This window comes from Salvelinus fontinalis, chromosome 9 (assembly GCF_029448725.1).
Source record: "Salvelinus fontinalis isolate EN_2023a chromosome 9, ASM2944872v1, whole genome shotgun sequence".
Classification (NCBI taxonomy): domain Eukaryota; kingdom Metazoa; phylum Chordata; class Actinopteri; order Salmoniformes; family Salmonidae; genus Salvelinus; species Salvelinus fontinalis.
This window is the reverse complement of record NC_074673.1, coordinates 17,210,381-17,282,469: the sequence shown is the minus strand read 5'-3', so window position 1 is coordinate 17,282,469 and position 72,089 is coordinate 17,210,381. Positions and strand designations below refer to the sequence as shown.

The window sequence follows — 72,089 nt, the reverse complement described above, 5'->3', positions numbered from 1 at the left end:
CTTCACGACTCTCTTGCTGTGTTTGGACCACGATAGATCGTTGGTGATGTTGACACCAAGGAACTTGAAACTCTCGACCCACTCCACTACAGCCCCAGTCGATGTTAACGGGGACCTGTTCGGCCCGCCTTTTCCTGTAGTCCACGATCAGCTCCTTTGTCTTGTTCACATTGAGGGAGAGGTTGTTGTCCTGGCACAACACTGCCAGTTCTCTGACCTCCTCCCTATAGGCTGTCTCATCATTGTCGGTGATCAGGCCTATCACTGTTGTGTTGTCAGTAAACTTAATGATGGTGTTGGAGTCGTTTGGCCACGCAGTCGTGAATAAACAGGGAGTACAGGAGGGGACTAAGTACACAACCCTGAGGGGCCCCAGTGTTGAGAATCAGCGTGGCAGACGTGTTGTTGCCTACCCTTACCACCTGGGGGCGACCGTCAGGATGTCCAGGATCCAGTTGTAGAGGGAGGTGTTTAGTCCCAGGGTCCTTAGCTTAGTGATGACCTTAGTGGGCACTATGGTGTTGAACGCTGAGCTGTAGTCAATGAACAGCATTCTTACATATGTGTTCCTTTTGTCCAGGTGGGAAAGGGCAGTGTGGAGTGCGATTGAGATTGCGTCATCTGTGGATCTGTTGGGGCGATATGCGAATTGGAGTGGGTCTAGGGTATCTGGGAGGATGCTGTTGATGTGAGCCATGACCAGCCTTTCAAAGCACTTCATGGCTACTTACGTGAGTGCTACGGGCGGTAATCATTTAGGCAGGTTACCTTCGCTTCCTTCCTTAGTTGGTCCGAGCACACTTTGAGTACATGTCAGGGAATCCATCTGGCTCCGCAGCTTTGTGAATGTTGACCTGTTTAAAGGTCTTGCTCACATCGGCTACAGAGAGCATTATCACACAGTCATCCAGAACAGCTGGTGCTCTTGTGCATGCTTCAGTGTTGCTTGCCTCGAAGCGAGCATAAAAGGCATTTAGCTCATCTGGTAGGCTTGCGTCACTGGGCAAAGGTTTCCCTTTGTAGTCCGTAATAGTTTTCAAGCCCTGCCACATCCGACGAGCGTCAGAGCCGTTGTAGTTCAATCTTAATCCTGTATTGACGCTTTGCTTGTTTGATGGTTTGTCTGAGGGCATAGCGGGGTTACTTATAGGTGTCCGGCTCAGTGTCCCGCTTCTTGAAAGCGGCATATCTAGGCTTTAGCTCGATGTGGATTTTGCCTGAAATCCATGGCTTCTTGTTGGGATATGTACTTACGGTCACTGTGGGGACGACGTCGTCAATGCACGTATTGATGAAGCCGATGACTGAGGTGGTATGCCATTGTATAAATCATGGAACATATTCCAGTCTGTGCTAGCAAAACTGTAGCATAGCATCCACGCCATCTGACCACTTCCGTATTGAGCGAGTCACTGGTACTTCCTGCTTTAGTTTTTAATTGTAAGCAGGAATCAGGAGGATAGAATTATAGTCGGATTTGCCAAATGGAGGGCGGGGGAGAGCTTTTTATGCATCTCTGTGTGTGGAGTAAAGGTGGTCTACAGTTTTTTCCCCCTCTGGTTGCACATGTGACATGCTGGTAAAAATGTGGTAAAACTAGGAGCGCTGCTTCTGGGTGAGCATTTTTTTGTTTGCTTATGGCCTTATAGAGTTGGATGAGTGTGCTCTTAGTGGCAGCATCGGTCTGTGGTGGTAAATAGATGGCTACGAATAATATAGATGAGAACTCTCTTGGTAGATAGGGTGGTCGACAGCTTATGATAAGGTACTCTACCTCAGGCGAGCAATACCTCAAGTCTTCTTAAATATTAGACATCGCGCACGAGCTGTTATTGACAAAAAGACACAAACCCCCACCCCTCGTCTTACCAGACATAGCTTCTCTGTTCTGCCGTTGCATTGAAAATCCCTCCATCTCTATATTGTCTGTGTCGTCGTTCAGCCACGACTCGGTGAAACATAGGATATTACAGTTCTTAATGTCCCGTTGGTAGGATAATCGTAATCGTAGGTCATCCATTCTTTTTTCCAATGATTGCATGTTAGCAAGTAGAATTGATGGCAATGGGAGTTTACTCGCTCGCCTACGGATTCTCAAAAGGAAGCCTGATCATATTTCACAGAGTCTCATTAGACATACATAAGCCCTATGATAAGGATAGCTATAGCATCCCTCCAAACACAGTATTAACTGGTCATATTGTTATGAGTTTGTGACAGTGTCAGATACCTTGTTATGGTGTCTCTGGTGTGTCTGAAATGTAAATAATTTGAAGTACAAAAAGCTTTGTCCCATATTTGTTTCAGTGGATGTATCTGCAGGGCATTAGGATTAGTAAGGAGGAGGTAATAAGGGTATATTGGGAAATTCAGATGTTAAATTGATTGTTAAAGAGGCCACCATGAACACATGGGGTTAAACAAGTCAGCCAAATTATGGGATTTCCATGTTTGCCCATTACGGACTATTGACTAAAGTCATTCAGTACCCTGGACCACAGTATGGTCTGACATGACTTTAATATTGTGTCTATACTAGACCTAGTGACTGTAGTGGGTGGATGTTGGAGTGGAGGAAACACAAAGCCCTAAAATATTATCATGGATAGACTGATGCAACACAGATCTGAGGACATCTTATGTCATGACTAAGTAATATATAGTATGTTTAGCTAACTTTATATGCTTAATGTAACAAGTGTTGAATTTCATGTTATATAATTACACAAAATCATCCCTGATATTACTGTACATTCCTTTTGTTGTTGTAAGTGCCCTTTTTAATGTTGCGCACTTCCTCCTTCTGTCTTCCCCCTCATAAACATCCCCTGCCCCCCCCTTACCTCTTCCCTGTCTACTGTACCCATGAGGAAGTGAGGAGTTTGGCGTATAAGGGCAGCACAGCATTTGTTTATGGATGTTTTTTCTGTCATTATCAGAGAATAAAAGATCAACACCAACCCTGATCCTATGGTTATATGTAAGCTCTTCAAAACATTGCTGAGGCAATCTACACCGGTCAGCCTCATCTACACCGGTCAGCCTCATCTACACCGGTCAGCCTCATCTACACCGGTCAGCCTCATCTACACCGGTCAGCCTCATCTACACCGGTCAGCCTCATCTACACCGGTCAGCCTCATCTACACCGGTCAGCCTCATCTTATCCGTAAAAGCCTTGGTTTCATGCATGTTAACATTAGAAGCCTACTCCCTAAGTTTGTTTTACTCACTGCTTTAGCACACTCTGCCAACCCGGATGTCTTAGCCGTGTCTGAATCCTGGCTCAGGAAACCCAAACAATTTGAGCTTCTACTTCTAAAAATGCACCTTTCCAGAAACAAGTCTCTCACCGTTGCCGCTTGTTATAGACCACCCTCTGCCCCCAGCTGTGCCCTCTATACCATATGTGAATTGATTGCCCCCATCTATCTTCTGAGCTAGTGCTACTAGGTGACCTAAACTGGGACATGCTTAACACCCCAGCCATCCTACAATCTAAGCTTGATGCCCTCAATCTCACACAAATTATCAATGAACCTACCAGGTACAACCCCAAATCCGTAAACACGGGCACCCTCATAGATATCATCCTAACTAACTCGCCCTCCAAATACACCTCTGCTGTTTTCAATCAAGATCTCAGCGATCACTGCCTCATTGTCTGCATCCGTAATGGGTCTCGACCAAACAACCACCCCTCATCACTGTCAAACGCTCCCTAAAACACTTCTGAGAGCAGGCCTTTCTAATCGACCTGGCTGGGGTATCCTGGAATGACATTGACCTCATCCCGTCAGTAGATGATGCCTGGTTATTCTTTAAAAGTGCCTTCCTCACCATCTTAAATAAGCATGCCCCATTCAAAAAATGTAGAACTAGGAATAGATATAGTCCTTGGTTCACTCCAGACCTGTCTGCCCTTGACCAGCACAAAAACATCCTGTGGCGTTCTGCATTAGCATCGAATAGCCCCCGTAATATGCAACTTTTCAGGGAAGTTAGGAACAAATATACACAGGCAGTTAGGAAAGCTAAGGCTAGCTTTTTCAAAAAGAGATTTGCATCCTGTAGTACAAAAAAAAAAGTTCTGGGACACTGTAAAGTCCATGGAGAATAAGAGCACCTCCTCCCAGCTGCCCACTGCTCTGAGGCTAGGAAACACTTTTACCACCGATAAATCCACTATAATTGAGAATTTCAATAAGCATTTCTCTACGGCTGGCCATGCTTTCCACCTGGCTACCCCTACCCTGGTCAACTGCCTGGCACCCTCCACAGCAACCCGCCCAAGCCCCCACCATTTCTCCTTCACCCAAATCCAGATAGCTGATGTTCTGAAAGAGCTGCAAAAACTGGACCCCTACAAATCAGCTGGGCTAGACAATCTGGACCCTCTCTTTCTAAAATTATCTGCCGAAATTGTTGCAACCCCTATTACTAGCCTGTTCAACCTCTCTTTCGTATCGTCTGAGATTCCCAAGATTGGAAATCTGCCGTGGTCATCCCCCTCTTCAAAGGGGGTGACACTGTAGACCCAAACTGCTACAGACCTATGCCTATCCTATCCTGTCTTTCTAAGGTCTTCGAAAGCCAAGTTAACAAACAGATTACCAACCATTTCGAATCCCACCGTACCTTCTCCGCTATGCAATCCGGTTTCAGAGCTGGTCATGGGTGCACCTCAGCCACGCTCAAGGTCCTAAACGACATCATAACCGCCATCGATAAGAGACATTACTGTGCAGCCGTATTCATCGACCTGGCCAAGGCTTTCGACTCTGTCAATCACCACAGTCTTATTGGCAGACGCGACTGAATGATTGCTCAAATGATTGCCTCGCCTGGTTCACCAGCTACTTCACTGATAGAGTTCAGTGTGTCAAATTGGAGGGCCTGTTGTCCGGACCTCTGGCAGTCTCTATGGGGGTGCCACAGGGTTCAATTCTCGGGCTGACTCTCTTCTCTGTATACATCAATGATGTCGCTCTTGCTGCTGGTGATTCTCTGATCCACCTCTACACAGACGACACCATTCTGTATACATCAGGCCCCTCTTTGGACACTGTGTTAACTAACCTCAAGACGAGATTCAATGCCATACAACTCTCCTTCCGTGGCCTCCAACTGCTCTTAAATGCAAGTAAAACTAAATGCATGCTATTCAATCGATCACTGCCCGCACCTGCCCGCATCACTACTTTGGCCGGCTCTGACTTAGAATACGTGGACAACTACAAATACCTAGGTGTCTGGTTAGACTGTAAACTCTCCTTCCAGACTCACATTAAGCATCTCCAATCCAAAATTAAATCTAGAATCGGCTTCCTATATCGCAACAAAGCATCCTTCACTCATGCTGCCAAACATACCCTCGTAAAACTGACCATCCTACCGATCCTTGACTTTGGCGATGTCATCTATAAAATAGCCTCCAACACTCTACTCAACAAATTGGATGCAGTCTATCACAGTGCCATCCGTTTTGTCACCAAAGCCCCATATACTACCCACCACTGCGACCTGTACGCTCTCGTTGGTTGGCCTTCGCTTCATACTCGTCGCCAAACCCACTGGCTACAGGTTATCTACAAGTCTCTGCTAGGTAAAGCCTCGCCTTATCTCAGCTCACTGGTCACCATAGCAGCACCCGTAGCCCGTGCTCCAGCAGGTATATCTCACTGGTCACCCCCAAAGCCAATTCCTCCTTTGGTCGCCTTTCCTTACAGTTCTCTGCTGCCAATGACTGGAGCGAACTCCAAAAATCACTGAAATTGGAGACTCATATCTCCCTCACTAGCTCAAAGCACCAGCTGTCAGAGCAGCTCACAGATCACTGCACCTGTACATAGCCCATCTGTAAACAGCCCATCTGTTACGTTCGTTGATAGAATGAGACCAAGGTGCAGCGTGGTAGGCGTACATTTTTCCTTTTATTTTAAATAACACCAATTTTTTTTTACAAAAACGAAGGTAAAGCTATATGCAAAAAGCAACTACACACAAACAAGATCCCAGAACTGAAAGGTGGGAAAAAGTGCTGCCTAAGTATGATCCCCAATTAGAGACAACCATAGACAGCTGCCTCTGATTGGGAACCATACACGGCCAACAAAGAAATAGACAATCTAGAATGCCCACCCAAATCACACCCTGACCTAACCAAATAGAGAAATAAAAAGGCTCTCTAAGGTCAGGGCATGACACCATCTATCTACCTCATCCCCATACTGTATTTATTTATTTATCTTGCTCCTTTGCACCCCAGTATCTCTACTTGCACATTCACCTTCTGCACATCTACCATTCCAGTGTTTAATTGCTATATTGTAATTACTTCACCACCATGGCCTATTTATTGCCTTAACTCCATTATCTTACCTCATTTGCACTCACTGTATGTAGACTTTTTGTTTTCTTTTTTTCTACTGTATTATTGACTGTATGTTTTGTTTATTCCATGTGTAACTCTGTGTTGTTATATGTGTCGAATTGCAATGCTTTATCATTGGCCATGTCGCAGTTGCAAATGAGAACTTGTTCTCAACTAGCCTACCTGGTTAAATATAGGTGAAATAAAAAATAAAATAAAAAATTAAATCTACACCGGTCAGCCTCATCTACACCGGTCAGCCTCATCTACACCGGTCAGCATCATCTACACCGGTCAGCATCATCTACACCGGTCAGCCTCATCTATACCGGTCAGCCTCATCTACACCGGTCAGCCTCATCTACACCGGTCAGCCTCTCCTACACCGGTCAGCCTCTTCTACACCGGTCAGCCTCATCTACACCGGTCAGCATCATCTACACCGGTCAGCATCATCTACACCGGTCAGCCTCATCTATACCGGTCAGCCTCATCTACACCGGTCAGCCTCATCTACACCGGTCAGCCTCATCTACACCGGTCAGCCTCTCCTACACCGGTCAGCCTCTTCTACACCGGTCAGCCTCATCTACACCGGTCAGCCTCATCTACACCGGTCAGCCTCATCTACACCGGTCAGCCTCATCTACACCGGTCAGCCTCTGACCGTGGGGCCCTCTTCTACATGGTGACCACGTTGAGGCTGAGTCTGCTCTTTAAGTGATTCTGTTGGTCATCAGTTGGACCACAGCTGTGGTTACAAACCAGGCTGTTTAAAATGGGCAATGGTAAAGATATATATTTGAGGTCTTAAGAAAACATTAGCACTATGAGGCACAGAACAAACAGAATATCATGCGTTGAGCGAAGAAGACTAACTACTTCATCTAATGAAAGGGCCCCAGTTGTCAACTCCTTCAGCTGCATCACTATAATCAAATAAAATTTTATTTGTCACATGCACCGAATGCAACAGGTCACCGTGAAATGCTTACTTACAAGCCTTTAACTAACAATGCAGTTCAAGAAATAGAGTTAACAAAATATTTACAAAATTAACTAAAGTGAAAAAAAAAAGTATAATAATAAAAACCAAAAGTAACACAATAAAATTACATAACAATAACGAGGCTATATACAGGGGGTACCAGTACCAAGTCAGTGTACAGGGGTACAGGTTAGTCAAGGTGATTTGTGCGGGGGTACAGGTTAGTAGAGGTAATTTGTGCAGGGGTACAGGTTATTCAGGTAATTTTCCACTCTGTGGCTCTCCATTATTGACAACGGGCAGTATTACTACCCATTTGAGCCAGGTGAGGGCAGCATACACTGGTCCTTCCCTTGTTCAGAGAATTGGGCTACCTTATCACGCTGGCAACAAGGTTACAACCCCTTGTTGGATTGACAGTAAACTCAAAAAATACATTTGTTTGAATTGAAGGAGTACTTCTCCCACATTAGCTCTTCCCTTGAGTCAACTGCTATTTCTATCTCTATGTTCTATCTCAATGTTCTATCTCTATGTTCTAATTCTATGTTCTATCTTAATGTTCTACATCTATGTTCTATCTCAATGTTCTATCTCAATGTTCTACCTCTATGTTCTATCTCAATGTTCTACCTCTAGGTTCTATCTCATGTTCTACCTCTATATTCTATCTCATGTTCTACCTCTATATTCTATCTCTATGTTCTATCTCATGTTCTATCTCTATGTTATTTCTCTATGTCTATCTCAATGTTCTACCTCTTTGTTCTATCTCTATGTTATATCTCATGTTTTACCTTGATGTTCTATCTCAGGTTCTAACTCTATGTTCTATCTCATGTTCTACCTCTATGTTCTATCTCTATGTTATTTCTCTATGTTCTACCTCTATGTTATTTCTCTATGTTATTTCTCATGTTCTACCTTGATGTTCTATCTCAGGTTCTAACTCTGTTATTTCTCTATGTTCTATCTCGATGTTCTATCGGTATGTTTTGAATGGCTTGATAAGTTGATATGTTTGAATAAAAATTACCTCAGTGAAATAATACAAGATAGACTCCTTTTATTACAATTAAAATCCATCTTGGGGTGTAGCGAAATAAATGTATGTCTTGTTTGGTATAAAGTTAGGGGCTGGGCGATATGGCCAAAATATGGTATTTTAAAAAAAAATTACGATATGACGGTATTTAATGTTTTCGACTAATAAAAGTTCTAAATTTGCTTTATGAGTAGTGTGTGACCCTAGAGTGGCACACTTACATACATTCAAATTATTTCAATGGGCCTTTCTAAATTCTGATTGTTTTATACTGTTCAATTCAAATTCAACCAAAAATAATTTCCTGCATTTCCATCATGTTTTTAGAAGATACTGTTGCACAAACAACATGCTGATTTAAGCCTCCATCAGCACTGGTATCAGACTGTATTAGCTAGCTACGTTTGCTCTGAATCAGTACTTATATTAGCTAATTAGCTAGCCAGCTAACTAGAGAATAGTATTGGTGGCTAACACGATTTAGCTTAACTTGCTAAGAAAATACAAACTAGCTGTTTGCAGATGTAAGAAACACTATTGTAATTATAGAACGCTAGTGGATTTATATTAAGATCAAAGTGGAAACGACATTGTTGCATGTGCTGCATTGACCACACAGACTGAACGAAAGTGTCTCGTGGTCAAGCAACAACAAATGCGCTCCTTGAGTGACAGGGGGCGGGACTAGGTCTGTGTGGAAAGCGGCATGGAGAGAGAGAGAGCGGAGAGGGATGACCCAAGTAAATTATAAAAATGGACGTTACACAAGGTGTATCACATTTAACAAACCAAACATTCAAATACTATTATAGAAGGTAAAGTAAAAACCCAAACCGGTCCGTGCATAAATACCGGTATATAGTAAAATACGATATACTGCCCAGCCTTACATGGACCCTTGGATCCTCAAAAAGTTCTACAACTACCATCGAGAGCACCTTGACTGGCTGCATCATTGGTATGGCAAATGCACCACCCTAGACCGCAAAACGCTACAGAGGGCAGTGCGGACAGACCAGTAAATCATTGGGGCCAAGCTCCCTGCCATCCAGGACCTCTATATTAGGCGGTGGTAGAGGAAGACCCCAAAAATTACTAAACTCATTCTTGTGTATTTTATTCCTCTTGTGTTACAATTTTCTTTTTATTATAATTTTTTAACACTGCATCGTTGGGAAGGGCTTGTAAGCAGGCATTTCACGGATAAGTCTACACTCGTTGTATTCGGCGCATGTGACAAATAAAATGTGATTTGATTCACTGCACTTTACTTAAGGGATAAAATATGACTGTTGAAGTACAATTAGCTTAACCAGGTATCCTCAATGACCCTTCATTCCTTTCACAACTACTTGAATAATGCAATAATACAACCCTCTAAAACAACTACTTGAATAATGCAATAATACAACCCTCTAAAATAACTACTTGAATAATGCAATAATACAACCCTCTAAAACAACTACTTGAATAATGCAATAAAACACACTCAAACATTCACAGAAATGTACAGTACAGACGCTCAAATAACCTCTCCCAGAGCACACAAATCAGACACACAAACAGAAGAATGCACATTCAGCTGGTATTTGATTTTTGTCAATTTAGTTAGTGTCTGTAAACCTGGCCAGACCTTGTGGCCTTCTACAGTCTCTCCAGTCACCTGGTGTGATTGTGGAGCATTGCAGGGGCCTCATCTATTATTTAGCCCTGCAAAGCCTTGGAGGGAGGGTGACATGGAGGGGGGTGGGCAGAGAGGGAGGGAGCCATGGAGTAGGGGGAGCCTTGGAGAGAGGGAGATATGGAGGGAGCCATGGAGGGGGTCGGCATGGAGGGGGGAGCCTTGGAGAGAGGGAGACATGAAGGGAGCCATGGAGGGGGAGCCTTGGAGGGATCCAGGGAGGGGGAGCCGGGGGGAGGCTGCCCTTTGAAAACACATCACCATGAGGAGGTTCTCAGACAATCTCCTCATACACACACTTATTTATTTATAAAAGGGCCTAGTCTCATTCCACCTTCCAAACTAGAGAGAGAGAGGGAGGAAAGGAGGGAGGGAATGAAGGAAGGGGGGGGGGTAGAAAGAGAGAGAAAGACAGAGACAGAGATAGAGAGAGTAAGAGAGGGAGAGATAGGTCGAGTTGCCAGGACCACAAATACAAATTCCATCTAGACACTGTCGCCCTAGAGCACACAAAAAATGATACATACCTCGGCCTAAACATCAGCGCCACAGGTAACTTCCACAATGCTATGAACGAGCTGAGAGACAAGGCAAGAAGGGCCTTCTATGCCATCAAAAGGAACATTCAATTAGGATCTGGCCAAAAATACTTGAATCAGTTATAGAATCCATTGCCATTTATGGCTGTGTGGTTTGGGGTCCGCTCACCAACCAAGAATTCACAAAATGGGACAAACACCACATTGAGACTCTGCATGCAGATTTCTGCAAAAAATATCCTCTGAGTACAACGTAAAACACCAAATAATGCATGCAGAGCAGAATTAGGCCAATACCCGATAATTATCCAAATCCAGAAAAGAGCCATTCAATTCTACAACCACCTAAAAGGAAGTGATTCCCAAACCTTCCATAACAAAGCCATCACCTACAGAGAGATGATCCTGGAGAAGTCTGCCCTAAGCAAACTGGTCCTGGGACTCTGTTCACAAACACAAACACACCCCACAGAGCCCCAGGACAGCAACACAATTAAACCCAACCAAATCATGAGAAATCAAAAAGATAATTACTTGACACATTGGAAAGAATTAACAAAAAAACAGAGCAAACTAGAATGCTATTTGGCCCTAACAGAGAGTACACAGTGGCAGAATACCTGACCACCGTGACTGACCCAAACTTAAGGAAAGCTTTGACTATGTACAGACTCAGTGAGCATAGCCTTGCTATAGAGAAAGGCCGCCATAGGCAGACCTGGCTCTCAAGAGAAGACAGGCTATGTGCACACTGCCCACAAAATGAGGTGGTAACTGAGCTGCACTTCCTAACCTCCTGCCAAATGTATGACCATATTAGAGACACATATTTCCCTCAGATTACACAGATCCACAAAGAATTTGAAAACAAACCCAATTTTGATAAACTCCCATATCTACTGGGTGAAATACCATGTGTGCCATCACAGCAGCAATATTTGTGACCTGTTGCCACAAGAAAAGGGCAACCAGTGAAGAACACACACCATTGTAAATACAACCCATATTTATGTTTATTTATTTTCCCTCTTGTACATTAACTATTTGCACATCGTTACAACACTGTATGCAGCTGTCATGTTCCTGACCTGTTTTCCTTTTTCTTGTATTTATTTAGTTGGTCAGGGCGTGAGTTGGGTGGGTTTGTCTATGTTTGATTTTCTATGTTGGGATGTTTGTGTTCGGCCGGGTATGATTCTCAATCAGAGACAGCTGTCAATCGTTGTCCCTGATTGAGAATCATACTTAGGCAGCCTGGGTTTCACGTGTGTTTTGTGGGTGTTTGTCTTCCGTGTAGTCGTTGTGCCACACGGGACTGTTTGTCGGTTTGATTTTCTATTTGTTATCTTGCTTCATATAGTGTTCAGTTCGATGCTAATAAATTATGGACGCTAACCACTCCGCGTATTGGTCCGATCCTTCTCGCCTCTCCTCGTCCGAGGAGGAGGCATTAGACAGCCGTAACAATAGCCATAATATGACATCTGAAATATCTTTATTTTGGAACTTCTGTGTCTGTAATGTTTACTGTTAATTTTTGTTGTTTATTTAACTTTGTTTATTATCTACTTCACTTGCTTTGGCAATGTTAACATATGTTTCCCATGCCAATAAAGCCCTTGAATTGAAATTGAATTGATAGAGACAGAGAAATAGAGCGAGAGGAGGGAGAGATATAGAGAGGGAGAGGAGAGGGGTAAAAAACATTCCCTGTTTCCATACACCCCAGACTACAGCCTCATAGAGAAGGACCATGCCCGCTCGGGGTATAATTAAATTCACCACTCTGTTCCTCCTTTATCCTCCTTTCTTCTCTCCCTGTCTAACCAGTCGTTCCCTACCAAGGTTCTGTCACAGCCCTGTGATACAGGATTACATGGACAGACCTTACCAGAGTTGATGAGATTACAGCACAACAAAAGTAATTTTTAATAAAAATCTTGACGGGTCCTGCATTAGTGCCTCAGCCTGTGAGGTTAATGAACCGAGAATTGAGCAGTTTCCCTTTACTTGGTTATTTCGGTCATACCAAGTCATTGGTAAGTCATTGGTAACTAATTAGTAACCCAGAACTGCCATAGTGCCACAGCTATCATTGATTGACTTGAATGATGAATGAACCTATTAAAAATAGCTAGCTATCTTTTACCAATCTGATTTGGTAGAAAGATGTGCTTGATATGCAGTCAGCCAAGAGAGCAACTCAGTATTAAGTGGCCAGCCCAAGCCATCACTCCTCATTCATTTGGCAAATAGGAATATCTAATCACCTTGTTAGCAGGACTTCTTCATTTGTATTTGTTTTCTAAATGTGCAGCTCACACTCCACACATCCCCTCAGTTGAGGAAGAAACAACAAATAACAGCTCTTACCAAACTCTCGCCAAACATTCCCTACTTACATACCACTTCTCCCAGTTTACTCAATACTTGAATGTGCTCCTTTTCTAAGAGGATGAGAGGCCAGTTGTGTGGTTTGGTAGTCACGCTCAGGGCTGACACCCATTCCATCCAGTGTACTGAATTAGACTACACTTGACTAGTCAAAAATGTCCATAAAGCTGAAGTGACAGTGCAAGGTGTGACCCGAAACAAGTGGCTGCACAGAGGCTGAGCTGTTAAGGGGCACAGCTCTGGCATGGCCTGCCTGCCTCACACAACACCATGCAGTCTGCTCTGATCACATCAGCACTACAGCCTTCTACTATAGAGCTCACAGAGATCCCAGAGCTCACAGAGATCCCAGAGCTCACAGAGATCCCAGAGCTCACAGAGATCCCAGAGCTCACAGAGATCCCAGAGCTCACAGAGATCCCAGAGCTCACAGAGATCCCAGAGCTCACAGAGATCCCAGAGCTCACAGAGATCCCAGCCCCGGCAGGAACACAGAGGAAAGGAAAGTGAGTAAGAGAGAGAAAAATCAATGAGGAGGAGAACAGAACAACCCTCTGCACTGTTGCACTAGACATGTCCTTACCTTGAGGGACAGAGCGAGAGAGAGGACAGACTGACAGAGAGATAGAGAGACAGAGAGAGTGAAAGAGAGAGAGACAGACTGACTGACAGAGAGAGAAAGAGCAAGAGAGAGAGAGAGGGAGTGAATGAAGTTGAACCATGTGTCCAATGAGGGAATGAAAACAATGTACAACCATTATTGCGATCATGATCCTGTCCATCAAAATGTAACACCTGGTCGGTAATAAAAATGTGTTGTTTCACTCAGCAAACATCTACCTCAGGGCACAAGAAAGGTCATGCTACACCGAAGACCAGACTTCAACATCCCCTCCATCTGCCATTAGAACACAGACTTAGTCCAGTGTACCAGAGGCTGGATTCTCCTAGCCTGGACCCAGATCTGTTCGTTCTGTCTCGCCAACTCCCATGGCCATTACATCACGCATGGCAAGACAAACAGGTCCGAGACCAGGTCAGGATTCTCCTAGGTTAGGTTTTGTGGACGGTAACCCAAAGTTGTCCTCCCCTGACTGCAGCTGGTTGGGTTGCCTGGGTGCTAATCTCCCTGACAGGCAGTTATCTCAATGCCAGGTCAGAGGCAACATGGCAGATTACTGGCAATACATGAGCCAATCTAGCAGATTACAGCTGTAATCCACTGTCTCCTGACACTCAGGGTCTGAGATGCTAATGTGGGTGTCTGTCTGGCTCCTTCCTTTCCTCTCATATCAGCACCATAGGTCATGAACGTATGGTGTGCAGCCTTAAAACCATAAAGGAATTTAGCCACTGCAGTTTATATTTTACCAATGAGTGGAAGATAATTAATTGAGTGTAAGTATTTCAAATATGATACATGTATTTCCATCTATCTCCTGAGGGGAACCAGTAGCCTAGTACAAGGCTGTAACATTAGTGAAATCCACTCTGCTTTAGGCAGTGAGCACGAGGGGTTAACTTAACTCTCCGCCTGCTCAGAGTCAGCAAGCATGGTTTTCATGTGTTGGACGCCATCCCATTCACTCCGTTCCAGCCATTATTATGAGGCGTCCTGCCCTCAGCAGCCTCCACTGGTGGAAATAGTTCAGCCTTAGGCTGTGCCTTCAATAGAACTGTAGAGCACTTCAACCATTAGCATTGATTTTATGGAGGTACAATATGGAAATTCTGCATACACAGAATCAGGCGTATGATTACAATTCTACACCATCATTAATGTTAATGAGCAAACTAGGTGCAAGCCTTTCTTAATGCATTATCCACACGTTCAGAATAGCATACAATGTACGGCAACAAGGAAGGACCTACATTGTCGTCATTAACAGTGTCATGAAATGTATACGATAGAAGAATTATTGAAAAAGTAACAAAAAAACAAATGAGGGGGGTGGCTAAATTTAAACACACGCACGCACGCACACACAGACAGACATAGGCACAGACACACACACAGCTGGTTAGTTGGTCACAACCCTCCGTGCTAATCTCTTGCAGTGAAGAAAGGAAAAGAGACATTTGCATTACAATAGGGGCGAGAGAGAGAATCGAGAGAGAGAGATAGAGAGACACATATTTCCCTCAGATTACACAGATCCACAAAGAATTTCAGGGCAACTCAGTCACCTGAGTACCGAAGGGTGAACACAGGCAACACATAGGACCTACACTGTAGCAAGTGTGAACAATGTGAATCACCTGAAGAGGTTCCTCTCACTAGTCTCAGCCCAGCTAAGCCACAGCCGTTCCACTGGGACTTCCAGACCTCCACAGTGGAGCAGTAGTAGCCAGCCAGAATGAATTACAGCAACCTGATGTGAAGACAGGGTTTGCTATTCTTATTGCAATATTCATAAGGAGATGATGTCAACGAGACATCCCTGCTGCTCTGGGGTGAGGCTTCCCTCTCTTGAAAGCAGTAATCCAGGTCACCTCAAAGTTACAGGGGGAAGAAATGTGTAGCTACTAGCTAGCTTCTACTGCTGTGCTGAGCAACACATGGTGGTCTGGAGTAACTACAATAATGCTGTTACAGAGTACCAAGGCACAGGTAACAGGAATGCATGGATGAAGGATGTACAGGGCTAATGATCATTTAAGTATCACGTTGGGGTCACCAAAATAGGGTAGTTGGAACAAAGGTATCTGGGGCTCTTTCCCGTTCACTGGGAAATTAATACCCTGTTTTACATGTTAATTAGTTCCTCCAATTGCAGCTTGGCTGCTGGTCATCAATAACCCAACCTAGGTGACATCTCCCATTATCACACAGTAGGAGGACAGGCAGGGGAGAAGACCTGCATAAATGTGACTGACTGTCAGCTTACAGATCTTTATGTCTTCACCCTGTTGGGTTGTAGGGTTTGGCCGGGGTAGGCCGTCATTGTAAAATAAGAATATGTGCTTAACTGTCTAGTTAAATAAAGGTTCAACAAATAAAATAAATAAATAACAATGTTCCAGCAGTGTGGAACTCGGTCATACTCTGTGGAGCAGCTAGTGATTGATAAAATAGGAAGTGAGGTTTAGACACCAGGGTTGATCTCTCTATTGTACAGTATATCAAACAAGGGAAGGGCATATTCAGCTAAACAGCCTCAGGAATGTGCTATTCAATATTTCATATAGTTATGCTTCCGTAAAAAATGGAAGCAGGATTTCTTCCAGAGAACATTGAACTATAGTTTGGTAAGGGAGAGTGAGGGAAGCATTGCTACAGGCAGTGAGGCAAGTGTACAGGTCTGTACAGATGGAGGGTCAAGGAGTCTATCTGGGACCCAAAATCAGCCAGACTCCATCAGCCAGCTTCTGCTTTGCTACAGTCTGATCCAAAACATCTGGCAACGAGAGCTTAGTTTCACAGTTTAATCCATTACTTAGTTGGTCCATCAGAGAAATGATCTGATCCAGGTATAGTTTATAGTACAGAGTGTATAGTACAGTATAAAAACTGGTTCAGATGGTGCCCCGCTACGTTTAAATCATCCAGACTGGCTTGTCTGCTTCAAACACTGGGTCAAACAGTCCACACAATGTTCCCCAAATCTCTCCAAGTATCAGTGTGTTTGAACATCTATCCTACAATAACAGGGACCACCCTAAAACTCATTCAGTAAGGGCTTTCAATGAGACACTATCAATGGGTTTGAGACTAATGAGGCTGCGATAAACTGACTTGTACTTATACAGAGTGGTACGATTGATCATATTTGATAAACATTTATCATTGACACCTACTGTAAGCCAGTGACAGTCTATCTCACACAAGAAAATCAATTAGGCATGAGATGAGAATGGTACTCTTCACAAGTTAATTAATTTATATGATGCTGTTTACCCCTTGGAGTGAGAGGTCAGCCATTAATATTTATGTTCCACAGATTGCTTGTGGATTAGCTTTGGCCGTGGGCCAAACGGCTCTTTAATGACTGAATTAAACAACCATCTGGGGAGCAGCCATCTCCACAAATAGGGTTGCAGCATGGCTTTTTCAGTTTCTTGTCACTTTCACACAAATGATATGACAGATTTCCATATGAGGTATTCTGTGTCATATGGTTTGTTTGAGGTGCTAAGTAAATGCCAATATGCCATATTGACATTCAGTTCAAGCTACATAGTATTTTACATCTTTTTTACATTGATTACAATTTGCAAATATCTATGCTGTAACATCATCATTCCTTGATCATTGATGGTAAATTCTAATTCTTGAGAAAGAAACCCTCCTCACAATTGTAATTACCTACACACATTTTCTTTGGTTTAGAGCTCAAGTTTCAGACCAATGAGGACATGGTATAACATTCACTAACTAGAATAGAAAATACATTCTTAATTAAATCAATAGTGATCCTTAAATGGTAGCCTAAATTCTGTGCCACCACTGGTTCTCAGATGAAAATAGGTTAAACAATCACTATAACTGGAAAGTGGCTGCAATACATCCTGAGTCAGAAGAGAAGCACTTAGATACTGTATTTTTCCTTCCAAGTGAATTCATCTTGCAGTTTGACACCACACTTCATTAACCATGTCAATACAAGCACATTACAGAGTACTAAATATTTCTCTATGATGTGACTAAGGTGGTTGAACAGGTTATGATAAGGCATTCAGTTAAAATGAATAGATACTTAATAAACCTTGGTCATGCAACCTAATGTATTAGAATGTCCACTAAGATAGCTAGTGGAAGCACCAAATGACACACTGACCACAGTATTACTGCAGGAGGCGTTTAAGATGATGATGATGTAGTGTGGTTTTATTGTGTATAGCAGGGTCCTTCCAATAACCAGGGGCCCAGTGAGAGGCAGGCTCAGGGAGTTCTCCGTTTGCAGGTTTACCTGGGTAGGCAGCCAGTCACCTCTCCCCCGTCTCAACCCCACCTCAACCCTGTCTCACCCCGATCTCTCTGTTCACTTAAGCAAAACAACCAACTGCTGAACAATCCCAGGATGCAATGCACCTCCATTTTCTCCAAATGACAGTCCTTGTATACATCACTAAGTATGCAAAATATTTACTAGTACATTAATATCATGAACATACAAAACACTAATCAAACCTCATTAACTGGTTCATCTACAGTGATGATAACAAATTCAGCTAAAATACTGGGATGCTTTTTTAGTAAACATAATTATTATTGAGGTTTATCAGAAAGAACAAGCCTACAGAATTTGTGCATTGAAAATCATATCTATAATCGTGTAATAATAATCTGTGTTGCCAGTGACAGCTTGTCCAAGAGGAGGCCAGTCAGGGATGCTTCTGTAGGACTAAGGCACATATCCAAAGAGAAAGAATCCATCACACTGTCTCACTGATCTGCCCTCACCTTTGCCACACAACCTTGTTCTTATTCAACCTGCAAAACCATAACAGGCTCTTTGGCCAGTAGAACTCCATCAGGTCAATGTAAGGTGAGCATAAGGCCACTGGAGCCACATACAGTGCCTTCGGAATGTATACAGACTCCTTGACTTTTTCCACATTTTGTTACGTTACAGCCTTATTCAAAAATGTCTTTCTGTTTTTTATTTTGTATAAATTGCCAAAAATGTCTAAAAACCTGTTTTCACTTTGTCATTATGGGATATTGTGTGTAAAAAAATATCTACTCCATTTTAGAATCAGGCTGTATCGTAACAAAATGAGTCTGAATACTTTCCGAAGGCACTGTATTAAAGATAGGCGCAGCGGTTTGTTGTTTTTGACTAAAAGTAGCCAATCTAAATTAGATTATAAATACTGTATCCTAATCAGTGGTGGAAAAAGTACCCCATTGTCATACTTGAGTAAGTGTAAAGATACCTTAATAGAAAATGACTCAAGTAAAAGTGAAAGTCACCCAGTAAAATCTGTGTCTGTGTCACACTGCTTTGCTTTATCTTGGCCAGGTCGCAGTTGTAAATGAGAACTTGTTCTCAACTAGCTTACCTGGTTAAATAAAGGTGAAATAAAAAAATACAAATAAAAAATGACCAGTTAAATATACCTGCTGGAGCGCGTGCTACAGGGGTGGGTGCTGCTATGGTGGCCAGTGAGCTGCGATAAGGCGGGACTTTACCAAGCAAAGACTTATAGTTGACCTGGAGCCAGTGGGTTTGGCGACGAATATGAAGCGGGGGCCAGCCAACGAGAGCATACAGGTCGCAGTGGTGGGTAGTATATGGGGCTTTGGTGACAAAACGGATGGCACTGTGATAGACTACATCCAAATTGCCGAGTAGAGTGTTGGAGGCTATTTTGTATTTGGTGATATGTATCGCCAAAGTCAATGATTGGTAGGATGGTCAGTTTTACGAGGGTATGTTTGGCAGCATGAGTGAAGGATGCTTTGTTGCGATATAGGAAGCCGATTCTAGATTTAATTTTGGATTGGAGATGCTTAATGTGAGTCTGAAAGGAGAGTTTACAGTCTAACCAGACACCTGGGTATTTGTAGTTGTCCACATATTCTAAGTCAGAACCATCCAGAGTAGTGATGCTAGTCGGGTTGGCGGGTGCGGGAAGCAATCGGGTTAAAGAGCATGCATTTAGTTTTACTTGCATTTAAAAGCAGTTGGAGGCCACGGAATGAGTGCTGTATGGCATTAAAGCTCGTTTGGAGGTTTGTTATTAACACAGTGTCCAAAGAAGGGCCAGATGTATACAGAATGGTGTCGTCTGCATAGAGATGGATCAGAGAATCACCAGCAGCAAGAGCGACATCATTGATATATAAGTAGTACTTTAAAGTATTTCTACTTAAGTACTTTACACCGCTGATGCTAATCCTGCTAGCTAAACTGCTCGGATTTTCCCGATTTGGGACTGCCTCTTCTCATGGAGGCCTCCCCATTCAGAGGAAAAGGAGAATGTTTCCTGCGTTATAGGTGTTGTGTTTACTATGCTCTTTTCGGGAACACTGTGGACAGACTGCATTTTCAATGCAACAACTGCCTGCTAGCGGAGAACTATAGGACCAAGCTGTCACAGCGTTGCACAATTTTTTGGGGAAACCACAGCCACATACCTTCTCCTTCTCTACACCTCAGGCTGGACGTCGTTCCATTCTTTGACTGACTGGCCAGTGCTTCACAGGGACCTTTCACCGGGGAAGTCTCCCCCGCCTGGGGGAGACCGACGGTTCTAGAGGACCTAGCGGACGCCACTGGTTCCGATCCCAATCCCGCTATCAATCAATGGAAACATGTCACTTTGAGAAGTCCAATTCAGACAGCTTCAACCCCCTGGCCTTGGAGGTTGCAGCGGCATCGTCCTTTACCCTGTTTCCAACTCATGGAGATCCTACCGACCTTCTGAGCTCCTCTCTCATGGGATCGTGAGGGTGTTTGAGACTCCGGCCCCTTCATCAGCCACGATGGTCGATTGGGCCCCATCTCCCATCGGTCCTCAGGGGTCTCCTAAACCACCTCCTCTGCAATTTTACCAGCTGTCATCATTGACAGCTCTATGGTGAGAAACATCTCGGTTCCCAGGGAAAAAACCCTGTGATATCCTGGAGCATGAGTACAGGACATTACAAGGCTGCTTCCTACCATTCTATGACAGGTGCCATGGGCTTACGTTGTCGTAGTCCATGTGGGGGCAAACGACATTAGGAGGGCTGGCTCGGAACTGCTGAAACTGGATTTGATTCTAGCTCTGAAAGACTACAAAAAGCAGCCGATTATTTCAAGCCCTGTACCATTGAAAGATTCAGCAGGCTACTGGCATTACACATCTGGCTAAAAGTCTACTGTAGTTCTGTTGGCATAACTTTTATAGATAACTTTAACACCTTTTGGAAACAGAAGATGATCTATTCTACAGTAATGATGGAGTCTATTCAAATCATGTTGGTGCCCGGACCCTGTCAAGGCCACGTTGAGACAATAACTTTTCAGTGACCAAAGTTCTGCTCAGATAATCTCTACCATTGTGTCGCTGAGTTGTCGTAGTGCTGCTGCAAATGTATATTGTCCCAGGGATGTTGGCAGACATAATGTAAGTAACCTCATTTATGTTCCTTTAACTCCCCTGAATGCCTCTGTCAATCCAACAGCTATTGTCAGCAGTAATCATGCGAATATGATCTTGAGTTCTACTGTTAGCACTGAGGCGGTTTGCCCTAGTAGGAAGTCCACTGTGTGCAGTTCACCCTGCAGCTCAAACATAAATAGCACTGTCATGTCTACCTCTGATAAGACTCCCAGTAAAGCAATAAAAGCAATCAAGCATCCCAGAAAAGTGCAAAAAATAGCCAACATTAATATATGTAGCCAAGGTTTATGAAATCGATAACTTGCTAGTAACAGATAACATTCATATACTGGCTATCTCTGAAACGCACTTAGATAATACCTTTCATGATACAGTGGTAGCAATAGATGGTTACAATATCTACAGAAGAAACAGACATGCGAATGGGGGTGGTGTTGCTGTTTATATTCAGAGTCATATTCCTGTAAAGCTTAGAGAGGATACATATCAAATCATGTTGAAGACATATGGCTACAGGTTCACTTGCCTCACCTAAAGCCCATTCTTGTGGGAAGGTGGTATAGAACACCAAGTGCTAACAGTCAATATTTGGATAATGTGTGAATTCTTGATAATGTATATGATATCAACAGAAAGGTTTATTTTCTGGGTGACCTAAATATTGACTGGCTTTCATCAAGCTGTCCATACAAGAAAATGTTTCAAACTGTAACCAGTGCCTGCAACCTGGTTCAGGTTATCATTTAACAGGATATTTACAAACATCACAGGAATTAAATCATCCGTGCATTGACCACATCTTTGCTAATACTGCAGAAATCTGCTCTAAAGCAGTACCCACATCCATCGGATGTAGTGATCATAATATAGTAGCCATATCTATGAAACCCAAAGTTCCAAAGGCTGGGCCTAATATAGTGTATAAGAGATCATACAATATGTATTGTACTGATTCCTATGTTGAAGATGTAAATAATATTTGCTGATCTGTGGTGTGAAATGAGGAGCAACCAGACGCTGCACTTGATGCATGAATGAAATAGATTATTCCAGTTACTAATAAAAATGTACCCATTAAGAACATGACTGTAAAACCGGTTCAATCCCTGTGGTTTGATGAGAAATTGAAAAATTGTATGGTTGAAAGGGATTTTTATTTAACTAGGCAAGTCAGTTAAGAACAAAATCTTATTTACAATGACAGCCTACCGGGGAACAGTGGGTTAACTGCCTTGTTCAGGGGCAGAACTACATATTTTTACCTTGTCAGCTCGGGGATTCAATCCAGCAACCTTTCGGTTACTGGCCCAATGCTCGAACCACTAGGCTACCTGCCGCCCCAGAACAAATTCTTATTTACAATGACGCCCTACCCCGGCCAAACCCGGATGACACTGGGCCAATTGTACGCCGCCCTATGCGACTCCCAATCACGGCCGGATGTGATGCAGCCTGGATGAGGCAAAGTAAATGGCAAATAGTCTGGCAACACAGCTGATTGGCAAACATACCGCAAATGGAGAAACCATGTGACTAATCAAAACTAAAATAAACTGTACTGTGAAACAAATACAAATAATATAAAGGATAATAGTAAAACGCTTTGGAGCACTTTAAATGAAATGTTGGGCTAAAAGCTTCATCATTACTTGAATCAGATGGTCATTCATCACAAAACCCACTGATATTGCCAACTACTTCAATTACTTTTTAATTAGCAAGATTGGCATGACATGGCAACAACAAATGCTGAACCTACACATCCATGCATAACTGACCAAATATGAAAGATAAGCATTGTAATTTTTTTTCTGTAAAGTGAGTGTGTAAGAGGTGAAAAAATAATTACTGTCTATCAACAATGACAAGTCACCTGGGTCTGACAACTTGGATGGAAAATCACTGAGGATGAAAGCGGATTATATTGCCACTCCTATTTGCCATATCTTCATTCTAAGGCTGTCCCGACCCCAAAAAATCTTGGTTGACCAAAAGCCGTCTTGTGCACTTTATCTAAATATTCTGTACTTTCGACTAATCGATTGATCGACATTTGAAAATGTGTATTTTCACATATATAGCCACACCCTATGTGTTTTAATGAAATCAACTTCATGCATTGAGCTTGTCTGATGCTTTAAGCCTCTGTTTGATGAAATAAGACACAAATGACTCAAGAGGGAGCCAGAGATCAAGATAACCAAAAGAAAAAAACTTAACCTGACCCAACCATGCTCCTCCCGCTACTGCTGGCTTTTGCAGATTCTGCCGTTACTCTCCTGAAATTGCTGGTAATAGGACCACACGTGGAGTCGCAAACCTTTCTTACGTTGAATGCCACTTTATCTGACTATTTCTACCAATCTGCACGGCAGTTTCATATCAACAGTTTCATTTAATTTATAATAATGTCTTTGAATCTCAAAATCACGTTGGCTACGCTGTCACACCCTTATCTGTTTCACCTGTCCTTGTGCTTGTCTCCACCCCCTCCAGGTGTCGCTTATTTTCCCCAGTGTATTTATCCCTGTGTTTCCTGTCTCTCTGTGCCAGTTCGTCTTGTCTTGTCAAGTCAACCATTGTTTTTATCCCATGCTCCTGTTTTTTTCTATTCTCTGTTTTGCTAGTCCTCCCGGTTTTGACCCTTGCTTGCCCTAACTCTGAACCCGCCTGCCCTGACCTTGAACCTGTCTGCCACTCTGTACCTCCTGGACTCTGACCTTGTTATGATCTTTTGCCTGTCCATGACCATTCTCTTGCCTGCCCCTTGGATACTAATAAATATCAGAGACACTAACCATCTGCCTCCCGTGTCTGCATCTGGGTCTCACCCTGTGCTCGTACATACGCATGGCCTGTCTGCAACAAACTTGAAACATTGTATAAACTATTAACTTGGGTCCAGCCCGAAGCTCATGCTAGCAAACTTACAGTATTGTATAAAATATTCAGGGACCTCAGAGTTTCCCGTGCCAGTTAGCTTGGGACAGACACAGCTGTAGGCTATTTGCGAAAGGGATAAGAAGTAATTAGGTAGTCCAATTTTATGATGTTTCCAATGGATCAGAGCAAACAAAATAAAATGACTAAATTGACAAAACTCATAAATTAAATTAACCAAATAAACCAAAACATATTTCTCACAGGTGTAGCATACAGTAGGTTGTGCACTCTGCAAACAATGTGTCCACTCTGACAATGAGAACGGTAAAATAATGCAATAATAATATATTGAATTATAGAAATTATAATTATAGGAATTAACGATAAATGTACTACTGGTGATACATGTCATGGGGAATTGATAGACTAACAATCAAATAGAAACAATTCACACAATTCACACAATAAATGTATGACATTTAAGTCATTTAGCAATGAATGTGCACAAATTGCTTGACAAAAAGAATCTTGGTCAACCAACAGCCTATTGACCAAACAATCGACCAGTCGACTAATTGGGGTCAGCCCTAATTCCTTCTAAGCCTACAGGAAAGTGTGTGCACTCAGGCCTGGAGGGAAGCAAAAGTCATTTCGCTACCCAAGAATAGCAAAGCACCTTTTACTGGCTCAAACAGCCGACCAATCAGCCTGTTACCAACCCTTAGTAAACTTTAGGAAAAAATTGGGTATGACCAGATACAATACTATTTCACAGTAAACAAATTAACAACAGACTTTCAGCACGCTTATAGGGAAGGGTACTCAACATATACGGCACACAAATGACTGATTATTGGCCAAAATAAATTGATAATAAGAATATTGTAGGAGCTGTTTTGTTAGACTTCATTCATAATCATAATATGCTGATGGAAAAAACCTGTGTTATGGCATTACATATATTGTGGATCGAAAGTTGCCTGTCTAAAAGAAAACAAAGGGTGTTCTTTAATGCAACCCCCTCCAACATAATCCAGGTAGCGTCAGGCATTCCCCAGGGCAGCTGTCTAGGCCCTTTACTTTTTTCAATCTTTACTAATGACCTGCCACTGGCACTGAGTAAAGCCTGCGTGTCTTTGTATGCTGATCACTCAATATGATACACATCAGCTATTACGGCAAGTGAAATCACTGCAACACAAGAGCTGCAGTCAGTTTTAGAAATGATGGCAAGAAATAAACATACAAAAATGAAGAGCATTGTATTTGGGACAAATCATTCACTAAACCCTAAACCTTAACTAAATCTTGTAATGAATAATGTCGAAACTGATCAAGTTGGGGAGACTTAACAGCTTGGTGTAACCCTGGATTGTAAACTGTCATGGTCAAAACATATTGGTGCAATGGTAACTAAGATGGGGAGAGGTCTGTCTGTAATAAAGCGCTGCTATGCTTTCCTGACAAGTCCTACAGGCCCTAGTTTTGTCGCACCTGGACTACTGCCCATTCATATGATCAAGTGCCACAAAGAGTAACATAGGCAAATCACAGTTGGCACAGAACAGAGCTGCACGGCTGGCCCTTAAATGTATGCAGAGAGATAAAATCAATAACAGGCATGTCAATCTCTCCTGGCTCAAAGTAGAGGAGTGATTGACTGCATCACTACTTGTCTTTGTGAGAGGTATTGACATGTTGAAAGCACCAAGCTGTCTGTTTAAACTACTAGCACACAGCTCGGACACCATGCATACCCCACAAGACATGCCACCAGAGGTCTCTTCACAGTCCCCAAGTCCAGAACAGACTATGGGTGGAGCACAGTACTACATAGAGCCATGACTACATGGAACATAAAGTAATTCATGCAAGCAGTAGAATCAGAAAAAAATTATAAAACTATACCTTATGGAACAGTGTGGACTGTGAAGTGGGTTGAGTCACTGACGTGATCTTCCTGTCCAGGTTGACACCCCCCCTTGGATTCGTGCCTTGGGGGAGATCTTCGTGGGCTATACTCGGCCTTGTCTCAGGATAGTAAGTAGGTGGTTGAAAATATCCCTCTAGTGGTGTGGGAGCTGTGCTTTGGCAAAGTGGGTGGGGTTATATCCTGCCTGTTTGGCCCTGTCCGGGGGTATCGTCGGACGGGGCCACAGTGTCTCCTGACCCCTCCTGTCTCAGCCTCCAGTATTTATGCTGCAATAGTTAGTGTGTCGGGGGGCTAGGATCAGTTTGTTATATCTGGAGTATTTTTCCTGTCTTATCTGGTGTCCTGTCTGAATTAGGACCATGCCTCAGGACTACCTGGCCTGATGACTTCTTGCTGTCCCCAGTCCCCCTGGTCGTGCTGCTGCTCCAGTTTCAACTGTTCTGCCTGAGGCTATGGAACCCTGTCCTGTTCACCGGACGTGCTACCTTGTCCCAGACCTGCTGTTTTCAACTCTCTAGAGACAGCAGGAGCAGTAGAGATACTCTGAATGATCGGCTATGAAAAGCCAACTGACATTTACTCCTGAGGTGCTGACCTGTTGCACCCTCTACAACCCTTTTGGTTATTATTATTTAACCCTGCTGGTCATCTATGAACATTTGAACATCTTGGCCATGTTCTGTTATAATCTCCACCCGGCACAGCCAGAAGAGGACTGCCCCCCCCCTCATAGCCTGGTTCCTCTCTAGGTTTCTTCCTAGGTTCTGGCCTTTCTAGGGAGTTTTTCCTAGCCACCGTGCTTCTACACCTGCATTGCTTGCTGTTTGGGGTTTTAGGCTGGGTTTCTGTACAGCACTTTGTGACATCAGCTGATGTAAGAAGGGTTTTATAAATACATTTTATTGATTGATTGATTGATTCATTTTAGAGACACACACACGCATATAGGTCCATATCATTGTTTTTCTTTTTGGACATAGGAGGCCCGCAAAACACTTTGGTGGACCGTACAATATATTTCGATGCAGAAAAAACCCTGGCAAGACCTCAGTTTCACACACACATTATCTGCGCATGTGCAGGGGACCAAAACAGTGGAGAAGTTGAGCGTCACGCTTCAACGCTCTTAGTTGTTGAGGAAATGTATTCACTATGCCGTTTACTTTCTACATCTACGTCATATATCTGAGTCTACCTTTATGGTTGAAACATTATCATACACACGCACACACACTTTCGCATTCTGCTCTTTAGCATTCACCACTACATGTCGCATTTTTGTTCTTCAGAATCCAAAGTAAGCCATAGCAGAACTAGGACATGTACTGTACTGGTGGGGTGTAAGGATTACTCCTGCCCTCCCTCAGGTTTCACAGCTCTTCACCACCACCTGTTCTATAGCCCATGTCCACAGAGAGATGGAGAGAACAAGAGAGGAGAGCAGGAGAGGGACAGATGGTGCTGGGGCCTAGAGGAGGACCGAATTGAAACAAGTGCCCTCCATTCTCCCACCTATCCTCCTCTCCAACCCACAGACAGTACCAGTGGGTCCCTCCTTTCAGTGGCTTGTTAATGATGTGGCCCTGCTAAGGCATTACTGGGAGTTCCTATTATGAGAAGAGCATGATTTAAGCTCTGTCCAAAATGTTTGAGTGTGTGTGTGTGTTTGTATGTGTGTGTGTTACCCCTGCAACATGGTAGGTAAAGGTGAAATTGACAGCATCAATGAGAACACGTCTAATCACATTTACAACCACAGGAAACAAGAGAATCTGAGTGATCCACAGTTCATAGGCAATCATCAGGATGGCTTACAGTCTTTATACACACAATTTCATAGTCATACCATTGACCATCTTACAGGCTTTTATATCTGTAATCTATTTTTTTTTAAATTCCTTGGGGCAGAATAGCTACCAAGTGGCACAGCGGTCTAAGTCTCTGCATCTCAGTGCTAGAGGTGTCGCTACAGACAACCTGGTTTGAATCCAGGCTGTATCATAACCGGCTGTGATCGGGAGTCCCATATGGTGGCGCACAATTGGCCCAGCGTCGTCCGTGTTCTGATGGGGTAGGCCGTTATTGTAACTAATCATTTGTTCTTAACTGACTTGCCTGGTTAAATAAAATGTTTATACAGCAGACAGAAGATGTATGCACACTCTCTCATTTCTGCAGGAGAGCAATTTTCTCCCTTAAATAGTAGATCAAATTGTTATCCATTAAAGCATAGGTGTCAAACTCATTCCACGGGGGGCCGAGTGTCTGCGGGTTTTCGCTCCTCCCTTGTACTTGATTGATGAATTAACATCACTAATTAGTTAGGAACTCCCCACACCTGGTTGTCTAGGACTTTATTGAAAGGAAAAACCAAAAACCTGCAGACACTAGGCCCTCCGTGGAATGAGTTTGACACCCCTGCATTAAAGAGTGGAGAATGATATTCCCACTCAAAATGCAACGGAATAACTCTCCCCAAATATTTCTTTTTTAGTCACATGTGCCGAATACAACAGATCTTACAGTGAAATGCTTACTTACGAGCCCCTAACCAACAATGCAGTTAAAAAAAATATGGATAAGAATAAGAGATAAAAGTAACAAGTAATTAAAGAGCAGCAGTAAAATAACAATAGTGAAACTATATAGAGGTGGGGGTACTGATACAGGGTCAATGTGCGGGGGTAGAATGTACATGTAGGTAGAGTTATTAAAGTGACTATGCATAGATGACAACAGAAAGTAGCAGTGGTGTAAAGAAGGGGAGAGGGGAGGGGGGCAATGCAAATAGTCTGGGTAGCCATTTGACTAGATGTTCAGGAGACTTATGGCTTGGGGGTAGAAGGTGTTTAGAAGCGTCTTGGACCTAGACTTGGCACTCTGGTACCGCTTGCAGTGCAGTAGCAGAGAGAACAGTCTATGACTAGGGTGGCTGGAGTCTTTGAATTTTTAGGGCCTTCCTCTGACACCGCCTGGTATGGAAGTCCTGGATGGCAGGAAGCTTGGCCCCAGTGATGTACTGGGCCATACCTAATACCCTCTGTAGGGCCTTGTGGTCGGAGGCTGAGCAGTTGCCATACCAGGCAGTGATGGTACCAGTCAGGATGCTCTCGATGGTGCAGCTGTGGAACTTTTTGAGGATCTGAGGACCCATGCCAAATCTTTTCAGTCTCCTAAGGGGGAAAAGGTTTTGTCGTGCCCTCTTCACAACTGTCTTGGTGTGTTTGGACCATGTTAGTTTGTTGGTGATGTGGACACCAAGGAACTTGAAGCTCTCAACCTGCTCCACTGCAGCCCCGTCGATGAGAATGGGGGTGTGCTCGGTCCTCTTTTTCCTGTAGTCCACAATAATCTCCTTTGTCTTGATCACATTGTGGGAGAGGTTGTTGTCCTGGCACCACACGGCCAGGTCTGACCTCCTCCCTGTAAGTTGTCTCGTCGTTGTCGGTGATCAGGCACTGTTGTGTCATTGGCAAATTTAATGATGGTGTTGGAGCCGTGCCTTGCCGTGCAGTCATGCGTGAACGAGGAGTACAGGAGGGGACTGAGCATGCACCCCTGAGGGGCCCCTGTGTTGAGGATCAGATTGGCGAATGTGTTGTTTCCTACCCTTACCACCCGTCAGAAAGTCCAGGATCCAGTTGCAGTGGGAGGTGTTTAGTCCCAGGGTCCTTAGCTTATTGATGAGCTTTGAGGGCACTATGGTGTTGAATGCTGAGCTGTAGTCAAAGAATGGCATTCTCACATAGGTGTTCCTTTTGTCCAGGTAGGAAAGGGCAGTGTGGAGTGCAATAGAGATTGCATCATCTGTGGATCTGTTGGTGCGGTATGCAAATTGGAGTGGGTCTAGGGTTTCTTGGATGATGGTGTTGATGTGAGCCATGACCAGCCTTTCAAAGCACTTCATGGCTACAGACGGGAGTGCTATGGTTCAGTAGTAATTTAGGCCGGTTACCTTAGTGTTCTTGGGCACAGGTACTATGGTGGTCTGCTTAAAACATGTTTGTTTTACAGACTCGGACAGAGAGAGGTTGAAAATGTCAGTGAAGACACTTGCCAGTTGGTCAGCGCATGCTCGCAGTACACATCCGTCTGGCCCTGCGGCCTTGTGAATGTTGACCTCTTTAAAGGTCTTACTCACACCGGCTGTGGAGAGCATGATCACACAGTCTTCCGGAACAGCTGGTGCTCTCATGCATGTTTCATATAGCCTATCACTGAGGTTGATGGACAATGTTGGATGTATGTGTGTATATTGAGAAAAAAAACAAGCCTGCCAATGATGACTTGCATATACCCTATATACCACACCTCATATCACAGGTGTACAAACAACCATCACATCTCTATTTCCCTTTTGCTAAATACATAAATCAATGCCACCCCTTTCAATGGGAGACTAAAACTGTGGTGACAGGGTAACCCAAAACCACTAGATAAGAGACTAACCACTGAAAAATATGACTAGGGACTGAAATATGGTGCACAGATAGATTACGGATTAATATGAATGAATAGGTTAAACTAATCGGAATAACCTTCTTGAATAGTACTCCTCATCCTCAATCACATCATCGAACAGCTCACAGCACTCTTAACCTCATACTTTAGGCTGAACTTTTTCAAACGATCATGAAGTCAAAGTCAAAGCTAAACTCTGGATGTGTGTAGAATCTAACATCTTATGACAGGATCCCTTGATGGCTCTCCATAACTATGGACAATACACCATTCTTTCCTGGCCCTTCAAATTCATTAGGGTCAATGTCAGTGGCTACGGCTAATGCGCTTGACAGGAACCTAGTTCAGACAGAAGTCCTCTCCCACTCCATTCAGCCATAGTGAGGAGTAGGCAGAGGAGGGAGAGCTCTCTCCAACACTACGTAGGATCAGCACGAGACTTCACATCAACTCCATCACACCATCTTAAAAACTTTTACTGCAGTGTGCTAAATCAGGGTCACATAGAGCGCTTCTTGGTAGTCATAAATAAATCTACTTTGAAACAAAAGTATACACCTCACACACATGGAAGAAGACACCTGTACCATGTCAGATAAATGTACCATGTCAGTAGAAATGTATTTTATTTTGAGTTTGACCCCAATATTACACTTTATATACATCACAGAAGACTGAAATATAACAAAATCTTTGACATAGAAATAACGGATTTTCAGCGTAATAAAAAAAAAACGATTTTAACGATTTTAATACCATTCCACCGATAAGGCCACTAGGTCATTTGACTGCATGAGAGGGCTACCCTTCCTTTCCAAAGCTTGCCGAATGAAACAAAATAATCATGAATAGACATGTACCAAGGTTAGAACACACAAAGACAAACAAATGCTAAATGGGAGACTTTATGACAACTTTCAACCACTCAATAACATTGCTATGAAATGTTTGCTTTGTTGGAAAAGTGCCAATAAGACAGCGTTTACACAGGCAGACACATTCTGATCTTTTGCCCAGTTATTAGTAAAAGAGCTGATCTGATTTGTCAAAAGGACAATTAGTGGAAAAATATCTCAGAATGGGATGCCTGTGGAAACACAGTTGGAGCATAGGTGGGCTGTGAAAACAATTGCCTAATTTGACTAAATTAACAAAATCACAAATAATCTAGTTAGAACAACAATCGAGCTTCAGTAGGGGAAGCAGGTAGCCTGGTGGGTAGGAGCGTTAAGCAAGGCAGTTAACCCACTGTTCCCTTGACGTAGATGACGTGGATGTCGATTAAGGCAGCCCCCCGCACCTCTCTGATTCAGAGGGGTTGGGTTAAATGCGGAAGACAAATTTCAGTTGAAGACATCCGGTTGTACAACTGACTAGGTATCCCCCTTTACAGTAGTACTCACTGTAACATTGTAGGTAGTCAATGTCATACCAGATGGATTACTAATAAGGTAATCAACATGGTGCATTGTAGTAATTATTGGTCTAAAAGATGTTAGAGCAGGTTAGGAGGACATTCATTAATGATACTACCATCACAATCAGAGATTATTCAAATCACTGCTCCCCAACCTATCAATAAATTCAGTAAGGGGAAAAACCAAAGCATCAAGTCACAGAAAACTACTCTTTTGGCTATTGAAGGATAATGATGAGTTTACAAGCAGCCTTCTTTTACCTGTACCTCTCAAGAACCCAGGAACACTGAATCCTAGAAATCACAGGTCTGAACAAATAGAACATTTAATCATCCTAAGATTAAATAGACATCTGATGACAAACGAGGGTGGGCTAAATGAGGGCCAACAATGAGGCAAGAGTACAAGGCAATCAGGCTGCCATAAGGCGTGAGAGAGGGGGCTGACATGATAAGACCCAACACTGAGCTTTACATTGTTCAAAGGGAGACTTTCACTTGAGGAGTCATTGAAAGCGATCGCACGTACTTATCAAGGCAAATGACCTAATCTCTACGACAGCCCCACAGTTCAATGTAGAAGCTTCACCAAAGCCAAAGCATGACCATTATATGCTGCCCCAGCTGCCAGCCATCGGGGGTGGGGGGACAACCTAGCTACCGTAGAGAACCCTCTTATAACATCCTGGTATGAAGCCTGAACAGATGGGGGACGGGATCCCCATTAACTCTCTCATAATAGATACATAATCTACCTAACTCTGCATGCATACTGAATCTAGCCAAGAATAAACATACTTTTGTTACTGTCATTTTCACCACCGGCATTATGCATCATTTATATTCGTACATACCATTTTTAAAGTTGTCCAACAGATTACAATAAAACTTACTTTTACCATTATGCAGTACATTTTGTTCTGTTCAGTTTCAAAGTTCAAAGCATTCAGAAACTGCTGTGACTTGTACACGGAATTAAACTGCAGCCACTGATTTGATCAACCACACCAGCAGGATAACACTCATATAACAGTAATGTAAAAACATTTTGGGGTGAATCAAACAGATGTTCCCCTCAAGCTCCTGTTTGTGACATTATTACCACTGTGAAGCAGTGGTCATAATTGTAAAGAGGTCATTAGCGGACAGACAGAGAGACAGACAGCGATGGGCTCCATTTACCTTTTTCTGCTCATCCAGTGCATGTGTCACAGGTTTCCTCCTCTGGTGATGGTGCTGATGCTGGCTCCCCTCAGATCCCAGTTCCATAGCAGGCTGAATGGCAGATACCCTCTCTCTTCCCTGCTCAGTCCCAACTCCACAATATCCACAACCCAATAATCCCTGAGGGGAAGGGAAATCCCAGATACTTCACATGTGACATCCTACTTCCTTCCCAGGTTGTCAATACGGATACATCACTTCTCCAAAGGAACGATCACATCCGATATCTCCCAAAGGATTCTGGGGCTCTGGCGGAGGTAAGGTCAACAATAGTTCTGCTTCTTCAATCTCAACTCAGAGGGAATGGGCCACAGGACTGACCGGAGAGACTGGGTCCCAGGGGCTGCTGGTCTCTGAATCATGGTGGTTAGTTAGGGATGCAGCCTGCAGCAACGATGCACTGCCTTCATTGGAAGTAATATGATTTATCACAGTGATAATGAAATCTGATACGCATGGTTCAGTCCAAGGGGGTCCAAGAGTCCCATCACGCTTGATCTGAGCGAAGAGCTTGAGTTACCCACCATGTACCCAGATACCCACTATATCAAGTTAGGACACACTTACTCAAAGGTTTTTCTTTATTTTCACTATTTTCTACATTGTAGAATAATAGTGAAGACATAAAAACTATGAAATAACACATATAGAACAATGTAGTAACCAAAAAAGTGACCTTGAATGCTTTTCCAACAGTATTGAAGGAGTTCCCAAATATGCTGAGCACTTGTTGGCTGCTTTTCCTTCACTCTGCAGTCCAACTCATCCCAAACCATCTCAATTGGGTTGAGGTTGGGTGATTGTGGGGGCCAGGTCATCTGATGCAGCACTCAATCACTCTCCTTCTTGGCCCTTACACAGCCTGGAGGTGTGTTGGGTCATTGTCCTGTTGTAAAACAAATGATAGTCCCACTAACAGCAAACCAGATGGGATGGTGTATCACTGCATAATGCTGTGGTAGCCATGCTGGTTAAGTGTGCCTTGAATTTGAAATAAATCACCAACAGTGTCACCAGCAAAGCACCCCCAAACCATCACACCTCCTCCATGCTTCACGGTGGGAACTATACATATGGAGATCATCCGTTCACCTACTCTGCGTGTAATGGAGTGCGTAACTAACTGGCTGCAGGGAAGTCAGGCGCAGGAGAGCAGAAATGGGTAGCAAACGGAGCCCTTTAATTGAGGCGAACAAAACACGGCACTCAGAAAACTAAACACAATACCCCGGCGCAAATCAGCCTGGAGTACACATACATTTACATATAACAATTCCACACACAGACATGGGGGGAAACAGAGGGTTATATGCAAGATGAGTAATGAGGGAATGCAAACCAGGTGTGTTGGAAAACAAGACAAAACAAATGGAAAATTAAAGGTGGAACGGCGATGGCTAGAAGACAGGTGACATCGACCGCCGAACGCCGTCCGAACAAGGAGAGGGACCGACCTCGGCGGTAGTCGTGACACTGCGTCTCTCAAAGAAACGGCGGTTGGAACCAAAAATCTCAAATTTTGATTCATTAGACCAAAGCTCAGATTTGCTCATGTTTCTTGGTCCAAGCAAGTCTCGTCTTCTCATTGGTGTCCTTTAGTAGTGGTTTCTTTGCAGCAATTCGAAGGACTGATTCTTGCAGTCTCCTCTGAACAGTTGAGGTTGAGATGTGTCTGTTCCTTGAACTCTGTGAAGGAATTATTTGGGCAATTTCTCAGCCTGGTCTCTCGAGTGAACTTATCCTCTGCAGCAGAGGTAACTCTGGGTCTTCCTTTACCGTGGCAGTCGTCATGAGAGCCAGTTTCATCATAGCGCTTGATGGTTTTGGCGACTACACTTGAATAAACTTTCAAAGTTATTGAAATTTTCCTGATTAACTGACCTTCATGTCGTTTAGTAATGATGGACTGTAATTTCTCTTTGCTTATTTGAGCTGTTCTTGCCATAATATGGACTTGGTCTTTTACCAAATAGGGCTATCTTCTGTATACCACCCCTACCTTGTCACAACACAACTGATTGGCTCAAATGCATTAAAAAGGAAAGAAATTCCACAAATTATCTTTTAACAAGGCACGCCTGTTAATTGAAATACATTCCAGGTGACTACCTCATGAAACTGGTTGAGAGAATGCCAAGAGTGTGCAAAGCTTCATCAAGGCAAAGTGTGGCTACTTTGAAGAATCTCAAATATAAAATATATTTTGATTTGTTTAACACTTTTTTGGTTACTGCATGATTCCATATGTGTTACTTAATAGTTTAGACATACATTTCTACAATGTAGAAAATAGTAAACATGAAGAAAAACTATAATATATATACAAGGTTGCATTAAATTGATACATCATCGTCGTCATCATTCTCATTATGATCGTTTGGGAACATCGATGATTTTTAAAACTCCACTTCAAAACTATCACTGTCACATAACTAAAGAAACCCAAATAGGCTACATACTACAGTAGTTATAAACGTATTTCAAGTTTAACCATTAGACTTAGCCAACAATATAAATATAGAATGTGACTGACTGAAACCGCGATGTAAAAAATAAAAAATAAAAAATTCTACGGATGCATCAAAATTAGCTTAGTCCATCCAACATGATATGAAAAATCGTGAAATATAAAATACTCACCCAAATAAAAGATATATTTTTTGCAGAATATCCATGCACATATAGGCTACAAATTGGTTACTCCGTGTGCACACCGTACACCAGCACAGACCACACTTTCCATTCCCATCCCCACAGAGAGCGCTTCTTTTCAATAGTTTTTTTGGACACTGCTTTCTTGTCCCAGTGTTAAAGCTCGTTCCCATTGAAACTTTTAGGAATGAATTTTCTGCCATCTAGTGGGAAAAAATGGAACATCGGTTATTAGTCATTCCACCCATGATCGCAAGAGCATCGAACTTCACGAGGCTACAATAACATGAAAAGGCTCCACTTTTCGGATTTATACATCGTTGAACTTTTCATCTATTAAAATTAGAGGTAGGTTATAATATCATCCAATAAACTGGTGACAGTCAGTCAGTCCATTTAGTGATATACAGTATAGTTGCATTGTATTCACCTGGTTATTGCAGCCAAACGCTGTATAGAAAAAGCATTACATGTTGTGTTGTCCCTATTCTATCCACTATATCAAAAGCAGATGCCATGTTTACTGTCAGAGAGAAACAACATCAGTCCTAGACCAGGAGGTGGAAACACCAAAGTGACCATCTTGGGTGTGGGTAATGTCAGTATGGCATTTCCCCTCAGTATCTTACAGTAGGTGAGTCCCACTGTGCATATCACAGAGCGAACACCAAAGACTTTAGATTTTTATTCTGAGCTTGTATACAGTGCCACACCATTCCAACAAATACATTTAATTGGAGTTAACAATTCCTATGAATACTGATGATAAACAGTCTAGTATAGCTTCTCACTTACCCCGTCACTTGCTGTGAAGGGTGTGGCTGATGAAGTCCCGGTGGTGGATGCTATAGAGGACTGCATGGACATGCAGCAAGCCAGCATCTTCCTAAAGACCTCCAAGATCACAGCCGCCAGAGGTCAGCTATAGCCTGGCTCAGTGCCCGTGTGTGCCCGTGTGTGTGTGTGTGTGTGTGTGTGTGTGTGTGTGTGTGTGTGTGTGTGTGTGTGTGTGTGTGTGTGTGTGTGTGTGTGTGTGTGTGTGTGTGTGTGTGTGTGTGTGTGTGTGTGTGTGTGTGTGTGTGTGTGTGTGTGTGTTTGCATGTACGTGTGCTGACTCCTTTAAAATAATACAGTGCTATAGCAGAACGATGACTGCTTTTGTATTTCAAACTCTTGTGGGAAAATGTGTCCAGTGACAAACTATGAAATCCCTAGATGTCAAATTGTGGAGTTTGGGATATTTTCCCACTTTGTTGTAACATATTGTAATATATCATGCTCGGTTCCCCTTAGACTACTCAGACACAGCCAACTCCAAGCTGTGCGTCATCACTGCAGGCGCGCGTCAGAGGAAGGGGGAGAGTCATCTGGATCTGGTCCAGAGGAACATTTAGGTGATGAAGCAGATCATCCCTCCACTGGCCCAGCACAGCCCTGACGCCATCCTCCTGGTCATATAAACCCCTAGTAACTCACTACACCATGTCCACTTCTTATATTCGTTTAGGGAGAAGTGAGTAGGATATTATCAGACTGATGAGAAGAGTCAAGTCAAACTTAGTTACATGACTCATTTTCCCTAAGTAAAGGTTTCTTCCTAGCGAGGATAAACCCTGTCCAATAGTAATTGAGGATGTATTTATTTGTTTCTAACCCTGGCTGGTGGCTAACCCGATGGTACTGAACTCTGTGGCACTCTGGTGGATGTGCTGACCTATGTGGCATGGAGGCTGAGTGGGTTCCCTCAGAACAGGGTCAGCGGAACCAATCTGGACTCAAGGCGGTTCCCCTACTTGACGGGAGAGAGACTACAGATCCACCCTAGCAGTGTCCACGGACACATCATAGGAGAGCACGGGGACTCCAGTGGTGAGACACTACCCTGTATTAGGTCCAAAACAGCATCACAATCAATCCATACAAAAATATGCATCACCAGAGAGCTGGAGGCTGGGCAGGATTCAGAGGGCTGGGCAGATGTTTGGCAACTCCATTACCCGCAGTATTAGACTTAAAATGAATCATCCAGCGATCATACACTGTTTACCAGGGGGCAGAGCTACCGACGTTAAGGATAATCTGAAGATGATGCTGGCTAAAGCTAAAACTGGTGAGTGTAGAGAGTATAGGGATATGTTATCCACGTCGACACCAACGATGTTAGGATGAAAGAGTCTGAGGTCACCAAGCGCAACATAGCTTCAGCGTGTAAATCAGCTAGAAAGATGTCGGCATCGAGTAATTGTCTCTGGCCCCCTCCCAGTTAGGGGGAGTGATGAGCTCTACAGCAGTCACACAACTCAATCGCTGGTTGAAAACTGTTTTCTGCCCCTCCTAAAAGATAAAATTTGTAGATAATTGGCTCTCTTTCTGGGACTCGCCCACAAACAGGACCAAGCATGGCCTGTTGAGGAGTGACAGACTCCATCCTAGCTGGAGGGGGGCTCTCATCTTATCTACGAACATAGACAGGGCTCTAACTCCCCTAGCTCCACAATGAGATAGGGTTCAGGCCAGGCAGCAGGCTGTTAGCCAGCCTGCCAGCTTAGTGGAGTCTGCCACTAGCACACTCAGTGTAGTCAGCTCAGCTATCCCCATTGAGACCGTGTCTGTGCCACGACCTAGGTTGGGCAAAACTAAACATGACGGTGTTCGCCTTAGCAATCTCACTGGAATAAAGACCTCATCCATTCCTGCCATTATTGAAAGAGATTGTGACACCTCACATCTCAAAATAGGGTACTACTTAATGTTAGATCCCTCACTTTCAAGGCAGTTATAGTCAATGAACTAATCACTGATCATAATCTTGATGTGATTGGCCTGACTGAAACATGGCTTAAGCCTGATGAATTTACTGTGTTAAATGAGGCCTCGCCTCCTGGTTACACTAGTACACTGTGCATCCCGCAAGGGCGGAGGTGTTGCTAACATTTATGATAGCAAATTTCAATTTACAAAATTTTCAATTTTCGTCTTTTGAGCTTCTAGTCATGAAATCTATGCAGCCTACTCAATCACTTTTTATAGCTACTGTTTACAGGCCTCCTGGGCCATATACAGCGTTCCTCACTGAGTTCCCTGAATTCCTATCGGACCTTGTAGTCAATTTTTGGTGACTTTAATATTCACATGGAAAAGTCCACAGACCCACTCCAAAAGGCTTTCGGAGCCATCATCGACACAGTGGGTTTTGTCCAACATGTCTCCGGACCTACTCACTGACACAGTCATACTCTGGACCTAGTTTTGTGCCGTGGAATAAATGTTGTGGATCTTAATGTTTTTCCTCATAATCCTGAACTATCGGACCACCATTTATTACATTTGCAATCGCAACAAATAATCTGCTCAGACCCCAACCAAGGATGATCAAAAGTCATGCTATACATTCTCGGACAACCCAAAGATTCCTAGCTGCTCTTCCGACTCCCTCCGCCTACCGAAGGACGTCAGAGTACAAAAATCAGTTAACCACCTAACTGAGGAACTCAATTTTTTTATTTAATTTTTTATTTTACCCCCTTTTCTCCCCAATTTTTGTGGTATCCAATCGCTAGTAATTACTATCTTGTCTCATCGCTACAACTCCCGTACGGGCTCGGGAGAGACGAAGGTCGAAAGCCATGCGTCCTCCGAAGCACAACCCAACCAAGCCGCACTGCTTCTTTACACAGCGCACCTCCAACCCGGAAACCAGCCGCACCAATGTGTTGGAGGAAACACCGTGCACCTGGCCCCCTTGGTTAGCGTGCACTGCGCCCGGCCCGCCACAGGAGTCGCTGGAGCGCGATGAGACAAGGATATCCCTACCAGCCAAACCCTCCCTAACCCGGACGACGCTAGGCCAATTGTGCGTCGCCCCACGGACCTCCCGGTCGCGGCCCGCTGCGACAGAGCCTGGGCGCGAACCCAGAGACTCTGGTGGCACAGCTAGCGCTGCGATGCAGTACCCTAGACCACTGCGCCACCCGGGAGGCCGGGGAACTCAATTTAACCTTGCTCAATACCCTAGTCGTACCCCTAAAAACAAAAAACATTTATCATAAGAAACTAGCTCCCTGGTATACAGAAAATACCCGAGTTCTAGAGCAAGCTTCCAGAAAATTGGAACGGAATTGGCGCTACACCAAACTGGAAGTCTACCGACTAGCTTGGAAAGACAGTACCGTGCAGTATCGAAGAGCCCTCACTGCTGCTTGATCATCCTATTTTTCCAAATTAATTGAGAGAAATAAGAACAATCCAAAATGTATTTTTGATACTGTCGCAAAGCTAACTAAAAAGCAGCATTCCCCAAGAGAGGATGGCTTTCACTTCAGCAGTGATACATTCATGAACTTCTTTGAGGAAAAGATCATGATCATTAGAAAGCAAATTATGGACTCCTCTTTAAATATGTGTATTCCTCCAAAGCTCAGTTGTCCTGAGTCTGCAGAACTCTAGGACCTAGGATCAAGGGAGACACTCAAGTTTTTTAGTACTATATCTCTTGACACAATGATGAAAATAATCATGGCCTCTAAACCTTCAAACTGCATACTGGAACCTATTCCAACTAAACTACTGAAACAGCTGCTACCTGTGCTTGGCCCTCCTATGTTGATCATAATAAATGTCTCTCCATCCACCGGATGTGTACCAAACTCACTAAAAGTGGCAGTAATAAAGCCTCTCTTGAAAAAGCCGAACCTTGACCCAGAAAATAAAAACTATCTGCCTATATAGAATCTCCCATTCCGCTCAAACATTTTTGAAAAAGCTGTTGCACAGCAACTCACTGCCTTCCTGAAGACAAACAATGTATACGAAATGCTTCAGTCTGGTTTTAGACCCCATCATAGCACTGAGACTGCACTTGTAAAGGTGGTAAATTACCTTTCAATGGTGTCAGACCGAGGCTCTGCATCTGTCCTCGTGCTCCTAGACCTTAGTGCTGCTTTTGATTCCATCGATCACCACATTCTTTTGGAGAGATTGGAAACCCAAATTGGTCTACACGGACAAGTTCTGGCCTGGTTTAGATCTTAACTGTCGGAAAGATATCAGTTTGTCTCTGTGGATGTTTTGTCCTCTGACAAATCAACTGTAAATTTCGGTGTTCCTCAAGGTTCCGTTTTGGGACCACTATTGTTTTCACTATATATTTTACCTCTTGGTGATGTCATTCGGAAAAATAATGTTAACTTTCACTGCTATGCGGATGACACACAGCTGTACATTTCAATGAAACATGGTGAAGCCCCAAAATTGCCCTCCCTGGAAGCCTGTGTTTCAGACATAAGGAAGTGGATGGCTGCAAATGTTCTACTTTTAAACTCAGACAAAACAGAGATGCTTATTCTAGGTCCCAAGAAACAAAGAGATCTTCTGTTGAATCTGACAATTAATCTTGATGGTTGTACGGTCGTCTCATATGAAACAGTGAAGAACCTCGGCGTTACAATGGACCCTGATCTCTCTTTTGACAAACATATCAAGACTGTTTCAAGGACAGCTTTTTTCCATCTACGTAACGTTGCAAAAATCTGAAACGTTCTGTCCAAAAATGACGCAGAAAAATGTATCCATGCTTTTGTCACTTCTAGGTTAGACTACTGCAATGTTCTACTTTCCGGCTACACGGATAAAGCACTAAATAAACTTCAGTTAGTGCTAAACACGGCTGCTAGAATCTTGACTAGAACCAAAAAATGTGATCATATTACTACAGTGCTAGCCTCTCTACACTGGCTTCCTGTTAAGGCAAGGGCTGATTTCAAGGTTTTACTGCTAACCTACAAAGCATTACATGGGCTTGCTCCTACCTATCTTTCCAATTTGGTCCTGCCGTACATACCTACACGTACGCTATGGTCACAAGACGCAGGCCTCCTTACTGTCCCTAGAATTTCTAAGCAAACAGTTGGAGGCCTGGCTTTCTCCTATAGAGCTACATTTTAATGGAATGGTCTGCCTACCCATGTGGGAGACGCAGACTCGGTCTCAACCATTAAGTCTTTATTGAAGACTCATCTCTTCAGTAGGTCCTATGATTGAGTGTAGTCTGGCCCAAGAGTGTGAAGGTGAACGGAAAGGCACTGGAGCAATGAACCACCCTTGCTGTCTCTGCCTTGCCGGTTCCCCTCTCCACTGGAATTCTCTGCCTCTAACCCTATTACAGGGGCTGAGTCACTGGCTTACTGGTGCTCTTCCATGCCGTCCCTAGGAGGGGTGCATCACTTGAGTGGGTTGAGTCACTGATGTGATCTTCCTGTCCGGGTTGGCACCCCCCTTGGGTTGTGCCGTGGCGGAGATCTTTGTGGGTTATACTCCGGCCTTGTCTCAGGATGGTAAGTTGGTGGTTGAAGATATCCCTCTAGTGATGTGGGTGCTGTGCTTGGCAAAGTGGGTGGGGTTATATCCTGCCTGTTTGGCCCTGTCCGGGGGTATCGTCAGACGGGGTAACAGTGTCTCCCGACCCCTCCTGTCTCAGCCTCCAGTATTTATGCTGCAGTAGTTCATGTGTCGGGGGGCTAGGGTCAGTCTGTTATATCTGGAGTATTTCTCCTGTCTTATCCGGTGTCCTGTGGGAATTTAAGTATGCTCTTTCTAATTCTCTCTTTCTTTCTTTCTCTCTCTCTTTCTTTCTTTCTTTCTCTCTCTCAGGGGACCTGAGCCCTAGGACCATGCCTCGGGACTACCTGGCCTGATGACTCCTTGCTGTCCCCAGTCCACCTGGCCATGCAGCTGCTCCAGTTTCAACTGTTCTGCCTGTGGCTATGGAACACTGACCTGTTCACCGGATGTGCTACCCTTCCCAGACCTGCTGTTTTCAACTCTCTAGAGACCGCAGGAGCAGTAGAGATACTCTGAATGATCGGCTATGAAAAGCCAACTGACATTTACTCCTGTGGTGCTGACCTGTTGCTCCCTCGACAATCACTGTGATTATTATTATTTGACTCTGCTGGTCATCTATGAACATTTGAGCATCTTGGCCATGTTCTATTATAATCTCCACCCGGCACAGCCAGAAGAGGACTGGCCACCCCTCATAGCCTGGTTCCTCTCTAGGTTTCTTCCTAGGTTCTGGCCTTTCTAGGGAGAGGATCAGCATTGTCCTTGTCACAAGTAAATGTGTATCACCAAATAATCTCTAGAAACATGGGCATAGATTACAGTTAGAGCAAGTCAGTATTATCTTGAGTATGTATAAACACAGTAATATGGGACTCTAAAGTAGTGTAAAATGTTTCTTCAGTGCTTATGAAGTGATTCGGCTGAAGGAGAACACCCCCTGGGTCATTGGTCTGAGTGTGTCCAGCCTAGCACAGGTCATACTGAAGAACCTCAGCACCATTCACCCTGTGTCCACCCTCGTCAAGGTGGGTAGATCTGCAAAGAGCATACAGAAAAATGTTACCGTGTTAATCTTTTTTACATGTTTTACTTCGTGTGTATTGTGATTATGTATTTTCTGTACAGTATGTGTGTTCATGTTTCCCAGGGCTTGTGTGGGATAGAGGAGGAGGAGGTGTACTCACCCAGCCCCTGAGGGAGACAGAGGTTCAGGGGCTGCAGGAGAGGGCATGGGTTCTGGGACAAACCAACAGTGAGCTGAGCCTCTGAGCCACGGAGCTCCAGGACAAAGAATGAATCAAGCTCATACATTAGTTTACACTGAGTGTAAGTGATGTTGTCATGTGTACAGTAACAATGTCTAAACACTAAACATGACATATCAAGCTCATACATGTGATTTGTATATATTTGTGTTGTATCATCAATAGTGATGTCTGTAAAGCAAAACAAATATACAGACTGTGTGTGATGAATAAAGAGAGTTATTGGAAACTGTTTTGCCCCATCTTCAATACATTAAGGAGGGTCATCCAATCATTGTTGTCCTTCTTACACGTGAAGTAGCATGATATATGTATGTCCAGAAGGGGGCAGGATCCCACTTCCTGAGCAGGATTGGGTAGGTGGCAGCAAAGTGGCTTGAAAACAGACAGGATGGGTAGGGAAGGGAAGGTTCAGTAACCCTCTCCCCCTGGTCTCTTCTACTCTTCCTGACTCAGTATTAAATCAGCAAGCTCAGGATTTCTGATGGCTGTATCTCTCCTCATATGGTCCATCTGTGTGTGTAGCAATTTTGATGTATCCTTAAAATCCCCATTTTTTTTTTCATTAGTCCACTGTTGATACAGTACCAAAATGTTTTGCATGTCAGGAGACAAGTTTTCAAGAAGCAAAATGTCACCGGCCACATCGTCATGATGATGCAAAATGATTCATAGTTGGTGAAACTGCCACGTGTTTGTGATATTACAAAAACAAAGAAGTTACTTCAAACAACAGTTTTGTCCCTGTCGGACATCATTGCACGTGCGATAAAGAGCAGAATATGTACTGAGACTTTTACAAACCACGATGCTAGATGCTCCTCCAGTTCATCAACATAACAAAAACAATCACGAAGGCGCTTGGGCAAACAGTGGCGCCTATTCCCCCTTTACGGATTTCAACTTTAATCAGGGTGACAAGTAGTGAATGGATGAATACCAGACGTGTTGTGTAGTCCAGGGGTTCTTAAAGTGGGGTCAGCAGAGGTACTGCAGGGGCTCCACCGCCAGATCTAAAGAAATAAAATAAATAAGAATCTTTATTTTTTTAATGAATATTACTAACAGATTAAATGACTTTGGGCAAGGGATATGTGGAGTAAGTTTACAGTGTGCAATACAATACAATATTATTAATCTACAATTTATGTTCTTAACCCTGGGCAACATGGGCCTGGGACGCTCAAAGGGATATTGGTATCAAAGAACTCCACCAATTATCAATTTTTCAACTAAATACTATTCCCCCAAAATTTATATTTTACTTTTACATAAATGCACTGTAATTTACGCTTTAAAACTGCAAGGTTTTCTCTCTGCCTAATGTCATAATGTTTAGAATTACAGGATATTAGATTTAAAGCCACAACAACAAAATATGAAGAAATGATTCAGGGACCCTCTCATAATCAAGACACAACTCGAGTGCGATAAAAACAGGGATTTTGACATCTGCAGCACATGGCTGGATGAACCAAGTCTCAGGTCCGGGAAAGAACATTTAAAAGGCCTGCCTCTTGGGAACTGGATAGAAAATGTTGCTGTTTTCAAGCAAATTGGGGCAGGACAAAATGTGTAGAATTGCAGGAAATTATCTTGAAAACCATAACATTTTCTCTCCAATTCCCAAGAGGCAGGCCTTTTAAATGGACTTGAGATGTCCAGCTGGTTTCAACAACAATAAAACATATCCAGAGTGATGAATGGTAAGTTACAGTATATTTGTAATAGTGAGAGGAAACACCAGAAAGACTAACTTCTGAAAGTAGCCGGTGTGTTAGCGACCACCTACTGGGTGTCTACGAACGGGGGAGAGTCAATATGACATCCATCAGGGCCAGGACCAAGGCCAGCCTGACAAATCTCTCCAATCAATAGGCTGCCAGGACAGCATAGGGCCACAGCCACCCGTATCAATAGCACCTATTCATCCATGGTGTTGTCAGTCAGGGATAATTAACAAGAGTTAATCAGTCTGGCCCAGGGAAGACCGGTGGGGGTGACATATACCTTCACCTCTATCCAAGGGAGAGCGAGAGGGAACGCATTAGCTAAGTCGCTTTGGACAAAAGTGTCTAAAATGTCATATATTATTATTATGTACTGTACTTTCCTTCGTGTGCATGACCACTTCTACAGTATACAAAGTGAGGACAATGTACAGGACACGTGTCAAACTCATTGCACGGAGAGCCGAGTGTCTGCAGGTTTTCCCCTCCTCCCTTGTAATTGATTGCTGAATTATGGTCACTAATTAGTAAGAAACTCCCAACACCTCGTTGTCTAGGGCTTAACTGAAAACCAGCCTGCAGACACTTGGCCCTCTGTGGAATGAGTTTGACACCCCTGGTGTACAGTATTAGGGACTATTTGTCATAATGATAAGCAGACATTTCCCAGACAAGTGATAAAGAACAATAGGTCCAACTAAGTTTTAGAAATAATTTGGCAAATAAGACTTTTTGATGATATGAAGAATTCACTAAGGTAAAACACAAAACAATTTATAGCTATTCAACAGGTAAAAATCTTTCAATTTTATTTGCATATAAAGGCAACTAAATTCATCAAGTTAAAAAAGTTTCATAAACCAGGAAACTAAACAGGCATTTACAATGACAGAAGACTACCGTTGGCAACTTGTTTTGTGCTAGCAAGATAGCATTTTCACATAGTGCAAAAATCTGAGAAAAAAACAAAACAATTAGCAAAATTGTACTTTAGAGGGCATCCCAAATATTTTACAGCTGTTGAATATCGATACAAATCTTAAAGTGATATTAAAATGCCTGATTCGTGCATGTTGAAAACTCACACAAGCACTGACTCACATGTACTCCATGGAAGATGGGGTCATTAGGGAATATGCAGCATCTGTTTTCAATTAACATCAAGTGAAAGTGTTCTTTACAGCTGATTATTCATAAGATGGGAATGAACGGTTTGATGTCAAACGGTACCACAAGACTGGCCAGTCAATCAATGACCTTGACTAGAGAAAAACACAGTTAAGTTCAGTAGCCAAATGTGGTCGAACATTGCAGATAGTTCCACATAGCATATTTCTCTCTGGACGTTCCAAAACGTTGCGCCCCAGATGAAGGGAGATGATGCACCAGTACACATAAAGCTCCTACACAAGTGTGAGAGCACAAGAGATTCATCTATACTGGGTATATAATAATTGGACCAATTTCATACAAATGTCAACATACAATTTCATTTCAAAGGCTTCATTTTTAACAATACACAGGCCTTTAACAGAGACCAAATAATTTAAGTTACAATGCCAAATGCATGTTCAATCATCATCATGAGGTCAAGTATTGCTTATGTAAAGAGTAATGTTACGGTCAGGCAGTGTACTTGCCTGTGAGGCAAGGCGCTTATCCATCTTCATAGAGGAAACAAAGAAAACAATGATACAGAAAACCAGCCACTTCAGCGAATGCAAACGAATGGAAAATATGGAATATTTTACAAAGATCATTTCATTACCAGAATCCGATTTTCATGCATTTTTACAAGCAGTTTACAAAAGACAAATATCTTGAAGATTAGCATTTCGTACAACTGAATTAAAAAAAATGCTGGTTTATTTTACGATGCTCTATGCGTTGGGCAGGTCAAATACGATGGGGGGGTTTGTGGGCTGGAAACTGGCTGTACAGGTGGAGGAGTTGATGAAATTTGTGCATCCATCCGTCATAATGCCGTACCCTGCAGACAGAGAACAAAGACATTAGACACCAGAGTCAAAACAGAGACAATAACAGGCACAGGATTCAGGATGAACTGATTCAGGATTAACTGTCATTCTTTAGAACAGCATACATGTTAAGAAGCGTTTTGCCTGAAATCTGACGACTTCCTAACATGGATGTTCAGTCCATTATAGAACCAGGACCATGGAGGTCAGAGCACAGAACACTCACCCTCATGGATGCCCCCAAAGGCGTGGAGCTTGGGTCGGACCCTCTGCTGTACTGTGTTCAGCAGCTCCACACAGCCCACTCTCTGCAGCTCCTTGGGAACCCAGTCCCGGAAACCTGTCCCAAACCACAACAATAGACTGATTAACACACTTGATTAACCTTTGCAAAGACAAATGAACATAGCAGAAATAAATTGAACATTAGCGTTTTCATTCATAACATAGTGAAACAGGTCAGACAAACTAAGGGCGACATTTTCCATATCTTAACGTTGTTGTATAAATGCACAGATAAACGCAAAGTTTTAGACACAATCTGTGAAGTTTGCCATTATCCTCAAGCACTTTATCAGGAAGTGAAACTCTCTGCGAGAGTAAATGGATGGAATGTTTTAAATAACTAATCTCAATGATTTAATGTAATGAAGGTGTGCTGGAGAATCGGAATTACACTAGAAAACAATGATGCGGTATTACCGTTATATGTGCTGTGAATGTTTGAATGGATCATATAGGCGATCTCAGTGCTGTAAATGAATTACAATTTGCTGATGGTCACAAAGAAAACCTGTTCAGTTGGACCTGATGTGACACTCCCATTCTTCAGCTACACCTACACACCGTTTTATAGAGTCAAAAAATACCAAACTCGTCACTGCAGTCTTTGAAGCTTGTTGCTCATTTTAACGTAAGAAAAATGTCACCCTCTCTCTGCTTCCATTTCTTCCAGTAGTTCAATGAATGAGTGACAGTAACTATACTGGCAAATTCATAAGTGCAAGCTGTTTTAGCAGTCTTTGGGAAAGGCTGTAGAATGGGGTGTTTTGGGGTTCTATGAAGTCAACTCACCGAGGGGAGGTCCGTGGGTCATGAGAACATCTATGCCCTCCGGAACCTGATTCCACTTGTCCAATAGAGACTGGCCGCGGGGAAGGTTAAAACCCCAGCCATTAAACCACGGTGTCCTGTAGGAACACACAGTAGAAACAGTTAAAAGAAATATACATCACACACACCTGCACAAGAGAGAGAACTAGGGGGGAGAGAGAGAGAGGGGGGAGACAGAGCGTGAGGGGAAGAGAGGGAGAGCGCGGGAGCAGGGAGGCAGAGCACCCGAGGGTGGGGGTGGGGGGGGGGACAAGGAGCACGAGGGGGAGACAGAGGGAGAGCGCGCGAGCGGGGAGGCAGAGCCTCCGGGGAGGGGGGGGAGAACAGGAGACAGCCAGCCATTGAGGGAGATAGAGGGTTATCGCACGACTAGGACATTCATTCTGGCCCGTGCCACAGCATAACAGAGGTCATCCAAACACTGGAAATGGATTAAGCTGTCAGCACCAATGAGAAGAAGCATGTTAATAAGAGTTTCATGTCTCCCCTGGGACCCTGGCCTCCTGACACACAGCAGTATGTCTGTCTGACTACTGCCTTTATTTACCGACAGCCAGGGCACATGGAGGTAAAGAGATTGCCCCGGCCGTAATGGACAGACAGAACGGCACACGTCAGGCCAAGGTCACGGCTAATTCTGGCCAGAGCTAACTGGAAGAGGTTGGGGAGACGGGGGGAGGAGGGAGGGGTCGAAGTGGAAGCTATTTGGTCTGGACTAAATGAACGCTGATAGCTGCGGCTATATGACTGATATGGCCCGCAGTGCATTCATCAACCTGTCTGAACAGTCTAGGCTATACCGTGATGCAGGGGGAGATCTCTCTGGAGGGTTCAACACAGGGCTGCTGCCTAGGGGGACATTAACCACATACAAACACTGCAGATTGATACTTCCCTTCAGATCAAAGATGTATTTCACGCCAAGAGCCATTCCAGTGCAGGTGAGGCTCTGGGCCAAGTTTGAGACTCACACACTGTCTGATTTAGCATCTTGCACATTTTCTATAGCTTTAATCAAGATGAAAACAAAACTAATACCATGCCACTATTGCCAAGTTAATTTCAAATGTACATAAAGGTTTGTATGGTCTTGTGTTACATACAATATCAGCATTTCTGTTACAGCCTCCACTGTGCGGTAGCAAGGGTCTGACATAGCCATGCACGGAGTAGCTCACAAACAGCCCATTCATATTGACTGCACCTTTATACACTATATATACACAAAAGCATGTGGATACCCATTCAAATATGTGGATTCAGCTATTACAGCCACACCCGTTGCTGACAGGTGTATAAAATCGAGCACACAGCCATGCAATCTCCATAGACAAACATTGGCAGTAGAATGGCTTTACTGAAGAGCTCAGTGACTTTCAAAGTGGCACTGCCATAGGATGCCACCTTTCCACCAAGCCAGCTCATCAAATGTCTGCCCTGTTGGAGCTGCCCCGAACAACTATAAGTGCTGTTATTGTGAAGTGGAAACGTCTAGGAGAAACAACGGCTGAGCCGCGAAGTGGTAGGCCACACAAACTCATAGAACGAGATCCCCAAGTGCTGAAGTGCGCAGAAATCGTCTGTCCTTGGTTGCAACACTCACTAGTGAGTTCCAAACTGCCTCTGGACGCAATGTCATCACAAGAACTGTTCGTTGTGAGCTTCATGAAATGGGTTTCCATGGCCGAGCAGCCGCACACAATCCTAAGAACACTATGTGCAATGCCAAGCATCGGCTGGAGTGGTGTAAAGCTCACCGCCATTGGACTCTGGAGCAGTGGAAACACGTTCTCTGGAGTGATGAATCATGCTTCACCATCTGGCAGTCCGACTGAGAAATCCAGGTTTGGCGGATGCCAGGTGAATGCATAGTGCCAACTGTAAAGTTTAGTTGAGGAGGAATAATGTTCTGGGGCTGTTTTTCATGGTTTGGGCTAGGCCCCTTAGTTCCAGTGAAGGGAAATCTTAACACTACAGCGAGCCAGGCCTAATCGTCCAACATCAGTGCCCGACCTCACTAATGCTCTTGTGGCTGAATGGAAGCAAGTCCCCGCAACAATGTTCCAACATCTAGTGGAAAGTCTTCCCAGAAGAGTGGAGGCTGTTATAGCAGCAAAGTGGGGAAACCAATTCCATATCAATGCCCTTTATTTTGGAATGAGATGTTCGACTAGCAGGTGGTGTCCACATGCTTTTGGTGATGTAGTGTATTTTCCTCCAGGCTGGGCTACACTGCCTTCTCCAACCCTGTGATTCAAAGCAGAACCTGTTCTGTGTTACACCTGGATCTCAGTGCTGACACCAGCGGGTAGATAAATCCTGCGTTTCCCCAGCGTCTCTCTTGTCGCTCTCCAACCCAGCAGAGCAAACATAGACGAGATATGAACAATGAGTTGTGCTGCTCAATATGGAAGCCAGTAATAGCCAGGATGTGGTGGTGGTGGGGGGGGGGGGGGGGGGGGCATGCTCCCCAGGACCTGAGGGCGCTATTATGTTCCCATGCTGAGAGGGAGGGGGAGTAGGAGCAGAGGGAGCAGGAGGGGGGGGGGGGGGGAGGAAGCAGGAGAGGGGGGAGAAGAGGGAGCAGGAGAGGGGGGGGAGAAGAGGGAGGAGGAGAGGGGGGGAGAAGAGGGAGGAGGAGAGGGGGGGGAGAAGAGGGAGGAGGAGAGGGGGGAGAAGAGGAAGCAGGAGAGGGGGGGAGAAGAGGGAGCAGGAGAGGGGGGGAGAAGAGGGAGCAGGAGAGGGGGGGAGAAGAGGGAGCAGGAGAGGGGGGGAGAAGAGGGAGCAGGAGAGGGGGGGAGAAGAGGGAGCAGGAGAGGGGGGGAGAAGAGGGAGCAGGAGAGGGGGGAGAAGAGGAAGCAGGAGAGGGGGGAGAAGAGGAAGCAGGAGAGGGGAGCAGGAGAGGGGGGGGAGAAGAGGGAGCAGGAGAGGGGGAGAAGAGGGAGCAGGAGAGGGGAGAAGTGGGAGCAGGAGAGGGGGAGAAGAGGGAGTAGGAGGGGGGGGCAGGAGGGGGGAGGCGGGAGCATAAAAAGTGGGATTAGGAGGGGGAGGGGAGTAGGAGAAGAGGGAGGGGAGGTGGGAGGAGAAGAGGGAGTGGGAGGGGGAAGGAGAAGAGGGAGTAGGGGGGAGCAGGGAAAGTGGGAGCAGGGTGGAGGATAAGAGGGAGGACAAGGGGGGGAGGGCAGGGGGGAGGAGAAGAGGGGGCAGGAGGGGGAATATTGTGGGTAGGAGATTGTGGTTAGCTTGACCACGTAGACACAAGATTAGCTGTGTCTTCTCCCACCCTGGCTGTCATCACTAGGCTAACTGATTGACTACCTCTGGGCCATTCCGACTGTATTCCGACTGTAGGCATTGTGATTTAAAACATTGTTCTTTTTTAAAGCTAATGATCCTCTGTGGCCAAATCATGCTTTCTGGTGTAGTAGCCTATTATGAATTATTTTATTTACTTCTGTATAGACAGGAGTAGGCTAATTAGGGTATACAATTTTTGCAATTTAATTCAATTTAGGCTACTTTAGGGAAAACTTAGCTGATGGACGTGCCATCTATGTTTGTAGAGTGTGTGCTCATTTGCTCATAAATGTGTGCTCATTTGCAGTCACATTTAGAATTTTTCAATAGGGAACACTAAAAGCTGCTCATTGAAATCATTCACGTCGTGACTTACTGAATGGTGAGAGTAAGAGTGGTCATGGTGGTTTAACGTGAGTAGCTTGCCACAGCCAGCGACAGCATATTTGAATAAGTAAATAATCAAAAGTACACTTCACAAAGCAAGCAACCCTGTCCTCATCACACTCTCACTTGGTTAACATTAGCTGGCTAGCTAACCAGCAATGAAGTAAGGCTCTATCTGGCCAGCAAGGTAGTTAGCAAGCAAGCAATCTGTGCTAGCAACTTACACTACCGTTCAAACGTTTGAGGTCACTTAGATATGTCCTTGTTTTTGAAAGAAAAGCAAAAAATTGTGTCCATTGAAATAACATCAAATTGCATGTTGTCCGGTCCTCTGGCAGTCTCTATGGGGGTACCACAGGGCTCAATTCTCGGGCCGACTCTTTTCTCTGTATAAATCAATCAATCAAGACGACACCATTCTGTATACTTCTGGCCCTTCCTTGGACACTGTGCTATCTAACCTCCAAACGAGCTTCAATGCCATACAACACTCCTTCCGTGGCCTCCAACTGCTCTTAAACGCTAGTAAAACCAAGTGCATGCTTTTCAACCGGTCGCTGCCTGCACCCGCACGCCCGACTAGCATCACCACCCTGGATGGTTCCGACCTAGAATATGTGGACATCTATAAGTACCTAGGTGTCTGGCTAGACTGCAAATTCTCCTTACAGACTAATATCAAACATCTCCAATCCAAAATCAAATCTAGAGTCGGCTTTCTATTTCGCAACAAAGCCTCCTTCACTCACGCCGCCAAACTTACCCTAGTAAAACTGACTATCCTACCGATCCTCGACTTTGGCGATGTCATCTACAAAATAGCTTCCAATACTCTACTCAGCAAACTGGATGCAGTTTATCACAGTGCCATCCGTTTTGTTACTAAAGCACCTTATACCACCCACCACTGCGACCTGTATGCTCTTGTCGGCTGGCCCTCGCTACATGTTCGTCGTCAGACCCACTGGCTACAGGTCATCTACAAGGCTATGCTAGGTAAAGCGCCGCCTTATCTCAGTTCACTGGTCACGATGGCTACACCCACCTGTAGCACGCGCTCCAGCAGGTGTATCTCACTGATCATCCCTAAAGCCAAAACCTCATTTGGCCGCCTTTCTTGAAGTGAATGCACCAATTTGTAAGTCGCTCTGGATAAGAGCGTCTGCTAAATGACTTAAATGTAAATGTAAATGTTTCTTTCCAGTTCTCTGCTGCCTGCGACTGGAACGAATTGCAAAAATCTCTGAAGTTGGAGACTTTTATCTCCCTCAACAACTTTAAACATCTGCTATCTGCTCAGCTAACCAATCGCTGCAGCTGTACATAGTCCATCGGTATATAGCCCACCCAATTTACCTACCTCATCCCCATACTGTTTTTATTTATTTACTTTTCTGCTCTTTTGCACACCAGTATCTCTACTTGCACATGATCATCTGATGATTTATCACTCCAGTGTTAATGTGCTAAATTGTAATTATTCGCTCCTATGGCCTATTTATTGCCTACCTCCTCATGCCTTTTGCACACATTGTATATAGATTCTCTTTTTTTTCTTTTTCCCCCCTACTATGTTATTGACTTGTTTATTTTTTACTCCATGTGTAACTCTGTGTTGTTGTCTGTTCACACTGCTATGCTTTATCTTGGCCAGGTCGCAGTTGCAAATGAGAACTTGTTCTCAACTAGCCTGCCTGGTTAAATAAAGGTGAAATATTATTATTTTTTTTTTTTTTAAATCAGAAATATAGTGTATTGTTAATGTTGTAAATGACTATTGTAGCTGGAAACGGCAGATTTTTTTATGGAATATCTACATAGGCGTAGAGAGGCCCATTATCAGCAACCATCACTCCTGTGTTTCAATGGCACGTTGTGTTAGCTAATCCAAGTTGATCATTTTAAAAAGGCAAATTGATCATTAGAAAACCCTTTTGCAATTACGTTAGCACAGCTGAAATCTGTTGTGCTGATTAAAGAAGCAATAAAACTGGCCTTCTTAAGACTAGTTGAGTATCTGGAGCATCAGCATTTGTGGGTTCAATTACAGGCTCAAAATGGCCAGAAACAAAGAACCTTCTTCTGAAACTCGTCAGTCTATTCTTGTTCTGAGAAATTAAGGCTATTCTATGCGAGAAATTGCCAACAAACTGAATATCTCAGACAATGCTGTGTACTACTCCCTTCAAACTGGTTCTAACCAGAATAGAAAGAGTGAGAGGCCCCGGTGCACAACTGAGCAAGAGGACAAGTACATTAGAGTGTCTAGTTTGAGAAACAGACACCTCACAAGTCCTCAACTGGCAGCTTAATTAGTAGTACCCGCAAAACACCAGTCTCAACATCAACAGTGAAGAGGCGACACCGGGATTCTGGCCTTCTAGGCAGAGTTCTTCTGTCCAGTGTCTGTGTTCTTATGCCCATCTTAATCTTTTATTTTTATTGGCCAGTCTGAGATATGGCTTTTTCTTTGCAACTCTGCCTAGAAGGCCAACATCCCGGAGTCGCCTCTTCACTGTTGATGTTATGACTGGTGTTTTGCGGGTACTACTTAATGAAGCTGCCAGTTGAGGACTTGAGGCATCTGTTTCTCAAAATTTGCTACATAAGTCAGAATCAAGGAGGTCGGTCACATATATTGGTGATCAGTGAAGTTTGCATCCCTAAAATCAGTATTGGACCTAAAAATCCTATATCAGTTGGGCTCTACAAATGGCCACTGGATTGATGCAAATAATGATGGTTTTCCCAGGTAGGCACAGGCTACTTGCATTTCCATATACCCGAATAGGATTAGGCTATCAGTAACATCGTTAACGGCTACGCAAATTGTACGGGCACTCCACACACACAGGGGTATTCCTCTGCCGTTTTTTCCTCTTCAGAAAGTTGGTTAATTTTTGGTCAATTAAACATTACTGTTTGAATAAATAATGATAAACAAAAAATGTGTCGCACTGCCAGGTCGAACAGTCTTGGTCACAGTATCGAACCCTGAAATAATGCTGGGTCCTAATCTGAGTGCCTGGACCTCTTATTTAAGAGGCCAGTGGCAGCTTGATTGTGATTGATAGCAGAGTAAATAAAGCCCAGTGCCTGCTTTAGCATGCAGCGTGTTGGGTTATACACAGGGGTGCAATCTTTCACCATTGCTAGGCTAATGTTTCTGCTGGCTGACTCCCACCCTGACCCCCGCAGCAGGCAGGCAGCAGACATTAAAGCCCTGAAATAACAGCCACTGTCTGGACCTGCTGCTATATGATCATCACCTCTCTCCCTGTCATTACACACACACCTGTACGTGTGCGCACAACACACACACACACAAGATTAGCTCTGACAAGGTCCTCTTATTCAATATGGCAACCCTGTTCAATGTACACAACAAGCCAGCAAATCATCTGTTTGATTTGAGCAGTATCACCACTTGAGCTTGGTGACCTGTCAGCTGAACGTGATACTGAATGCAGACATGGCCCAGACAGTGCCCAGACCTTTTTAACTCTAAAACAGTGCACCAACCACACCCCTAGCTTCAGGATATTTATGAAAGCGGCCAGGTCAGCTACTCTAATGCACTGCCCTGCGAGTACCTCAACTTTCTCCAATCTAAAAGGGCTACTGTAATCTTCAAATATGAATCACCTCAGTCAGGACTATGTGGGGGTTGTACTAGCACTAGACTACAAGAGAAGGGCATATGGCTGTCTGGCTGTAATGTTGAACAACTCAGCTGCAGCAGAAGTAGTACTGAGAGGGAAATGAAGGGCCTGGGGGATTACCGTCTGTCCAGTCTGTCTGTAATGCCATGGGCTGCTACACTACCTAGGAAACACGTGTACTCAGTCACAAATGTCGCAAATGCTGCATTCTGCTGTGCACTGGCCTGGACAGATGTCCTAGCTTCTGGCAGACACGAGTCACCTTAGACGTCACCGTGCCATGTACTCAGCCAGGCTTGTTGTGACACTGCACTGGTCCAATCACCCACTCAACACTACCAAGAAGCTGCTATTCTAAAGCACCCTCCTCAGTGTCAATGTCCGTTTTCCTTCCTTCATTCCAGCCTGGTAGTGATCATCAGTAGGCTATACACCAAGGTTCCCCAACTAGCAGCCCGCGGGCAGTGGTCTCATTTGGCCCCAGAGTTTTTTCATTTCCATTGTTGGACACCAGGAAATTAGCTCCAAGTGATTTTAATTGAAAATAAATATGTTCCCAAGTATTCCCACAAATGTAAGCAAGATTTGCAATGATTATGCTTTAGTCAAACATCATATATATTTGGGCTTCTTGCCGTCAATTTGCAGTCTACAAATGATTTGTAATTATGTTCTGTCCTCTTGACCAAGCACTCAACAAAAAAACTTGGCCCGCGTCTGAATCTAGTTGATGATCTCTGCTATACACAGTTCATACCACATCAGTCATCTCATCCAGGGTCTTTTCTCCAGAGATAGCTCAGGATGGGTCTGGTTAGTCAAATTAGCCACTTAATATTAATTCTGGTAAAGGGGCTCTACATGGCTCTGGTTGGTTATTTCACAGGTCATTACATTGTGGTGCTAGACGGAGGCTGATTAAAGCACTTGTGATGTCCTGTAATAAGCTGTATGGATGATGATGTTTTTGGGGTAACAAGCTCTAGCTGGCTCCTGGGTGGTGGATGTGGTTGGGTAATAGCAAGGCCTCTTACCCCGACTGACACATACATGGACTGAGGAGGGCAGGCTCATTGAAACACACAGCGTGGAGTAATTGGTGTAAGCAGTGGGATTTTTACCTGACCAAAGTGATATAGAGAAAAAGCCAAAAGGTACTGAGTAATATTAAGAAATGCTATTGATGGAAGGACTGTAGTGTGGAAACCTACCAAAAAACAATTAGGCAACAACAAATTCAATCCATTTTAGACAACTTTCTGGACAAAACGTTCCACTGTAATAGTGAAGGTGTAAACGTGGCAGTAGAAAATCTTAACAGTATATCTGACCTCTCAGCTTCCCTATCAAATCTAAAAATTTCAAACAGAAAACCGAAGAATATGAACAATAATGACAAATGGTTTGAAGAAGAATGCAAAAACCTAAGAAAGAAATTGAGAAACATATCCAACCAAAAACATAGAGACCCAGAAAACCTGAGTCTACGCCTTCACTATGGTGAATCACTAAAACAATACAGAAATACACAACGGAAAAAGAAGAAATCAGCTCAATGTAATTGAAGAATCCATAGACTCCAACCACTTCTGGGAAAATTGTAAAACATTAACAAACAACAGCACAAAGAATTATCAATCCAAAATGGAGATGTATGGGTAAATCACTTCTCCAATCTTTTTGGCTCACAAAGAACAAACAGCAAAAACATATACATGATCAAATACAAATTTTAGAATGAACTATTAAAGACTACCAGAACCCACTGGATTCTCCAATTACCTTGAATGAACTACAGGACAAAATAAAAACCCTCCAACCCAAAAAGGCCTGTGGTGTTGATGGTATCCTCAATGAAATTATAAAATATACACAGACAACAAATTCCAATTGGCTATACTAAAACTGTTTACATCATCCTTAGCTCTGGCATCTTCCCCAATATTTGGAACCAAGGACTGACTGATCACCCCAATCCACAAAAGTGGAGACCAATTTAACCCCAATAACTACCGTGGGATATGCGTCAACAGCAACCTTGGGAAAATCCTCTGCATTATCATTAACATCAGACTCGTACATTTCCTCAGTGAAAACAATGTACAGAGCAAATGTCAAATTGGCTTTTTACCAAATTATTGTACGACAGACCACGTATTCACCCTGCACACCCTAATTGACAAACAAACAAACCAAAACAAAGGCAAAGTTCTCATGCTTTGTTGATTTAAAGAAAACCTTCAACTCAATTTGGCATGAGGGTCTGCTATACAAATTTATGGAAAAAGTGGTGTTGGGGGAAAAACATATGACATTATAAAATCCATGTACACAAACAACAAGTGTGCGGTTAAAATAGGCAAAAAAACATTTCTTCCCACAGAGCCGTGGGGTAAGACAGAGATGCAGCTTAAGCCCCACCCTCTTCAACATATATATCAACAAATTGGCGAGGGCACTAGAACAGTCTGCAGCACCCGGCCTCACCCTACTAGAATCTGAAGTCAAATGTCTACTGTTTGCTGCTGATCTGGTGCTTCTGTCCCTAACCAAGGAGGGCCTACAGAAGCACCTAGATCTTCTGCACAGATTCTGCCAGACCTGGGCCCTGACAGTAAATCTCAGTAAGACCAAAATAATGGTGTTCCAAAAAAGATCCAGTCGCCAGGACCACAAATACAAATTCCATCTAGACACCGTTGCCCAAGAGCACACAAAAAACTATACACACCTTGGCCTAAACATCAGCGCCACAGGTAACTTCCACAAAGCTGTGAACGATCTGAGAGACCAAGCAAGAAGGGCATTCTATGACATCAAAAGGAACATACAATACAACATACCAATTAGGATCTGGATTAAAATACTTGAATCAGTTATGGAACACGTTGCCCTTTATGGTTGTGAGGTTTGGGGTCCGCTCACCAACCAAGAATTCACAAAATCGGACAAACAAAATATCTTCTGTGTACAACATAAAACACCAAATAATGCATGCAGAGCAGAATTAGGCCAATACCCGATAATTATCAAAATCCAGAAAAGAGACGTTAAATTATACAACCACCTAAAAGGAAGTGATTCCCAAACCTTCCTTAACAAAGCCATCCCCTACAGAGAGATGAACCTGGAGAAGAGTCCCCTAAGCAAACTGGTCCTGGGACTCTGTTCAAACACAAACAGACCCCACAGAGCCGCAGGACAGCAACACAATTAAACCCAACCAAATCATTGAAAAACTAAAATATAATTACTTGACACATTGGAAAGAATTAACAAAAAAACTGAGCAAACTAGAATGCTATTTGGCCCTAACAGAGAGTACACAGTGGCAGAATACCTGACCAGTGTGACTGACCCAAACTTAAGGAAAGCTTTGACTCTGTACAGACTCAGTGAGTATAGCCTTGCTATTGAGAAAGGCCGCCAAAGGCAGACCTGGTTCTCAAGAGAAGATAGGCTATGTGCACACTGCACACAAAATGAGGTGGAAACTGAGCTGCACTTCCTAACCTCCTGCCAAATGTATGACCATATTAGAGACACATATTTCCCTCAGATTCACAAAGAATTTGAAAACAAACCCGATTTTGATAAACTCCCATATCTACTGGGTGAAATATCACAGTATGCCATCACAGCAGCAAGATTTGTGACCTGTTGCCACAAGAAAATGGCAACCAGTGAAGAACACACACCATTGTAAATACAACCCATATCTATGCTTATTTATTTTCCCTCTTGTACTTTAACCATTTGCACATCGGTTACAGCACCGTATATATACACATAATGACATTTGCACATCGTTACAACACTGTATATATACACATAATGACATTTGCACATCGTTACAACACTGTATATTTACACATAATGACACTTGTAATGTCTTTATTATTTTGGAACTTCTGTGAGTGTAATGTTTACTGTTCATTTTCAATGTTTAGTTCACTTTTGTATATTATCTACTTCACTTGCTTTGCCAATGTTAACATATGCTTCCCATGCCAATAAAGCCACTTGAACTGATACAGACAGAACCACTGGTGTAGTGGTTGTCATAGCTAGTTACGACTGTGTCATAAGCAATTTGATAGGCTTGGCCATTACATTTGACAATTTAATCATCTCGATTGCTAATTAAAAAATATATATATGAAAGCGGTTTTGCAGATATTTTTTTTGGGGGGGGGGGGCATTGAAACCAGATAAAACCCTAACCATTATTCAACCTGCCAAAGATAGGTCAAAAGGCCTAGCCTTCTGAATCCACTGTGGCCTTGTGGTAGTCTGGAGCTTATCCAAAATGGTAATCCTCTGAATAGAGGGCAGGCATCTCCTCCTCTGAGGGTGTTCATCCCACTCCTAATCTCAACCTCTCCCCTCCTCTACCTCTCCCTGGGCTATGCTTATTGTCTGTCTGACCCGCTCTTCTGCCTGCCCCCTCCCCTTGCCTGCCCCCCTCAGGCAGCCTGGCCTCTCTTCCTGTGCCCCAGTTTGACCTGCCTGACTGCCTAATGCTGGGTGAGCGTGAAAGCCTCCAGCGCTGCACTGCACTGCAGTCAGTCAGTCAGTCAGTCAGAGCTGGGGCCAAGCAGGGCAGTGCAGAGAGATCTGAGAAGTGCAGCACTGCACTGCAGTCAGTCAGAGCTGGGGCCAGAGCAGGGCAGTGCAGAGAGATCTGAGAAGTGCAGCACTGCACTGCAGTCAGTCAGAGCTGGGGCCAGAGCAGGGCAGTGCAGAGAGATCTGAGAAGTGCAGCACTGCACTGCAGTCAGTCAGAGCTGGGGCCAGAGCAGGGCAGTGCAGAGAGATCTGAGAAGTGTAGCGCTGGCGACATGAGCAGCTAATTAACACTGACGTGCAGTTTGCACCCCTGGGCCAAAGGTCACTTTTACAATCAGTGATGTCAGCACTCAGCAGGTAAGGCCTCGCAGGGGCCTGTAGGGCAGGGTAGAGTAGAGCAGGGTAGAGCACGGTAGAGTAGATCAGGGTAGAACACAGTAGAGCGGAGGGTAGAGCAGAGCAGGGTAGAGTAGAAAACCGATGTAATACACACACACTAGACCGAAAATAACATGCACATATATTGCGCTGACTGTTGCAAGACACTGGTTGCCACAGTATCGGTGAATCGCAAACCATCGGAGGGCCCTCCGAGTGAGTGATTTGTGATTCAGCCTATGACTTGAGGTCAGTCCCAAGTTGTTGTGACTAGAAAGAGGGTTTTCACACATTGAGCAATAGTAGGAATTTCCACCAAGTAATGCTGAAACTGGAGCCCTTACCCAGGGAGTTACAACCTCATTTCAGAGTCAGATATGGCCTTATTTATTTCCATAAACAGACAGTTTATTTGTGGCTAAGCTCTCACACTGTTGGCAGTTAGTCAGGCAGCTTTCCATTCCTATCTATCTGCTACACAAACAGACAGGAAATCAAAGCTACACATGACAGTGAGACCAGTCTCCCAGTCAATAAAGTACATTACCAGCCCAGCATGGGTGTCCATGTGAGAGATTGGGGGAAATGCAGGCTCAGAGCTATGCTGTCCTCACTGACCCACACACACACAGTGGAAGTGCTTTAATGGCAAACACACACTGAAGCGACACACACACACGACTCTGCTATGGTTTCCATGGCAACATAGATCCACACTTTCTTTGTGGCTCTGCCTGACGGGCTCTCATCCAATGTAAACCCAAAAGGTCACATGACCAGTGTGTGTCTGCCGCCATAAGAGGATTAGAGGAAGTCTTTGATTTTCTAAAGCCAGACTCAGACTGCCACCCTGCTCTGAGCTAGCCATGCTGTCTACAGTATAACACCTCCCCCTGCTCTGAGCTAGCCATGCTGTACATCCAGATCCTTGCCATCCAGGACCTCTATACCAGGCGTTGTCAGAGGAAGGCCCTAAAATTGTAAAAGACTCCAGCCACCCAAGTCATAGACTGTTCTCTCTCCTACCACACAGCATGCGGTACCGATGCACCAAGTCTGGAACCAACAGGATCCTGAACAGCTTCTTCCCCCCAGCCATAAGACTGCTAAATAGTTTACCAAATAGCTACCCGGACTATCTGCATTGACTCCTTTTTCAATAACTATTTTGAATCATCACATATGCTGCTGCTACTGTTAATTATCTACTGAATTATGTTGCCTAGTTACTTGACCACTATCTATATACAAATATTTCCCTAAATTACCTCGTATCCCTGCATATCAACTCGGAACTGGTACCCTATGTATATAGCCAACTTATCGTTACTCATTGTGTATTTATTCCTTATGTTATTATTTTTTAAATGTCTCTCTGCAGTGTTGGGAAGGGCCCATAAGTAAGCATTCCACTGTTAGTCTACACCTGTTGTTTACCAAGCATGTGACATAACATTTGATTTGAGATGGCTACTGTGGTCATGTTACTGTATATCTGCCATGAAAGGATGAGGTATTAGCTATTCAATTCTACTAGGAGACAAGGAACATTTTATGTAAATGCGAAGCTTAAGTCTGCAGACAGACATGCTATCTGGCTAAAGTCTGTTGCAGTGCTATCAGAAGTGTCTAGAAGTCAAGGTCTTGAATTTCTGTCTTTGACAATCACCCCCCCCCCCGGGCGGGGGAAATGACCTCTGATCACTAGGCTCTGAGGTGACAACGGTTACTGTGGCCTGCTGGGAATGCAGTCCCTAAAGGGGGTGCGGGGGTCAGGCCCAGGGTTTGATCCATACGCTCCAACAAAAGAACCAGAACGTGTCGGAACAAAAGCCACTTCCTGCTGGAGAGGCTCAGAGATCTGGAAAATAGCCCCTGTAATGACGACCACAGAGCTCTACTACAGACCTCCCATCATGCATCTGGGTGGCTGGTTTGCTCCCCTTCCAAGATAATCATTTGATTCAGCACTACTCTGTGACTGGAAAGCTATGTTTCTGCCCTCATTGTTGCCCTTTCCTGTCTGCCTGCAATGTGAGAAACATTTCTTTATCACCAGGATATCCAGCATCTTTGAAGTGGCAAATATATGATTAAATCATGCTAGAAGAGCTCCCACCTCAAGACGGGAGGGTTAACCCCTGAGAATGAGAGTTGGGCTCAGGACGCAAATATAATATAATAGTGACTGAGCCAGGTTAAGGTATGAAAACCTAAAAGACCAATTCTCTCACTGTCATCATCATTACACCTGGTCAGACTGTCATTGTCAGGGTAGTCATACCTATTCAGCTGGGACTTGAAGAGACAAAAGCCCCCTAAACCCCTCTCTCCCAGAACACACGTCCAGCGACTGATGAAGAACAACACGGGCAGAGGGGGGCATGTGGTTCACAGAACATTATTAGATCTGGGATTGGGGGAGAGAGAGCCTGTAAAAGGAGGTGTGTGTGTGTGTGTGTGTGTGTGTGTGTGTGTGTGTGTGTGTGTGTGTGTGTGTGTCAGCCAGCCAGCCAGCCAGCCAGCCAGCCAGCCAGCCAGCCAGCCAGCCAGCCAGCCAGCAGGGAGTTGTGGAGGTCAGACTGACACACAATGGCCTGATTCCACTGCTCTGGCCTCGACCCTCTCCAGCCACCCAGGGCCTTGGTACAGCTAGCCAACCTGCCTGTCCCTGTCCACCCTACTGGGGAGAATAGGACAGAAATACCAGGAATGGGGATAACGTTCGGTTAGCTCTATTCATTACGTTACGTTTTGTAACTATAGCCTCAATATCCCCTTTTGAAAAAGTGTCTCAGAGGAATAAATATAGAAAATATGGAGCAGACACAACATTCTAAAACGTATCAAAGCATCATGCGATAGGCCTACATCGAAACTCTTCGCTTGATCTCTTAGAAACCCCTCCGTCTGACTTCCTAATCCAAACAGAGATCACTCATTCAGCAGTGACACCGTAGTACGGAGGGAAACTAGAAAAGCAGTGGGTGAAGGGTTAACTGGGCCCCAGACTCAGCGGTGTGGCTGGCTGAGGATATGGGTGTGTGATGACATAACAGTCTGGAGCCGAGTACACTGTAAGTACATGTCTGTCTCCACGGCAGCCTGTAGCGTGTCAGGACATGCCCCAAGTCTAGGACAGGAGGACACGGCTGGCACTGACCCACACCCAACTAACCACAGACGTCTCTCTCTCACGCACTCTGTGTCTAATAAAAGACATGGAGTCCCTGTCAGGACTCAGGACAACACAAGGCAATCCCCTCAATGAGGTATGGCAATGGAAGAAAGCAATAAGGAATGTAGAACTTAGAAGCAGTGAATAGCATGGGCTAGGTCTGCAGTGTTTCATATCCACCATGGACACACACGACTAAGAAAAACTCAACTAGACTCATTCAGGGACTTAATAAGCAAGCAAAGAGAGTGGCCACACAAAGTGTCATGACCTCTACTGTATGTAAAGAATATTTGAGCAACCCTGGCAAACTCAGGTACAGTGATCAGTGTCACTGAGGCCATATTATGCAAAAGTCTGTCACTCAGCGATTAGCCTCTATAGTCACTGTATCTTAACACTATCGACTACAAGTAAATAAGTCATGATACTTATCTCAAGACAAGAGAGCAACTTACCATGGTGCCCCATATATGCGGAATCCCTTGACTGTGACCTCAGAGTCCTGCAGGTAAGTACAGTTAGAGAGAAGGGCCTGAACATCGTCAAAGTCCTCTGGTCTCAGCTTAGAGACGGAGGGAAAGCGATAGTAATCCTGCTTGACCAGCTCAGCCATGAAGTCCTTGTCAAACGTCAGTTCATGGTTCCCTGCAATCACCACCTTGAATTCATAAGGTAGACTCCCTGCAGGAGAGACAGCAGGAAAGACATGTTGAATATGGATGGGATAGATAGCTTTCTGTTACTGTTCAACATAAGGCAAGTAACATGTTCAGAATATAAACACTACATAGCTTTGGCCAGTAGCATGGTCTCTAGGAATACCCCAGTTGGTGAATCAATATTCATTCACTAGAATAGAAACTTGCCTTTGAGAGGTTAAGGGAATGGTCCATGAAAGTAAAACGCCACAAATGAAAAGGTTAAGGCTTCTTGACCTCCTCAGACCAGGGTGAACTTTTCTCCCCTCTTACAAAAGAGCAATAACTGCAGATAAAGACCTCAGCCAACGCACATCTCAGTCAACAAAGGGGAATTTTACAATTTTTCATTTGACCTTTTTACTTTCTTGGAGAGAGGTCCTTTGTCCCAGTTACCTCTTATATTACCGCATCAGTTCTGTATAGGGCTCAAATTGAAAGCTCAACTCTATTTTCTCTCGGCTGTAGGCTAAAATGTATTTCAAACTGAGGAGGATGGCAGTGTTTTAATGTGTGGCCTTCAAGGAAAGTTACTTCTTCCTTTCTGCGGATTCTTAATTTCAAATGTTTAATTTACAGTAGTAAATATTAAATAACGTCAAAGCAGACAATTTTTATGAGGAGAATAGTTTTTGCTTAAATAAGGAAGTCCAAATTATACCAAATACGGTTGGTATAGTAACTTACAGCAAATAACCTTTTTAGTCAAGATAGAGGTTACTGTACAGTATGCTGAGCACGGCCGGCACGCTCATTAGGCAGGATTAGGCCACCGCCTATGGCGGCAGATTGACGAGGGAGACATTTTCTGAGCTAAACTGACCAAGACCTCCAACAACAACAACACATAAAACCTCACATAATTCTGCCCAAACCCAATGACAATATATCTCAACCAGTGGCAAAATGGGCTTTTAAGCCCACTGATACCGCCCTGTGATAAACAGTGCCCACTTTGTCAAAGGCAGGGGCGCAAAATATTTTGCTTGTCCATTCTCAGTTTGTCTCTGCAGGGTGCTGTTGGAGAGACGCATCGTTGCGGTGCTCCTCCACGTTACGTCAACAAAATTATCAAACATCAATCATGTAGCAGATACAGGATATAGTGGAAAGAGTATGGGGCCTTCTCTGTAGTCTATAGGCTGGAGATAAAATCTATGACAATATAATGAGACGCACACTTTTTACATCATGTAGGTTTCTCCAATCAAACGAGGGATGGCGCCCAATCAAATAAAAAAATGTGCTGTCATGTTAACAAACATATCCTTAAAACAGGCCAAAGTCAAATGGATCATATGGAATGGAAAATCAACTGTTGTCCAGGAGTTTCACCCAATTGACATGATCAGTTGCATTTTTTATTTTACCTTTATTTAATGAGGCAAGTCAGTTTAGAAGAAATTCTTATTTTCAATGACGGCCTAGGAACAGTGGGTTATCTGCCTTGTTCAGGGGCAGAACGACAGATTTGTACCTTGTCAGCTCAGGGATTCGAACTTGCAACCTTTCAATTACTAGTCCTACGCTCTAACCACTAGGCTACCCTGCCCCCGCATCAAGCTTGTATCTGTACATTTTTGGACAAGCTGATCATAGCAATAAAAAAAACAGTTCTGCATTTCCCGCTGTGTAAACACATCGCAAACAGGCTCACATTAACTCCTGATAAAGTTGGGCAGCTGATATTCAGAGCTTAAGTAGACAAATTGATTAGCAACGTGAATCAGGCCTAATAAAGCCAATGCAAAAGCCTGTTTTACAAATGGTGGGCCTACCATTGCAGCTGACAAAATTCAATTTCAGGCAAAACTGTAGGCTACACCTCAGTAAGCACGGACCGACGCCGATGCCTTTTGGACTTCTCTTTTTGGTTCAGATTTGGTGCAGTCTAGACTGGTCTTCATTTGAATGTCCAGGAACATTGATTTATGGTCCGGACCAAATCTGAACCAATCACTAATGCACTTGTTTGAAATGAGGTTCTCCTTTACTGGCGCATCGTCATGCAAATTGTTTTATGTTTGTTTGGTTCAGATTTTATCCGGTCTGGACCAGCCTTGATTTGGGCCAAACATAGACGTCCATAAAATACATATTTTCACCTTTCATTCAAGAACCTAAATTTAACCTAATTTCAACACCTGGAAAATGCATATTTTACACGTCTTTTCAACATCATTTTTGGTCTGGCCTAGGGCGGCAAGAACCGTCCCTGATGCTGAGGGCTCAGAGCAAAAAAACAGCAGTGTGTGTGACTCTCTTTACCTAGCCAGTCATTGAATTTCTTGACCTCAGAGGGTAGGCCCAGTTCAGTGAAGTCCCCAGTATGAAGAAGGACATCCCCGTATGGCATCTGGATCCCATCTGTCCTGGAGTGTGTGTCCGACACGCAGACGAAACGTGTATGACCGGAGGGTTTAGGGGTGTCATAGGGAATGGGCTCCACCCTGTCATCGAAGAGGGACAGCAGAATCAGTGTATGAGTTTGTGTCAAATTATTAAAGCAGCCCTCCATTTGAAAATGTAACCTAGGTTGTCAATGTGTCATGTGCAGCAACCTCCAATATAAAAAAATAATATTATTTTATATTGGAGGAAAATAATATTACAAATAAAACAGCCTTCTCTAAAGATGTCTAAGGAATCCCAAACTGGAATTGGCCATCCAACCTTTAAGCTAGTGCAGGTCCCTCATAAAGTCTCACAGTTGCCTTGTCATTGGGAGCCAGGCAGTGATTGTGAACTCATGTGGAATTTTGGGCTGCCAGGGCTGGCCAACTGCCCAGCTGCGATGCATGGAATCATGCTGGCAAATTATAGATTTAGCTGCTAGTTTGAATGAGTCGACCAAAGTGTTTTAATGCAAATCATCACAAAATCCAGGAGGTTATTGATTACTCCCTACTCTTGCCATGTGTCCATCAGATATTAATGAATTACCGTACCTATATCTCTATCACTGCTGACTTTGGCTTCTTCCGTTAATTACACTCTCCACTGTCCTGTTCTAAAATGCTCCATCCAATTTGATTACTATAGCTTCAATAAACAATTTAACTGATACAAGGTCCACCTCGCTGTTGTACTGAGACATCTGTCCATGCTCTAAGACTAACAAAGAGAGCGCAGATGTGATTTAAAAACTGCAATTTAAAAAAAGGTTAATCGTGGACTAAGTGAAAAACACTGGTTAACAGAAGTCCTGACTTCTATAAAGACAGCATCTGTCTTACACCTTTGTTTTGTCTCTGCTGGAAAAGCTAGTTTTGTGTGTCAGTCAGCCAGCCAGTCAGCCAGCCAGTCAGCCAGCCAGTAGCACCTGCCTCCCACTCTGACCACCCCAGGCCCCATCCCATCCACAGCAACACTCATTACATCCTAATGATTAGAAGTCAATAGGGAAGTTACTTAGAATTGAGCTGTGACCCAGAGGTCAAAGGAGCATTGTTAAATAGCTTATAAATCCACCTCACCTCTGACCTCCGTTACGTTAATAACATGAAAGGTGGCTTCCGCCTCACACACTTTAACCTCACACACTGTAGGTTATTTGACAGGGCACTGAGGATAACCATACATGTTTAAGTCATACTCCATCTATTCAAGACAAGCTAATGTGCGCTGAGAATAGAGCACACAGAAGGTATGGTGGTGGATGTTATGAGGCCAGATGTTTACTCTTTTGTTTGAACACATTCATCAATCAATCCTCTGTGCACTGTAATGGCCCATCAGATGAGAAAGAGATAGATACAGTGCAGGTCTGCGGCTAGATAGATACTCACATGTGGACATGGGGTGGTTGGAAGCGACTCTGGTTGATGTTGTAGTGGGTGAAGGCCTGTGTGGGGTTGGAGCTGTACTCGTCCACAGTGACAGTCACCTTGCCCTGAGAGGGAGGGTTTCTGTGAGCCATGGCTCTGCTGCTTGGGACATGGGCAGTTAGTTTACCAGGATCCAGAACCATTTTAGGGAGTGGGCATCATTCAGAACAGCCCCGTTCACTAACTCAGACCCACCGGCCCTCTGGACAACTGGCCACCGCAAACAAAAAGAGAGGAACACACCTCAAAATACAGTAATTGTGCAGCAGACATGATTACAAATAATGTGTTGCTGTAAATGACAGCTTTAAGTGAACCACTTGTGTTGTACAAAAACAACATCAAGAAGACACCCAGAATTATAAGAATTATTCAACCACTAATACCAGAAGAGGTGATACACTTCCATATTTCTCGCTAATGTCTTCTGAAGTGTTGATAGATTTTAACTACAGTAGATAGGATACAAAACAAGCTTGAACATGAAACATTTAACAATACTGTAACATCAGTAGAAAATATATAATATCAAACTACTGTACGCATTGTGTTCCAATCAAAAGGCTTGAAATAACCCAGGCCTACATTTTTTTTTACAAATGTAAAAGTGACAGAGTGAATTGATACAATGTAACCACACGAATTGTAGTTGCTGTATTGGCCAGGTGACAAAACAGTGAACTTAAACCACACCACTTTTGTTCAATACATTGGAAACTGAAAATTAAAACATAAAAACTACCCAGACGAATTTAACATTAGCCGGTTAGCAGCGGTGCAGAGTGCAGACAGACATTTACTATCAGTCAACTGTAACAAGCAGATTATCTACAAGCTGAACTGTAAGAGGATATTTTACATAAAAACATATGTTCCCTCTAATTTTGGTTTCACGCTGCAACATTTGGAAAAGGTGATTTTTAAATATATGCACCATTTCTACCAATCAGCCTAAAGACACAGAAGATACTAAATTGAACCTCTCACCCGATATTACAAGATCGTGTTCTTCCTCATTTATTGTAGGCCTATTCTGCATTACAGAACAAAATACAAACATAAACCAAGCTCTCTCATCTACAATATTACGAATAGCAACATTTACAGCCTCGACAGAAACCTCTGTATCCGAATGGCTCGTAAATGACAAATCACCCCTAACCCACCGCTTTGTGCCTCGTTATTTTTTCCCAGCGATGTTCTTGCCAAACGGGTGGCGAGTTCCGTTCATCCGGTAGATATGTTCTCGGGGTTAGCTCTCTGTCTATGTTGTCAAAAACGCGGTCCCATAGATAACGCAGACAACTTGGAGGTCTTGAGAGGTGGAGGTCGTGGCTAGCAGGGCAGAACCTTCGACCCTGGGAGACCCTCGGCTGGCTCTTGAGGAAATGCGACAGAAAGCCAACGAGCGAGATAGGAGCCTCGATGTGAGAAGAGAAGGGGGGGAGCCCGAGAGAGCGGAGCAGTGCAGCGCGAGTCTGCGAGAGGACTGCCACCGGGGTCAGAGAGCACACAGTAGGCTACAGAAGCTCAAAGCCAAGGAGGGGACTGCACTGGGACAACTGTTAGTAGAATTGTAAATAGGATTAAAAGCAAGCTATTTTTGAACCATTCATATTTTTGGATAGCCTACAAATGGGCTCACATAGCCATAGACTACCTTTGTTGCCTAAGAAGTTTGAGGGTTTTCTTGCACGTCTGTTTAAAAAATAGTCGGTGTTGTATTGCACTATATTTTAATTGTTAAAACGTATTATACAAAATACGACAATAATTAACATTATACAGAATAAAATACACATTTGAACTGTTAAATGTAAGGTCCTACATATCAGTGTAAATTAAAACAATGATGTGCACTTGGAAAGGATAAGAAAACAGGCTATACATTTGTGAATCAACTGTTATGACCTGTTGTACTGCATGTTGCTTTCTTAATGCATGCAGTGTCCTCAATCTCAATAGCAGCAAAGGAGAAATGAAAAAATAACACTATTCTTCAACTAGTCTATATGTATACATGAACAACAGTGCATAACATACAGTATGTTGGTGTGCTGTGTGCAGAGTCTTGCGATCCTATGCAGTAAGAGTTGAGGTGGTATAATCTCCCAGAGGAAGTGATTAGGTCTAAGTGCTGTTATGTGGCCCTGTTCCTTAATGTAAGGCCCCTTCAGCAAACAAAAGATGCATTATTCTGCTTTTCTACTGACACACGGGTGCATGACCTGACTTCATGCAATTACCTCATACTTATATATTTTCATTTAGTTGTAACGTATTGTAGAGGAAAAAATGACCTTTCCTTGTTCTTACAAGTTTTTAAATGTATTTCAGTTTTACCTTAGTGTTGATTCACATTTTAGCACTTCCTAGATAACAATATCGGGTGCTTTTCGATGTAGGTGTGTGTAAGTGTGTATGTGACAGTTTGTGTGTGACAGTGTGTGTTTGTGTGAGTCATGCAGTGTGCACAAGGATGGGTATTTCTCTAAGCCTTCATATCCTCTCCTCCTTTTCTCCCTCTTTAACTGTTGTCTTAGTGTGTGAGGATAGGCTGAAGGGAATCAGTTCTATGGCAACCAGACTGGTGAGTATTTCATGCCGTCTGTCCATGTCAAGTGATGGTATGCCACCGTCAATGCTCTTTTGAGAAATTTGTGGTTTCGCCGAGGGGTTGCATGGTTCAGTTAAATCTGTTGATGGCAGAAAATGCTCCTGAAAATGGACAGTACAGTAATTGGGGCGGCAGGTAGCCTAGTGGTTAGAGTGTTGGACTAGTAACCGAAAGGTTGCAAGATCGAATCCCCGAGCCGACAAGGTACAAATCTGTCGTTCTGCCCCTGAACAAGGCAGTTAACCCACTGTTCCTAGGCCGTCATTGAAAATAAGAATTTGTTCTAAACTGACTTGCCTAGTTAAATAAAGGTAAAATAAATCTAGAACATAAGGAACAAAAACAGCTTAGCAGAAAAGCCAATCTTAGCCTTGAAACCATGCTACGCCATGTTATATTTCTTCAAAGCTATCTACATCAGTGACAGTACAGTCTCCTGTATGGGAATAGATGACCCTCAGTTGACCTCAAAAATAATAATTAAGTGAACTTATCCATAATGCTAGGTAGAGAAATCAATAGGCTTGCTGCTCACACAATGCAGTGTGGCTCTTTCAAGCAGCAGTGGTCTATGGGTTAAGGAAAGCCCTGGCGGATCCCAGTGAATGCAGCAGCTTGGGTAGAGCCCACCCTCTGGAGCCATATTGACTGATTCAGCAACTGAGGTAATCAGTGGAAGGAGATACAAATATCTCCCCACACACACAAGCACACACCAACCAATTTCTCTGCCAGCCCCATATGCTCTCCTCCATTGTCTACCCCACCTCATATGTGAAAATCCCAATGTTCAAATAGATGGCAGTATATGTACTCTGGTTTCTTTGCTAAAAACAGCCTATGGATATTGGTTTACTATTGACAAATGGTCAGACATTCTAGTTTTTTTCTTTGCGGCAATTACTTCTACTTTGGGAATGATATCACATCTTAGGAGTGAGGCAGCAGTGCTTTTTCTTTGGCCTTTGTGACCTCACCATCACCTTTTGACTCCTAAGTAAAAAACATTTTTGTCAATTTTGACTTGTTCAATAATTAAAGAGGACAGTCCAATACAGTGGCATCATATACTGTACAACCCCACCTTCAGAGCAGGATGCAGGAAAAGACTAGCTAGCATCACTTTGAAAAATTGCATTGTTTTGAAAAGTCAAGACAAGACACCGAATTAAACAATTGAGTCCAATGTTACTTGTCTCTACAGACTTTGCCTGAGCAGAGTTTGTCATTTCAAACCTAGACTATATATTTTCTTACCCGATCAAGGAACCTCACCAATATAAACAGTATATACATTATATATGCTGTTACCAATTTAGCGCAGGTGGAATTAGTAATCACCCTGTGGCACACTGTCATTTTATATTTGTTCAAAGACATAGCCTTTCTAAGGGGGTGC

General features: G+C 43.7%; 1 protein-coding gene, 1 long non-coding RNA gene and 1 pseudogene across 2 annotated transcripts; 1 reads left to right on the top strand and 2 right to left on the bottom strand.

The window, feature by feature from the left end:
- Positions 1-30,948: 30,948 nt before the first annotated feature.
- On the bottom strand, positions 30,949-35,840 carry LOC129862179 (uncharacterized). The gene is made up of 2 exons (XR_008760728.1): positions 35,634-35,840; positions 30,949-33,491 (listed from the first exon to the last, which is right to left on the bottom strand). It is a non-coding gene; the product is annotated as an uncharacterized LOC129862179 (long non-coding RNA).
- Positions 35,841-36,249: 409 nt separating this feature from the next.
- On the top strand, positions 36,250-40,075 carry LOC129862958 (L-lactate dehydrogenase A chain-like; annotated as a pseudogene).
- Positions 40,076-45,765: 5,690 nt separating this feature from the next.
- On the bottom strand, positions 45,766-69,550 carry LOC129862177 (metallophosphoesterase MPPED2-like). Its single transcript, XM_055933580.1, has 7 exons — positions 69,240-69,550; positions 68,035-68,283; positions 66,515-66,696; positions 64,004-64,229; positions 48,036-48,151; positions 47,188-47,301; positions 45,766-46,972 (listed from the first exon to the last, which is right to left on the bottom strand). Exons 2-7 carry the CDS (start codon positions 68,214-68,216, stop codon positions 46,863-46,865), a joined length of 930 nt encoding a protein of 309 aa, XP_055789555.1. The 5' UTR covers positions 68,217-68,283; positions 69,240-69,550; the 3' UTR covers positions 45,766-46,862.
- Between the last annotated feature and the right edge of the window lie 2,539 nt (positions 69,551-72,089).

What these genes read in the sequence shown, in the direction of transcription:
- LOC129862177 (XM_055933580.1), bottom strand. Translation starts at nt 68,216, where the DNA reads ATGGTTCTGGATCCTGGTAAACTAACTGCCCATGTCCCAAGCAGCAGA. An exon ending in GAAATTCAATGACTGGCTAG is followed by an intron (nt 64,230 to 66,514) that starts GTAAAGAGAGTC and finishes TCTCTCCTGCAG; the next exon opens with GGAGTCTACCTTATGAATTC. An exon ending in GACCCACGGACCTCCCCTCG is followed by an intron (nt 47,302 to 48,035) that starts GTGAGTTGACTT and finishes GGTTTGGGACAG; the next exon opens with GTTTCCGGGACTGGGTTCCC.